General features: G+C 46.2%; 1 protein-coding gene across 1 annotated transcript; it reads right to left on the bottom strand.

The window, feature by feature from the left end:
- Positions 1 to 31,500: 31,500 nt before the first annotated feature.
- Positions 31,501 to 42,302, bottom strand: GPR20 (G protein-coupled receptor 20). Its single transcript, XM_021547912.3, has 2 exons — positions 42,218 to 42,302; positions 31,501 to 32,845 (listed from the first exon to the last, which is right to left on the bottom strand). Exon 2 carries the CDS (start codon positions 32,823 to 32,825, stop codon positions 31,767 to 31,769), a length of 1,059 nt encoding a protein of 352 aa, XP_021403587.1. The 5' UTR covers positions 32,826 to 32,845; positions 42,218 to 42,302; the 3' UTR covers positions 31,501 to 31,766.
- Positions 42,303 to 69,091: the final 26,789 nt, after the last annotated feature.

Below are 69,091 nucleotides of genomic sequence, written 5' to 3'. Positions count from 1 at the left end.
CCCAAGGGGCCTGAATTGAAGCCAGAGAAATGGCAGTGAAAGATAATTTGGGACTTTCAGATCAGAAGTGGATGAGACTAAATATGAGGTGGGATCTTTTAAAAAATAAACTCATCTGGTTTCATGTTTTGCTCTGTGGGGAAGAGCCTTTAGGAGGCCCAGGCACACCAGCAAGTCACAGCTGTGCTGTAGGTCTGTTGTATGTCTGTTCCTGGTGGGGATTCTCTGGGGACACCTATGTGTCCTGTCCCTAGTTCTCTGTCCCAGTTATTCCTTGTTCCATCTCTTTTTCCGTGTGCTTGCTTCCTTTCCCTTTCCAGCTCCCAAGTGTACTGAGCTGTCTTGCAGACTCTGACCTTGCCATCATGGCCTCCTTCTCCTTGCTTCCCATTTGCCTTCATCCAATTATCACGTTACCTTCTTCTCTCTGAGAGGAGCTCTGTCAAAAATCCTCCCTCTGTGCTGTGTGCTTGCCAGGTCTGAGAAGGAAAATACTGTTTCCTATTTCATTATCAGTGGTCAGGAAAGTTTCTCCCGCTGAGGGAAGGCACTTCAGTGAATTACATCCCTCCTCAGCTGACTCAGAGGAGATAATGTGTATTAAATCTGATCCTTTCTGTCCCTAATTTTCCCCTTGTAGCTGCGCCATGGATGGCAATAAGAAGAACAGAGACATGAGGCTCATCTCAATTCCTGATGGGCATCCCCAGAGCCCCTGCACAGCTTGGCCTTATCTCCCTTGAGGAGAATATATTTGTCCTAATCTGAGCTGCCAGCTCAAGGGGAAACCCCAGTGAGGGCAAGAGATCCCACAGCTTTCCTGTGAGGGAGCAAGCCCAGGCTCTCCCAGGGTCTCTTGTTGGGGAGCAGACAGCAGGGATCTTTTATTCCAGGTTACTTGGCATATTTACTGGTTCTATAACTAGACATGATTCTTCACAACACTCTTGATGTGATTTTTCCTGGGATAGCTGCCATGTGTAGTACCACAGGATGTGGTAACAAAGCTGCCTATTGCTGTATATGTTTGTAGAACTGATGCAGAGGTGGTGCAGATTGTGACAGATTCACACTCCATAGTCAGAGGGAAACAGGCTTGACTAGGACACCTCATCCTCGTGGATTCTATGGAATCTGGATGAAAGGTCATGTGCAGACACCTGCTCCTGTCTGCTGTCACCTTAGGATTCAGACAGTAACTTGCAGATCTCATTGCAGTTTAGGATAAACTGGGAACTAAGAGAGTCTCTGGCAGAGGGAGCAGCAGAACTCCTAGTCCCTAAGGGGGCAGGATACATTTTGGCAAGTAGCTGGTGAGGTTTCTTTGGCAGTTCTGCACCTGCAGGTCTTCCAGCCAGAGTCTTGCTCTGACCCATTCTTCTTTGCAGGCACAACCCTTGTCTGTTAAAAAGGATGGGACACGTGTGACTGTAAGCACAGTGTAAGCACAGTGTCTGGCATGCTGGGGTCTGTGATTCATGAGTCAAAGCTAGAAATCAGCCAAAGAGAATAGCCAGCAGGGGTGAGTCACTGCAGGGTTAAAATCCTCTTTCCAGGTCAGTCAGGCAATTCAATGCAGCTACCTTCTCTTCCTTCCCATGTATGTGTGTTTGTGCACTGATACTACAGCATCTTGTTTAATGAAAAGGATTTATTTTGATAGGTGGAAGGCTTCTGGTTATGTAATTGCCCTTGCTAGGAAGCACAAAGGAGAATTTTAACAATATTGCTGGCTCTTATGCAAGAGTGTTGCCAGTGTTTATTCTGCAGACATGTGAATCTCCTCTGTCATTTGGGCAGAAAATGATGCCTTAATCTTCTAAGACATTTATGAAACATTGGATTACACCAGGATCAGTGTGCTATCATCTGTAAGAATTATACTGGCTGCTTGGATTGCACAGAACTTTTCAAGGCAGGTTTTATATTTAAACTTTGCATTTCCTTGCTGGTAGAACAGTAGATATCAAGCTCTAAAGAGCCTTGGATAAATCATGAGGCCCTGGTTCTCAGCAATTACTATCAGTAGAAAGCTGGGCTTGTGCATCAGTCAAGAACAGAAGCTGTATGGCTGATTACTGGTCTCCTAGATACATTTTCATCATACTTCTTGGCTAAAGGGAATTATAAAGACCTAAATTGCACAGTAATGCTGAGAGGCCATCCTGAATCTTATCTGTTCCCCAGAGAGCTGTGAGATGATTTAATGACACAGGTTTAGTGTATCAAGTCACTAGCTGAACCAGTGACTTGAGAGCTAAATTAGGAACATAATAAGATATAGGACACCAAATCAACTTCAGCTAAGTTTGCTCTGGCATGTGCCAAAACTACTGTTAACATTTGAGAAAAAAATCCTTTTTTTTTTTTTTTTTTTTTTTTTTTTTTCTCCTTCCTGCTTCTTTATCACATTGGAGGTTTCTGGGGTGTATGTTGTAATGCTGTTATAGTGCAGGTGAGTGTCTGGGGTCGACAGCCTGGTTTTCAACCTCCTTTTTTTCATAGTTCCTCATGTTTTCTGGCAGAGGTGCAGCCCATCCATGGTTTCAGACAGCTTAAATACGTTTGTGCCTCTGCATGAGCCCCAGCATTCAAACGACTTTGATACCCACAATTGTTGGAGCCTTTGTCATCTGTCTTCAGACTCTTCTTGACCAGAGACCTGCACCCACAATAACCAGTTTTGGAGGCTCAAGACATCTTTCAAGGCAGTAGAGTTCAAATCTTGAGGTTGTAAGTGCCATAAAAATGCTGCCCTTTTAAAAACACTCTTTTGGGTGTACTTGGAATCCTGTGCTCAAACAAGTGTCAGATACATGCAGTGTTGGACACAAATAATGATCCTCTTGCCACTCTCTGACTGCAGTTGGATGCTGGCCTAATCTAGAAAATGTTGACCTTTCTTAGGAAGGCCAGCTCTGTGATTCCCACACTTCTCCATGCCTGAAAAATAAAAAAGCAAGGCTTGCTACAAGTTAAAAAGATTTCTGTTATCCTTTGAAATCTGGTCGTGGTTCCTGCCCATAGGTACATAATACTCCAGGCTTATTTACTGCTTTTCACCAGATGTTTGTGAATCATCAGTCACCAGCCAAAGGTTTCCCTCCCCATTTCTTTCCTCTCCAGTAATACAGCAATGGATCCACTAGTTCTGACTATTCCTCCTTTTAGGTAGGGAAACTGAGGCACAGACTTGGCAGAGATGGAGGCAACAAATATTGTGGGCCTGGATGTTCCAAAGGCAGGTTAAACTGAGAGCTCTCAGGACTGGTTCAGGCATGCTTGATCTTGCCTTGGAGCAGAGGGAAGGACAAGGTCACCACCTCATGTCCTTCCCAATCCCGCTCTCAGTGGTTTGAAGATCCACCCAGTTACTTTGGAAACAAGGCCCTCCCATCAGTGACACACAGGTTTCTTACAGTCTGCTTGTTTATGTCTTACTGATGCTCTTGTTCCCACAGTGTTTTCAGTGCTTGGGGCTCTGGGGCTGTGAGTGGAGGATTCAGGGAATGACACGTACAGAGATCCTCGAGCAAGGCACTCACCCACCAGGAATGTGAATACTCCCAATGCATGGCAATGGGGAAGGCAACTGCAGAGGTGCTCCTGACCCCAGGGGAGGTACTGGGATGCCCACTGGCACATCAGAGAGAGTGTCACCATTATGGACAGAGATTGTGTCACCAGGAATGGCCAGGGCTCCCTGGGTGTGAAAGGGAGTCTTGCCGTGGGTGGGAAGGAGTTAATTTCTCCTTGGGTGGGGAGGGCAAAGAACTGGGTGTGGGTCAAGTAGGCACATAGTGTGAAGCAAAAGAATGGCATTACCTGGGAGATCTGTGGCTAGATGTGGAGTAAACAGTGTTTTGAAACCCCCTTGAAATAAATCAGCCTTTCCAGAGAGCTCTGCCACAGCAAGGGAGGAGTTCCTGGGTCAGCCTCGTGTGGGGTTGCAGGGGCAGGATGGGCAGGCTGGAAGGCCCTGCATGTGACACCTCCCCAGGCACTGAGAGCAGCAGGACACCGTGCCTGCCCCACCTTTGCCCTGCTGTAAATGATTAAACAGGGCGCTGAGTAACAAGAACTCCTTCCCGTGGCCCTGGGCCAGGAGGAGGAAATCACAAGCTCCATCCAACAACTATCACCAATGTTAATTCCTGGGATGGGGATCCAGGCTGGTGGTGTAGCCATAGCCCAAGGCTCAAAGTCACCAGCTTAAAAAGCACATAAGGAAAGGCACCTGAAATAGAATCAATAGAGTCATGTAGGTTGGAAAATACCTCTAAAATCATTGAGTCCAACCATTAACCCAGTACTGCCAACTCCACCACTAAATCATCTCCCCAAGTGCCACATCTACATGTCCTTTGAAACCTTTCAGGGATGGTGACTCCACCACTTCTCTGAGTAGCCTGTTCCAATGCCTGACTACCCATTCTGTAAAGAAATTTTGCATGTTGTCCAACTGAAATCTGCTCTAGTGCATTTTGAGGCCATTTCCTCTTGTCCTGTCACATGCCACTTGGGACAAGAGACCCACTCCCACCTGGCTACATCCTCGTTTCAGTGAGTTGTAGAGACCAACAAGATTATCCCTGAAGCTCATTTTTTCCAGGCTGAGCCCTCCCAGCTCCCTCAGTTTTTCCTCACCAGACTTATGCTCCACACCCTTGTCCAGTTCTGTTGCCCTTTTCTGGATATGGATTAACTGCTATTTATCTGTCTGACTCACAAAAAAATACTGATCATGGGTCTTGTTGCCAGAACCCCTGTTCAGAAGCAGGAAGGTCAATGACCTGCTGGAGGGGGGCCAAAAACAACACTCTGGCCCTTCTGTGCTGTTGCTCAGAGCTGGATGGAGGCAGAGGTGTGCCCCTGCCACGCTGCTGTGGCAGGCTTTCCACAGCCAGGTCTGTCCAGGGTAACCTGACATCTGCTGTCAAGGCAGAGCCCCCCAGGCCTCCTGGCACAGAGGAAATACGAGAGAAGGACAAATAGCACAACTGATGTTATTCCAGGATCAACAAAAAACTGCCCCTTAAAGAACCATTCCTGACATGAGGCTACACTGGTAGGCACAACACTCACATTGTGCATTCATGCTTTGTTGCAAGAGTCTGTGATCACAGGATAATTCAGATTGGAGTGTACATGGGAAAGTCTCTAATACAACCTGTGGCACACCTCGGGGAAGGACAAGGAATCTCATTTGTCATGTGTCACTCCTAGGGAACAGAGGGTGTCCAGCAGGACCACTGCTGGTTTCTTCAATGTTCCTGACTGGAACAATTAATCACTTTTAATGATGTGGTCAGCATATTTAGCTGGGCTTGTCTTCTCATTCACAGATGTTATAAGCTTCCAGGATGGGTTGAAATTTGTAAATGTATTCAAAATATAGATGCAGTGTTTGGCTCATCTTGAGATTTCCATGCAGATGTGAGATTCACATAGAAGCCCAAAACTGAGTTAATCAGGTGCTGAGCAATGTGGCCTTGCCACAAAGCAAAACTCTTGTGTTGTTAATAATATAACTGATGTCTCTCAGTTGAGCACGGAGCTCTGTGCTCCTCTTATCATAGGGAGTGGGATGTCAGAACACTTAGCCATAGGGGAGTGAGCTGTAATATCTCCATGTACCTGGTGGGGAGCTGCACCATGAAGAGATTCAACAGGTTTCAGTCAGAAATACATTCAAGCATCTCAAATAACATGTGGTACTAATGTTTAGGCAAATGTGTTAGCTGAATATTCACTCGGTTAAATTACTAATTAGTGTATGCTGACAGTGCTGATGAGCTCCTTGGTGGCTGTAATGTGAGACCAGGCATTAACACACAAACACCTGCAATTAAGCATTGTAAGTTGCATCTGCCTCCTGTCTCCAGTGGCTTTCCAAATACCTCCCTGGAGGTCATGCAGGAAGGTTGTGATGGAGATGGGGAATGCTTCTGGATCGCTCGACTCCTTGACTTGCACCCTTTCACCATGCCAGGGTGCTGACATGCCTCATGTCCCCAGTTCTTTACCACCCTCCAGCATCTCCCCAAGAAGCCTCTTGGCTTTTGCTTTGAGGCTCAGGCCACCATGGCTGGTTCAGAGAAAGCCTGGAACAGGGTGTCCTCACCCATGATGAGCACTATGAGGTGCTTCACGGTTAGAGGTCAATGACAACAGCATATAATATCTGCAATAACTCTATTATTCTTCTAATTGACAGAGGAATAACAAAAATTGCTATCATTAATATTAACAACAGTAGGAGTAAAATTAGGTGTTAATATTTACTGTTAATTGACATTACTGTGAGAATCCATGAAGTTCAACAAGGCCAAGTGCACAGTTCTGCACATCCATTGGGGCACTCCCAAACACAAATACAAGCTGGGAATAGGACAGATTGAGAGCAGCCTTGGTGGTGGCGCTGGTGGATGAGAGGCTGGATATGAGCTCTTAGTGTGCACTGGCAGCCCAGAAATCCAGTTGTGTCCCAGGCAGCTACAAAAGCAATGAGGGCAGCAGGTGAGGGAGGGGATTCTGTCCTGTGCTCTGCTCTGGTGAGACTCCACCTGGAGTGCTGCATCCGCCCCTCGTGTCTGCAACATTAGAAATACATGGACCTCTTGCAGTGAGTCCAGAGGAGGCCGTGAAGATGCTCAGAGCACTGGAGTACCTCTCATACGAAGACAGGCTGAGAAAGTTGCTGTTTTCAGCCTGGAGAAGGCTGCAGGGTGACCTTACAGCAGCCTGGCAGTACCCAAAGGGGCTACAAGAGAGCTGGAGAGGGACTTTTGACAAAGGCAGTGATGGGACAAGACGGAATGGCTTTAAGATGAAAGATTATATCTTAGGTAGACATTCTTTGTTGTGAGGGTGGTGAGACCCTGGCACAGGTCACCCAGAAAAGCTGTGGCTGCCCCATTCCTGGAAGTGTTAAAGGCCAGGTTGGATGGGGTTTTGAACAATGTGGTCTGATCAGAATGGTCAGGCATCAGAACAGGTTGCCCCTGGAAGCTGTGAAGTCATTATATCTGGAAGTATTTAAAAGATGTGTAGATGTGGCACTTAGGGACATGGTTTAGTGATGGACTTGGCAGTGCTGGAGTAATTCCTGTAAATTATTGTAGATGTAATATTAAACCTAAATGATTCTGTGATTCAATGATTCTCTGTGCAGGGGTAGCAGGGATGTGATAACAGTGGCAACTTTACCCACAGTGGGGGACAAAGCTTCTCTCGGTTCCCATTAGTAGGTGGGTCCTGCAAGTGCAGGACAGTCACTACTGTGGCCATATCCCACCCTGACTGATGTTCTGGCACCAGTAATTCATATCGTGGGTGCTTTGGAAATCGAGCACTGCATGTCAATTTTTAATTGTTTGGGGAGTATGCCAGTTCTGGGATTGTATCTGAAGCTCAGCAATGTTGCAGCTTGCAATGTTGCACTACTGACATCTGCAGCTTGCTGCTTAGTTTCCTGAGTTTCCTGGGCTTTCCACAGTGCTGCAGAAAGCACTGGATGTGAAGGGAAATAGCCTCAATTCTCATTGCTCTGATGGAGCCTGAGGACTTAGTACTGCCAGGCTGGTTGTTCACTATGGATAATTCATCACTGCAGCATAAGGATGCCTTTAACCATGCTCCCACTTCACAAATTGCCCAGGAGTGCCATGTGCTGTGAAACTGCTGGACATGGAGCATGTTACAGACCTCCCCAGGATGGAGCAGCGAGAACTTCTGCTTTGTGGAATGGTGCTGGAAGGGAGGAATGCAGGGTTACTGTTGTCTTAGCCCTCTCTGGGATAAAGTAACACCAAACTCTGGCTCCAAAGATAAATGTTCCCCTTGGGACAACTCAGTATGAACATGCAGCCCTTGGCTCAGGGTGTTTCTTTGCTGAATACACCAGAGTGGTTAAAAGTTTACAGTTGTTTCTAGCAAAGGGATTTGAAGAGCAGTAGCCTGAGTTTGTTGATTGTGCAGTATTTCCCACAGGAACTTGGGACTGTGTTTGAAATATCTCAGATGATGAGGTCTGTGTGGGCAGATTCCTGGGTGGCAGCATCTTGTCCCATCTTGAAGGTGTTGTTATGATGTCAGGGGGAGAAGGGATTTTGTGTGTGTTGGTGAATTTTAATAGAAATGCTGGGATTGAAAATAATGGAAATTGGATGAAAATTGGTGTAGGAGCACCAGCAGGGACAAACAGCAGAGGGCTGCAAAAATGACAGGTGTAGATGGCCACTAGATGAGCAAATGAACAAAATCCCAGCACAGCTAGGTGCAATGTCTCAGGACACCCAGACTGGGAAAGAAAAACCAGTTAGTAAATCCTGGTGACTTGCAAAGGTAGTTCAGACTGGAGAGATCAATCACTGGCAGGTCCTTCAGTGATAAATAGGTACACCCAAACCAGTACACTGTCACCAGCCTGGGAGAAACCCAAGAAATGTGCTGAGGGCTTGATACTCATTGCCCCCAGTGCCTGGAGCAGAGAAATACTGAAGAGTGATGGATACTCATGGCTTAGGATGTGACAAGATCCCAAGAGGGTGCTGCAGTGGGAGTAAGCCTCATCCATTCATATTTCTGTAACCAGTGAAGAGCTGTCCTTGGATATAAAATTGAATGTGAAATTGCCTTTGCCTCTGAGTCATTCCTGAAATGTCTCCCCATTGCTATTTGTCACATGCAATCACTCCACAAATAGCAAGTAGTGGCAGAAGCAGCAGCTGTGGCCCAGGGAATACACTGTAGAACTCAGGAAAATGGTGTCTGTAATGTGCCCAGCTGATGCAGAATTAATCAGGTTTGAAAAAAAAACCACAGCTCTCACACCCTGGGGGACTGTACCTAAAAATTCCTGTCTATGCAGATCTTCCCATCCTTGACATAATTTCTAAGAGAAATAAATGAGTTTATCTCCCACATTTCGTGCAGACCTTTCACATGGAAATAGTGGGATTAAGGAGATTAAGATTTAGCTTCAACTTGGATAAAGAACAACAAAGAATGATTAACACTTGAAATGGTTCCCAGTCATCAGATCGGAACTCCAGTCTCCCTGTATTTCCTTCAGTGAAGAGCTTTTCTGTTGTGTTCACTGCTGTCACATCTGATCTCATAAGACACAGGAGTAAACCAAATTGTTCCTTATGTTGGGATGGACTGGCTCTAAAATACCCACGGTTTGGGCCATGAAAGATGTAGAAGGCATGAAAGAAAAAGAAGACTAATGAGGTTTATGGGATGGATGAAGGGAAGTCTGCTCTTGAAAAGGATCAGGAATCAGGAAGAACAGGGTCAAGGAGGTGGAGAGTAGAGCCCAAGCTTTAGGATCTTGGTTTCAGGTAAGCAAGAAGAAGAAGGTGAGAGGCCATAGGCTTGGAGGGGATCTGAGTGATTGCTTGGAATTTTACCATTCAGAGGAGATCCTTCTCCTGCAGGATTCAATTCTTCCTATATAATCCAGGCTGTCTTCCTGAGCAGCTGGCTGCTTACACAGGGTGATGCTTGGTATCTTACCTGGATGCAGCATGTGAGGTCAGGAAAGGGCATGGGATCCCTGTTCCAGGCCTTGCACATCCTCATACATTTAATGGTGTTCTGGAGATTGCAGACCAGCATAGACCAGCTTAAAGCCTTCCTTGCCTGGGCATGACCATCAGGATTCTTTATAGAATAACTTGGTCTCTTTTTGTGCTGCCCCATGTGTTAGATGAGACACAGATGTTTGCTCTGACAACAAGTCATTACCACAGCTGTAGCTGTCGAGAAAGCTGGTGGTTTTTGCATCTGGATCAAGGAAAGTCACAGCCTTTAGCATACTTCAAACTGCAGAAGTTCATGTGCTTTTTTGGGAGTCTAGAATCAGCCAGACAGTCAGTCCCAGCAAAGGAATCTTTGTGGCTAGTGCAATGATAGACTTAGAGTGAAGGGGCTTTGAATCTCTTCTTCCCCTGCCCAGCACTGCCTGTGCCTGCTCTGTCCTCTCTGCCTTTCCAGTTTATCCTACTTTGATCAGGGATTCACCTCATCTCCATAGGACAGCACAGCAGGGTCTTGCTGGCCTCTAAGGTTTCTGGTGTCACTGCAGTGGCAGTTCTATGGTCACCACATTTGCGTCTGAGTAGTATTTTCAAACACACAGGGAAAAGGGACTTGGATACTGCCTAGAAAAACAATTTGTGCTAATGGCTTTTATGACTTAGTGACTTGTGTGCAGGACCTGACTTTCACAAAGGTCCCTGGATACACCTCTTTCTCACTCTCAACCCAGCTGGATTCTCATCCCATCCCTGACTCCTCTAATATTCACTGTGGCTCTGTAATTTACAACTGTTTGTCAAAAACAAGTAACATTTATAGACTATCAAAAGTAATTAATGAGCTTTTAAGCCAGTGCAGAGAGGCAGTGTCTGCATTTGCCACTTAGAGTCAGAATCAGGTAAAGGGACTTACAGATAGCATGGGAAGAAATAGGTGGTAGGAAGAAGCAGAAAATTTATATCTCTTGAGCAGAAGTAACTTTTTTGGTCCATTGCTATCATGCTGTCTGGGTAGTGCAGATGTGTTTTCTCTTAGGGAAGAAATGCAGCTCCTGGAACACTTCCTTCTCTTTACAAGAGAAGTAAAAAAGAGCCTCTGGGACTTTCAGGGGTTTCATGTGCTTCATTTAGAGGAACAATAGAGGACACAAGCGATGTCACTGCTCTCTGCCATGGGTGTGCACTGAGAGCTCACACTTTCATACCAGTATTAAAAGCCTTAAAGTAAGAGGATAACTCTGAGGATGCTGGAAAAAAGAAAGGGAAAAATACTGAGCTAAAGCTGTGTACATGTAAATAGCAGTCAGAGAAGTGAGGGAGAGTGACTTCTTGCCCTCATAAGGAGGACACAGAGATCTCCAGGGTTAAGGCAGAGGAAATCGATACATGCCCCAAGGGAGATTTGTATTTGGCTCTCCTGGAGAAATAGCCACTGCAAAACCTAAAGAAGGGAAGTTATCCATAACCTAGAAAATACAGGGAAATATTTTCCATGCCGCTCTGGGAGACCAGGAAGTTATTTTTGGTTTCTGTAGCACAGTGAGTGTCGTTGGGAGCATGTGCAACAACAGAGTTTTCAGCGACTCCCATTGTAATTGCTCCCATTGACCTTATCGCTAATAAGTGCAGGATGTGAATTATAACGGCAAAGATGTAATCGGGGAGGCCTGGAGACAGCTCGTCTGCAAGAGACGAGCAGTTGCCATGACAGAGCCTCTCACACTGCTCCTTCTCAAGTGGAACATCAGGTAAAACAAGGACTCTGCTGCTTCTGTTGATTTCTGTATAATTTAGGGGATAAGTGACTTCGCTGTTTCCCTGGATGTGGGAGGCGAGGACATTTTTATGATAGTGAAGGACAGAAGAAAGTCATGTTGTAATTCACTCCTGGTGAATTACTTTGATATTCTGCACAACACTCAGGCTGGGAGGCTAAATGTTATTCTTAGTTATTGCTTATAAAGTCACGACACATGCAGGGATGCAACAGAGGCAAAGAATACAGATCCCTCCTGATTTACAGCAGCTTAGACACTTTTGATGGTGCTATAGCCATTTGTAACAGCTCAGAGTCTGGGATGAAGTTTCCATGAGGTGTAGTACCAGGGGTTTAGGTGGGGAAAAACAAGCAGCCTCTGATCCAGCACCTTCCCTGTGCTGAGCAGTGTAGCCAAATGAGCGGTGCCTGACACTGACATTCTTTCTTATAAAAAGTCCAAGGCAAAAAGATCTGGAGCTGTGCAACGTGTGCTTTATGTCTGCTAGAGGAGCAGTACATCCATTCAGCCCCTCAGTGCCCATGGTGTGGTGAGAATGCCAGAGATATTTCACAGGGTTTCTGAAGGGCTTGGAGGCACAGGTATCTTCCAGATGCCTCTGCTTGATCGTAAGGGCTTGGAAGCTGTTAGGGAAAGGAGTATCTGGAAGTTTCTGTGAGCATCTTCCTTCTTCCTGTTTTGCCTCTGCTGTAAAAGCATCTTTGAAACAACAGGAGGTGTCATTCATGGCTGTGGAGCCATAGGGTAGGCTAAGGGCTGGTGAGAACCTGCAGTCTCTAGAGAGAACAAAGAAAGATGGTCTGAAATTTATCAGCAGTGGTGGATGTAGATATTTTTCCAGGGAATAATGGTTTGAAAGGAAAGAATAGGTAGAAAATATTCCTTGCAATGATACATATGGCTACCTGGCTGACTCTGGGAGGATTTATCAAAAGATAAGAAAACAGAATTATAATCTGCAAGTGTTCATGCATCCAGAAGGACAATAGGAAAGGGGACAGTTTGAAGGGGAATGGGATCAGCAGGCAGTTATATAACTGTGAAATATATCAATGCCAGTAATTCTTGTTTTAAAAGCAAGGGATACATTGTAATTTTGAGAGGACAGATTGTTATTCCTTGACAACATCTGATTCACATCACAGCACCTGTATCCAAAAGTGAAGGTGTTCAGACGGAAATGAAAAATCAGCACAAAGGAAGTGCTAAATAAACAGAAATGAAGGGGTCTGGGGGTTTCAGACCTTGTGCACTTGGAATAAAAAAGGCCTATCCTCTCCTTTTGATCTGAGAAATGCTGTTGAACTATGACATGCATGCACCAGGTAAACAAGTGCCAGACATCTCAATGTGTCTTTAGCCAAGACCCCACAATATTTCAGGAACATCAAAAGATCTTGATGTTTATCTGACTGTGGTTTTGTAAGGAAAGAGGCAAAAGAGGATTTTGTCTAACTGGTGTCTAAGCAGACATCTGCTGTAGTTCAGCCTGTGCTCACCTCTAAGACAGATTTCTGCCACCTCCTCCAGCCATCATTCAGTTTGCATCACTTTTATGGACTGCTCAAATTTGCTGAGTGGGTGTTATCTCCAGAAGAGGAGAATGAAGGCTGGTGTCTCTCAGCAGAACTTGTTTTCCATGTAGGCCACCTTCTACTTTTGGCTTGTGTCTGAATTTCTTTAGCCAGATCCCAAAGAGCCTTGTCACTTGCTGGAGTTTTGTAGCACATCACTGGTGATAGCAAGGATGTTCTTCTGCAGAGCTTGGTGTGGTGAAGAACAGGGTGTTGTGCCGAACAACATCCTGGAGATCTGGGAAAGCATAGGGCATGACTCTGTCCTTGTCTGCATCAAGTAATTTTCTCTGTTTTCTTACATCTGCACATCTGAGCAAGGTATTGCTGCCAGTTTTAGGGCAGCCATAGAGATGTGGCCATGATACACCCATAGCTCTATTTTACAAAAATGAAGAGTTTTGCATTTACATAGCAATGTTTGCATTGCTATGAACAAACTGCATCACCAGCTCCTGCACCTGGTTGCAATGAACCAAACTCCCAGGCTCTCCAGAGCAACACTGACTTTTCCAACTGCCTGTGTCTCTTGGTGGAGAAGGCAGTGGGACTCAGTGGGTAAAACTGCATCTCTGAAGGCAGTCCCAGTGACCTCTGTGCCATAGAATGCTGGGAATGATGGGGTTGAAGGGAACAATTTGCAAGCATTCTAATTCTGATTCTTAGTAGCCATGTGTCACATGTGAATACAATCTGTGCACAGTAAAATCTTGTGCTGTGTGTGGAGGGGCTTGCATAAAATCATAGAATAGTTTGGGTCAGAAAGGACCTCCAAAGGTCATTCTTTAGTGCAGGTTGAATCTGAGCTTTACAGCTCAGTAGCAGGCTCTTATTTTTATTCCTATAGCCTTAATAGACTATAAATACCATACCTATTTATTTTGACCATTTGGGGTTTAAAAGCATGTCAGAAACACTCCTTGCCAATTTGCTGTGGAAATAGGAAGAAGGAAGGGAAGCTGATGGTAAGTGCTTATATATGCCTGTTGTCTGCATAAATGTTATGTGAAGTATGAGCTAAAACTCAAATGCAAATCCATGGTGCTTGTTTCAGTGCCAAGGGAAAGCTTGAGTCCAATTGCTTCAAGGCATGTCTGTGTAGACAGGGGCAATTTGAGGTTAACTGAGATGAAGCCACTGCTAATTTCACATATTGGTTATAACCCTGGGCAGACTTGAACCTTCTCCCAGAACCAGAATGTCAGCTGAAACACTGTGGCTTCCTGTACTTGCAGCAGAAGAGGTGAAGTCTTGGAGCCATTTGCCTCAGCTGGGGGTCATTCTGGAGAAGTTTGTATCTGGAGTGCACAAATGCTTCCTTCAAATGATGCATGTCCTTGGATTAATGAAGACTAAGCTTTTATGGAGATACAGCTCATCTTGGACATTCCTGAGAATGCAGTTTCCAATCTGGGAAATATGATGTACAAGCAGAGGCATAATTTACACTTTTAAATATACAGTACCTCATTTCATCTCACTGTGAGCTTCCTTCTGCATGCCTAATAGCCCTCTTGAAGACATCCATCATGTTCTGTGTCTTGGTAGGATCTACATGCAATACAAGCTGGAAGCTTGCAAATATTGTCCCAGTTTTCAAGAAAAGCAAGAGGAATGAACCTGGCAACTAAACTGGGGCTGTTGATTCCCTCAAAGGCAGAGAGATTCTGATGAAATAGAGGGCTGGACAAACACCAACCATATGAAGTTCAGCAATGGGAAGTGATGGGTTCTGCACATAGGATGGGAGAACCTTGGATGTATGGACAGCCTGGGATCAGTGCTGCAGAAAGGGATCTGTGGGTCCTGGTCAATGGAAAGTTGAATGTGAGTCAGCAGCACCCTGGCAGCCAAGAGGGTCAACCCTGTCCTGGGGCCATCAGGTACAGCATCACCATCTGGGCAAGGGTGGGGGGATTGTTCAGCTCTGCTCTGTACTGGGGTGGCCTCACTTTGAATATTGTGTGCACTTTTTTTTGGGCACCACAATTCAAGGAAGATATTGAGCTGTTAGAGAGCATCCAAAGGATGGTGAAGCATCTGTAAGGGAAGTCCTACTAGGACTAGTTGAAGTCACTTGGCTTATTTAACTTGGAGAAGAGGAGACTGAGGATAGTCCTTATGACAAACTACAACTTTCTCAAAAGGGGAAGAGGAGGGACAGCACCAGTGTCTTTCTTCTGGTGACCAGTTAGAGGACCAAAGAGAATTACATGAAGCCAATTCAGGATATTCTATGATTCTGTGATTCTAAGCTTTGTTGGCTCCTCAGCAAGGAAGATTATTTGGGATGCAGCAGGGCCTCTTCATGAAAGTCACTAATGCTTTTTCTTATTCCTTGTCTTTGGCTGGGACCACCCTCTACTGATTAGGTTGACTAGGATGTTGTCTCCTCAGGGATGGAAGGAGGAGCCTCTCTCACATTTCCCTACATGCAAAGGATGGACTCAGAGTTTTGAGTAAGCCTGACCAGAGCACTCCATCTATTGCTCTCTGAGCTACTAGCACTCTCCTCTTCCCTTCAACCACCATGGCCTCAGACTTGATAGCAACCCCATAGTCTAAGAGGGACACCTGCTGTACCCAACACTCCTGCCCCATTCATTCTGCTCCTGCTGGCTTATGCCAGCTCCTCTCCCTGGATGGCTGTAGCTGTATTTTCCCTTCTCCCCATGTCTCTCTGTCTTCTTATACTACAGCTTTGGTATTAACTTAGATCTGAAGGGGTTGGGCTCAGCTCACCAGATGGACGTGAGTGGGAAGAGGATTAGGTGGGTCTTGTGTGAGCAAATGCAGGGGAGAATAAGTACAGTCAACATTTATGTTGAAATTGTCTCAGCTAGGACATAGATTGCACCCTACAAATACTAGCCAGGTTAGTCCTTGCTGCTGGAGTTTCCAGAGCTTCCACTTCCAGAACTAGGCTAAACTAAAGAACAGAGAAACAAACCTGTGATGTGTGCAAAGGCAGTAACACAGAGCAGTTAGGTGGGAGCTCATCTCTGCAGAGACATCTTTGCATTTTAAATTGACTACCCAAGGGGTGAATTGAAACAGTGTGCATTAAACCAGGACAAAGTGAGTGAAACTGCTTAGAAATAAAGTTACTTTAGTTCTCACAGTGCAGACATAGAAACTTAATGTAGCCTAAGTAAGATGCCAGTATACTGAGAAAATCATAATATCTACCAGGGTAGGTTAATGTTTTAGGGTAGAGGGTATAGGAGACCTCAGAGCTCTGACAGCAGTGCTGAACTGGTAATGACACCATTTCTCCACATAGATATTTAGCCAGATGTAGCCACTCACTGCATTTCCTCCATGGAGCCTACATTTAATCTGCAAGGCTGAGGATTCCTCTGCCTCTGAAATAACAGCCTGCGTTGACGCATGGGACACAACTCTGCAGAAAAGAGGGGAAGGAGCAGGTATTGGAGTTGTCTGGCTGCTGCACACAACTCTTTCTGACTGATGCATCACCACGTTTTTCTGCATTGACTTGTCACTCAGAAACACATCAAATCCCCAGCCAGGTGAGCTGCCCCCCTCCTTAGGCTGGGTTGTAAAAGAGGCTGCCTATGTCAGATCTGTGCTGTTTTGGACTTGTGTGAATTAATGTGTCACCATTTCATTGTGGATCTGTTTGGAAACAACTCTGCAGCTGCCTCTCCTTCTCCTGTTTTACTTGGAGCGAAGCAGCCGAGTGTTGTCCTGAACCATTTTGAGTGTTCTTCCTTTGTGGCACTTTGCCTGAGAACGAGATGAGTCACAGGCAGGTTACATGCCCTGTCCTCGTGAGTGTGAATTAGAGGGAAAGGCTCCGGGATTACTGGTGATTGTCTCCCTGAGCACCTCACCGAATTTCACAGGGCTGGAGGCTGTTGTGGCCTCCTGGTCCTTTGGGTCCTGCTTTAAGGGGGATGAGCTCTTCTGTTCTGCTCTGCCAGCTGGGAGAAAAACCTGTTAGGTCTGCCTGACCTGTCAAATTGTAAGGGGTTCAAATGGATTAGGAAAGGAACGTCAAAAAATGTTCCCAGCATATAGATGCCTCGTGGCTTTGCAGCAAGGCTGTGTCACTGACAGAGCTATGTGCAATGAGGGACAGAAGTGGGATAAAGGAAATATTGTCCCCTTTGAAGCATTTTGAACCATAGACGTTTCCTCTCCTAAGGAAAAACAAGGATGAATTAATCACCGATAGTTACAAGCAGGTCCACAGAGTGCAGCACAGTCTCAGGAAATTCAGACTATGCTTGGATCAGGGAAAGCAAGATGTATTTTTTGTTACAAGCATCCGAATCACTTAGTCAATCAAAGCTGAAAGATGCTGTTTGTAAGCAAAGCAAAAGAAGTCTGGGTGGAAAAGAAGTATTTAAATTAAATACTATTGTGGTAAAAGAAGTATTTATGTTAAAATGTAGAACTAGTGGAGGATCAAGAGGGAATAAATTGGACATGGACATCTTCAGCTTGGGAAGGAGAATAGTGTTTCTAAGCCTCTGAGACGTCTTAGGAAACTTTTCCAAAGAAAGGTTTGCACTCTTTCAGAGTGCAAAAGGTAAAGTTGAGGAAAGGACTGAAGAGGGAGTGAGGGTGTGGAAGTCATCAATATTCTGAGGAAGGCATTGGAAGGAGATGATCATTGCTGTTCTCAGTTTGTTATGTGCCATTTTGACTGAGTTTAATTATTGCCATGTTTCAGGGTTTCTGCCAGGAGGAATGCAGAACTTTGGTTCATGTTCAGTTTGTTTCTGGGATTTTTTTTCTGTCTTTTAACAGTTAGCACTGGATGAACTCACATCAAAGTTAGCTTGAGGCAAGGTTGAGCACTCCACTTGGGCTTTTAGAAGGAAAAAGAAATATTTTGAGTGCCCAGCTCATTCTCACACCCAAAAATTGTCCCAGAGTCAGACCTAATGTCAGAGAGGAAGTGGGCTGGGTCCTTCCTTCTCTGTAATGCAGAGAGTGGGTGACATCATTTGACATGGATCTATGACCTTGGCAACACACTTGCTGTCTCTTGCCTTTTTGCAATGGCACATTGTACTTGTAGGCTTTTAACTCCTTTACATTTCAATTCTTTTCTTGACTGTGGACTGCTGGAGATGCCCATGCTGTAGTTGAGCAAGACCCTGAACGGAGCTTTTTGGGAGCTTTTTGAAACATGCAGTTACTGCCTGGGGACAATGCATAAGGTGACCATGGTGATCTATTTTGGAGCTCTGTGCTCCACGGTAAGTGGTTCCCAGGACTGGCGTGTGGTGAGTTATTTCCATCAGAACCTTTCCCTTCTGTAGTGACTTGGTAACCCAAAGGAAATTCCTTTGGGATGCAAGCATTGCCTAACCAGGAGCACTTTGTGTTTGAGGGTGGAAGGGATAAGTCATAGCATCTTTTGACCCTCTGATTTACTAGCAACTCAGGAAGACGACAAATGAAACAGTTTCAGACAGGAAACTGTCAGAGTCTAGTGCAGTGTGTAACTGTGCAGGTTCGTATTGGTGATGAAAAAATATTGCATACATGCTCCAGTGATGTGACTGACCCAGAGTATTTCTCAGTCATGGATCCAGCAGTGCATCCATGCTGGTTAACCACAGTTCTCTTGAAGTCCTGGGCTTGGACCAGTTGTCCTGGGGTGGATGCATTCCAGACCATGACAGCAGCTCTAGCCAGGTGTTCCTGGGACACTGAAGATGTCTCAGCAAACAAGTCAAGACATAGATAGTGACCTCCTCATGTGGCTGCAGGATGAAAGGGGTAATTTAGACCAAACCATGGCTTCTTCAAATACAGAGAAAGGATTTGTAGTGGGAAAGGTTATCCCAGGGCTATCCCATGGCATTTACACAAGCATTTGCAAAGGCAAGAACAGGGAAACCCTTCTTATAAAGTTGCCAGCACCACCCATACAAGAGAAGGGTCTGTAGCAGGCTGACATCCTTTCCAGTGCTTGGCTAGAAGAGCTACCCCTACACAGCATCATCCAAAGCCAACTCCCAGCTGTGACCATGCCCAAAGCCAATTCCCACCCTGACCATGTCCCATGCCTGACTGCTGCTGGTTTTGGGAGCAGCTGAAGCGATGGGGCCACAGCTCAGCTATATTATGTGTGGGGGTGGGCAAAGAGAGGAGAATGTCCTTTTTCCTGTGTCACAGGCTGAGGGAAGCAGAGTTGCCTAGCACATCTGTGAACTCCCTCTATTGCTGAACCTTTGTTTCTTACTATGGACATGGTCACAGTGGTTTTTGCCTTGGCCACAGCTGTCAATATCTGCTCTGGGTCCTGCTTCTGACCCCAGGCAGCTGGAGGAGGGTCCAGAGAGCTCTAGACCCTGGGTCTGGTTATCGAGGGGACAGAGCTGGGGCCTTGTCTCTTGCGGGAAGAGGTCTGAGCACTCCACCAGGGGATGGAGCAGAGGTCCTCCCCCAAGGAGATGTGGTCTGAGCTCCACCACAAGGCAGGGTGCTCCTGCCTCTTAGGGGACACAGCCTGAGCACTCCATGGAGGGTCTGCAGGTTCTGGCTTTGAGGGCTCAAGGTCTGAGCCTCACCACAGAGGTCCTGCCTCATGTATGTTTGAGCCCCACTGCAGAGCTATCCTGTCTCTGAGGCTACATGATCTGAGTCCCCCCCTAGCCAAGGAAAACAGTGAGGGCTCTGCCTTAGAGGAGGCAGAACTCAGAGCAGTCAGAGCCCCTGCTGCAGAGAAGGGGAGTCCTGCCACGGAGGATCACTGAGGGGACAAAGTCTGAGCCCCACCACTGAGGGACTGAGGATCCGGCCACTGAAAGGACGCTGTGCGCTGCTGCATCAAGGGGCCGAGGGTCCTGCTAGAGAGGGGACAGGACAGAGAGATCCTGTCCCTGCAGGACGGGTTTCGAGCCCGCCCTGGAGGGGCCGGGTCCTGCTAGAGAGGGGACAGGACAGAGAGATCCTGTCCCTGCAGGACGGGTTTCGAGCCCGCGCTGGAGGGGCCGAGGGTCCTGCTAGAGAGGGGACAGACAGGACAGAGAGATCCTGTCCCTGCAGGACGGGGTCTGAGCCCGCCCTGGAGGGGCCGAGGGTCCTGCTAGAGAGGGGACAGGACAGAGAGATCCTGTCCCGGCAGGACGGGGTCTGAGCCCGCCCTGGAGGGGCCGGGTCCTGCTAGAGAGGGGACAGGACAGAGAGATCCTGTCCCTGCAGGACGGGGTCTGAGCCCGCTCTGGAGGGGCCGGGTCCTGCTAGAGAGGGGACAGGACAGAGAGATCCTGTCCCTGCAGGACGGGTTTCGAGCCCGCTCTGGAGGGGCCGGGTCCTGCTAGAGAGGGGACAGACAGGACAGAGAGATCCTGTCCCTGCAGGACGGGTTTCGAGCCCGCTCTGGAGGGGCCGGGTCCTGCTAGAGAGAGGACAGGACAGAGAGATCCTGTCCCTGCAGGACGGGTTTCGAGCCCGCTCTGGAGGGGCCGGGCCCCGTCCCTGAGGGGCCGCAGCTCTCCCGCCTCGGCCTCTCCCTCAGCGCCATCTGGCGGCGGCCGCGCTGCCCGGCCCGGCCCGCCCGGCCCGGCCCCGGAGCCAGCGCCGAGCTCCGGCTGGGGCTGGGCCGGGGCAGAACGAGCGGCGGGCGCGGCCCAGCCCTTGTGGGGCACCTGCTGAGCGGCCCCGGCGGGGAAATGCCCTGAGCTGCCCTCGGTGACAAGGCTGAGCGTCAACCCCCTCCCACTGCTGCTCCCGAAAGATGCTTTGTCCGACACCAGGCTGTCCCAAGCCCTGTCCAGCCTGGCCTGGAACACTTCCATGGATGGGGCAGACACAGATTCTGTGGGCAATCTATGCCAGAGCTTCCCCACCCTCTGTTTTCACCTAAATGCAGCTCTGGCGACCATTTTCAGTCATGCCAAAGGTCCTGAAGCAGGGACTGCCCTGGGGTAGTGGTGACTGACACCCTTGGGTGTCTGGGGACAGACAAAGCTCTGAAGGGGACAAGAAACCACAGAATCATAGAATCATTTAGGTGGAAAAGGACCTTTAAGATCATTAAGTTCAACCAGCAGCCCAGCACTGCCAAGTCCCCTATTAAACCATGTACTTAAGGGCCACATTTACATATCTTTTAAATGCCTCCAATTTATTGAATCCTTTACTTCCCTGGGCAGTTTGTTCCGATGCTTGACCATCCTTTTAATGAAGACATTTTTCCTAATAGCCAACCCATTCCTATGCTGGCACAACTTGAGTCCATTTCTTCTCGTTCAGAATATATTGACCCCTACCTGGCTACAGCGTGCTGTCAGGGAGTTGTAGAAAGCAATAAGGTCACCTCTGAACCTCCTTTTCTCTAGGCTGAGCTCCACAGCTCCCATAACTATGCCTCACAGGACTTGTGCTCCAGCCTCCTCCTCTGCTCCATTGCCCTTCTTTGGACTTGCTCCAGCACCTCAATGTCTTTCATGTCATGAGGGGCCCAAAACTGAGCACAGAATTTGAGGTACAGTCTCCCCAGTGCCTACTGTCCAGGCCCATGAACAAACAATGCTGTCTGTTGTTAGCAGTGACCTGGAGACCCTACCAGGGATTTCTGTGGGGTCCAGCACAGCAAGGTGTGCATAAAGAAACACCCAGGGCTCCTTGAGCTTTGTAGTGAGGGAAACTGAACCCAAACTGCATTAGTTAACAGAGTGATAAATATTCTGAGGTTGAAGGAGATACTTAAATGAGCTGTAAAAATGCATCACTGCAGCAGGAATACAACATGGAAACCATGAAACATAGGATTTTGGTAGCTGACCTGAAGGGAACATTCATGAACTAAGGGAATAGTTTGAGTTTTTCCATCCTGACAGCAAGACAGGATTTTGACCATAATTTTCTGGACCACTGGGAGCTCTGTGGGGATTCCAGGCTGCGTTCAGCAGAGGGCAGTGGTTGGTTTGGTCACTACTTGGCTGGCAGCGTCAGACCTCTTAAAACACTGCCATGCTATTTGCTGAGATCATTCTGCTACAATATATCCAAAAAAGCTGTAGAAAAGGATGGTGCAAGCAAATGCTCCCTGCCTTGCATCAGTGTAATGCAGAGGCAATGGTGGGTCACTGAAGTCTCTTGGGGAAATTCAGCAAACTTCCCTCTTCCCATCCTGTATGAGTTTACAAATACAGACTTTCCAAGGAAAAAGATTATGATTCCTTGACCTTGTTTAGATCTTCAGATTTACTGCTGTTTTTTTGAGAAGTTTGGCATTTTGTTATCCACAAGTACTTAATTAAAATAAATAAAAAGAAAGCTTAAACCTGTTGTATGTGTTTATAAAATTTCCCTAAACAGTAATTGTAACCAGTAACATTCATATGAATGAAGGATACAACACAGTGTCTTGTCATTAGGGCATCCTGTTCCCGTGGGAAGGGAAGAAATGCAGAAAAAAAGAAAGATTCCTTCAACACAAGGATACCAGCCACCTGGCCCAAGCCAGGTGTCCTAAGTGGTCCTGAGCAAGTGATTTAAACACAGCAAAATTGGTGTGGAGGTGCTCTGAGCTGCTGCAGAAAGCCGGGAAAGGAGATGCTGGGAGACAACTCATGTGATGGTCTCCCTATGGATGCTGGCACGGCAGATGCTGAGGAGAGAAGCCAAGGTTGGGGATTCCTGGCGAGTTGCTGGTGGCCACAGGGCTGGTGGCTACTGACATGACATTGAATTTATTGGGGCAGAGCAGCCTTGGGGTTGCTGGAGTAGCCAAGTTTTAGGATCCCACCTCTGTGCAGGAAGAGCTGGGTTCCAGTTCACTGGATGCACTGGTGTGAGTGAGGATGGGTGAGAAGAGGGGGGGGGATGACTGTAACAGGGGTGTAAATGCAGAGCAGAGCTTGTAAGAAATTGGAGACTGGGAGCACTGGAAGTGAAGTTCAAAGACAAAATCAACTACTTGGCCATGATTTGTCTGCCTACCTGGAGCCCTTTATCCCTCTGTGTGCCTGCCATAGTCATGTGCCCCATCCCACACAGGTGTATGGGGATTTTAAAAGTGAAACCTAGGTCAAAGTCTTGTTCAGGGAAAATTAACTATATATGTTAATCAAAATCAATATATTCTATAGGTTCCATAGGGGAAGGACTGTGAAAACATTGAAAGATGAAAGGACCTGGGCCAAATTGAGCATCTGTTCTGGTGCAATACCCAGGACAGTTGTAACACTAATTCTGCCTGGTGCTGAGCGCTGTCTGGTCCTGCTGCAGGCAAAAGGGATGAGACATCACTGCATGATGCCCCAGTCTAAAAAGAACAGATGGGAAAGTCACACCTGTGTCCAGCAGCTTTATCTTTTCTCCAGTTGCTGAGGAAAGCCTTAAGGCAGGCTGTTTCCTGTGATTTTATGCACTGTGAGCTGGACAAAGAGGATCCTCTGGAGAGCTGTTAGAACATATTTAATCTGTGAAAGATTTTTGCTGATGGCAAGGAAAAAAATTGTACCTTGCCATGTACGGGAAAGAAATTTTGTCCTTGAGGGGAACTGGAGAGAGAATGAAGGGCTCTCCTTCCCCACGGAGGTTACATTAAAAAGCTCCCTCCCCCACAAAAGTTATCTTGTGGTTTTGATCTGCTCATGTCATCTGCTGGTACCCATGCTGCTGTCTGCTCTCTCACCACAAACACTCCTGGAAAGGAGGAAACTCCCCAGACCCCTTAGGGACACCCTTTGATGTGGTGTAGATAAACTCCTGACATGTTTCACTAGAACCTGAATGCAGAGACTGTGCCTTAATTTCCTTCTTGCTCTCACCCCACACCTCCTCACTGTACCTGTGAGGAGTACACATCTCTCTGGTCTCTTCAGAGTTTGTGCCTTCATGGTAAGTTCATTCATACCTGTGAATCCTCTCCCCAGTCACTTTGAAGCATTTCTTTTTCTCACCACATACACAGAAAAGGACATTGTTGCACAAACTTATCCCTTTTGGATGTATCATGCATTTTCCCCCTGAAAACCTGCATTCGCAGGTGTTCAGCCACGTGTTGTGATCCTTGGGCAGGAGGTATTGCAAAGTACCCAACTGCACAATGCCACTGGAAGTGCAAGTGAGAAGGGCTTTCAGGAACAGGCCAGAACAGACACCAGACACTCTTCTGAAATCTTCCATTGCTGCTAGTGGGTGCTGGATTGGGATCTGGGTGATATCTTATCTGCATCACATAGCAGGAATTTGAGGGTATATTAAACAACCCACAGGTCCCTGCTGCCTACCACAGAGGAGAGAACTTCCCTGCCTGCAGCTGCTTCTGCCAGCTCCTTTCTGTGTTTGTCTATCACACAGGTACTACTGGAAACACACACTCCATATTTGTCACCCTCACCTGCACAGCTATGTTCTGTGCAGGTGTCCTACCCTCCTCTGTGCATCCCTTCCTTGGGATTCTGCTGCTGTCTTGCTCAGCATTGCTGACAAATAACCCTCCAGGATGCTCATGGCAGAACCAATTGATTTTTTTTCCCTGCCTCTCAGCATCTTGCAGCACAAACAGCTGTGCTGTTGTTCATGAAAGTTAAGTTACAAATGCACATCCACATCCCTTGTACTGGCAGCTGCTGCTGTTGGTATTAGACATGGCAGCTGTAGAGAAAACATACAGAAGACACCCTCCCACCTACTCCTCCAATCTCTCTGGGCTTGGGAGGGCTCCACATGTGTCTGCCAAGTGCAGAGTATATGGGCTTTGCTGGGCAGGTGTAGATGGATAGTGTGGTGGCTGAAAGGAAACAAAAAAATGTTAAGGATGCTCTTTGATGCTGGCAGATCTGGAGCTCTGGGTGGTGGGTGTGGAAGAACCTTGCTCCTGTGTCCTGGAACATCAGCTATGTTCCTCAGTCCATTTGCATCATCCCTCTTCTGCCCCAGTGTAAAGAAGGGGTTTAACCTATTTTAAATCAATTGGTGGATTAACTCCCCTCTGTTTCCCATTCCCATCTTTCTCTTATGCCTCGACCTGGAAAAGGCAGCTGAAACATCTAAAGAAGCTCAGCAAATAACCACCAGAAAGACTGACCCTGGAAACACACCTCATAGGAAGAGACAGAGTAATTTAATTTTTTTGGAATGCAGGAGTAGAGGGTTGTTTACAAATACCTTTGCTGGGGAAAAAAAAGGTCTGGCATCTCAGGGTGTAGTTATCTGTTAGACAAAGAGCAAATATCTGTGGCTTTGGAATGCAACACTGCAAATACAAAGAAGGAGATGTATCTTCTCTAAACCCCAGAGAAATTAGAACAGGACTGCAGGATTTCTGAAAAAGGGGCTCCAGTTTAAGTGGGTTGATGCTGGGATGACTGGGAGAGACTTTGTCACCTCCACTAGCCAATCAGTAACATTGGAAAGAAGTTCTGCTGGCTTTCAAGTCCTTCCAGCCTTGAGAAACAGCAGGGTCATGCCTGTTTTAATATTCCATGGGTTAATACACCCTACAGTGACTTTCTGAAACCTCTGTAAGTCAGGTACAGTACTAGCAGTGGCAGAACTGTTAACATTGTATAGATAAACCATCCAATCATTTGCTTTAATTATGACAATACAAATCTGCTTGCTTTATGCAATGTTTGTCGTAAGATGAATCATGGTTACCAAAATTATCGTGTAGAAGATTCTGTGTATAATAGCAGGCCAAGAGGTTAGAAGAGGAAGGGTTTCCGGGTTGGGTAGGAGGCAAAAAGTAAAGCTACCAGATAAACAAGCCATAACTTCTGTCAAGAACCTATCAACAGATTCCCACCACATGCTCTGCAAATGGGCAGCTGTGCAGAGAAGTCCGTCTGAACTGGCGTCTTGAGCGCACTGTGTTTTCCAAGCAACGTGGGCAGGGTGGCATTTCCAGCTCTAAATACAATCAGTCAAAAGAGGCCTTCCCTGGGAAGACAGGATTTGGGTAGTCTCCAAGCTATCCAAAACATCAAGGGGTTGGATACTGGGCTTTGGCCTAAGCTCCTGTCTAATGAACTTCAGGAATGAATTTATAAGGACCCTTCTCTGGAGAGATGCTGACTGTGGGATCAAAGAACAGATGAACCAACAGCTGGGCTCTGGCCCAAGGCTTTCATGCCATGCCCCTACTCCCATGTGGACTTCCCCTAGGCACGTCTCTTGGGGGAATCTGTTTAACTGATCTGCAGCAATTTCCATTTTTCTCCATCTGTAGAGACAAACAAGCACTTCTAGGCGTGTTTTAGAGTCCTCTTTTGGAGGAGATGGAAGTAAAACTGCTCTAAACAAAACCTTCACCACTATTTTGCTCCTGGGTACTTGAATCCCATAGAGGGAAATTTGTTTGCTTTAGGGTCATGTCAGGAAGGTCTTACTAAGGTCTACTGAGGGATCAAAAAGAAGCTAAGAGGTCACCTGCAAGGCCTTCAAGACATCCCCAAGAATGCTTCTTTTGGGACTGGAGTTCAGACTAATCCTTGCTCTTTGGCTTTTCCTACTGAGACCATAGGTGATGTGCTTGGAGGAGATATGTTTGGATCAGAGTTCTTGGCTGTGGTGTGTGGCTCTTGGGGATGGTCCCGTGCAGGGCCAGGAGTTGGGTTCAATGATCCTTGTGGGTCACTTCCAACTCAGAGTATTTTATGATTCCATTACTTTCTCATTGGGATGACAGAAGCTCCTCTGAGCTTTCCCTGAGATTGCTGTGAGGTGAACAAGGACTTTCTCCTGCATGTAAACTCAGCTTTATTTCATCTGAAAGGCTCTTTCTTGTTGCATAGCAGCTGGAAAGAAGAACCTCATTCCTGTGCATAGAGCCATGAAGGAAAAGCAAAATCCCTTGTGCTAGAACTCAGACCCAGATCTCCATACCTAAATTAATCTTATCTCTGACACTATTGACAAGAATCATGAAGAAGGACAGTTTCATGAACTAAGACCTTTATATCCTGCCAGCATTGGCTGATTAGAAGAACACTTAGAGAAACTCACATCTTTGCCAGGGAAGTCTGGGGGCTTTTTGACACATTTGAAGAAGAAGGAATCAGAAAGATGGGAAGTGTGTGAGTCATCATTGCATGACATATTTGAAAGATATGTAGATGTTATACTTAGGGACATAGTGGTGGCCTTAACATAGCTGGAGAAAGAGTTGGACTTGATGATCTTATACATCCTTTCCAACCAAATAATCCTATGATTCTATGGTTGCAGTGGATATTCTCCCTGGCATCCCCATTAAGCTCAAATAGCCGAACAGGGCCCACCACAAAACACTGAAATACTACAGTGAAGTGATCGATTATTTCTTGTGTTAGGGCACATGCTGCAATCCCAGTCTGCCCTGCTCAGGATACCCTGCAGAGCATGGGACATGTGCTGCAATGTGACATTTCAGGTGGCACCACCTATCACAAGCCTCGCCCAGAACTTCCCATGACAATCCTGCTCGTCATGTAGCATCCATTTACAATGGATGCTGATATGAGTCCATGAACATCCACACCCACACCACATCTCCTGCGTCCCCAGTACCCTCTTCCCAAGGGTGTAGGGATAAAGACCCTCTTCCTCTTTCTCAGCACACTGGAGGCCTTCCTGTTTTCTGCTGCAAGACCACAAAAGCTCAGATGAATGTGAGGAGATCACACTTGTCCCTTTTCTGGGCCTCACCATGGGAAGGCGATAAAGTGCCCTGCTTTAAAAGCTTTTTCTTCCTAAAATGGGAGTCTTCCAGCTCTGATCCAAACACTGGCACCCTCCCCAGAGCTTCTGTTTTGGGACTAATTGTGTCCAGAAGGGGAAAAGCAAGCCAGCCCACATTTGTTTTCCTCTGTCATCCTTTGCAGGGTATCACGTCCCTGCATTCCCTGTCTGTTTTCCCTTGTCCTACTTTCCTCATCTTTGTTCTTACTAGCCCTGCCCTTCATGGAACTCAACTTGTTGTTTAACCTGTTGTGTCCATCTCCTTTCCTTCCTTCTTTATTAATTTGTGGCTTGGGTTCCTCTGCAATGTCTTCCTCATCTTCCTCTGTCCCAGAATAGCTGTGGAGATCAGACCTGTCTTCTCCCAAATCCTTGCCCAGAGCCACTCCTGCTCTTACACCTGGAAGACAGATACAGAAGAGCAGAGTGACCTGTGCTTATATTCCTAACATGGCAATTCCATTTTCCTCAGCCTTTCTGCCCCCAGAGCCCACACCTGCTAGCAGTGCTAATGTTGATTAGCCTGACTAATGAGACTCTTGTGCACACATCTCAGAGAGAACAAACCCCAGAGGGACAAGGAAGGAAGAAATTGCCCTTGCACGTGGCTGTGTTGTTTCCTCTTGGCAGTTACCAAGAGGTTGTGGAGGGAAGGCAAAGCTTGCTCAGAGCCCAGGAGGAAGCTAGGCTGGCAGATAACCCCACGTGTGGTGCCAGGGTCTCATTTTCTGGTGCAGAATTTGAGATCTTCAGCTTTTCTGGGCCCTGATATGTTTGCAGTATGACTGAGGGTTGGCTATTGTACAGCTTTGCCTTGCTACAGGTTTCTGGGCTGTAACAGGGAAAACCTTGCAAAGACAGAAGTGCTTTGAATCATGGGCTGTGCTGGATACAATACAGGTGAGCCACACAGCAGAGAGAGAAAGATAATAATTTCTGGATATCTTTTCCCTAGCATGTCAACAGACTGCAGATATCTGTGTTGTGACTGAGTTGTGACTCAGGTTCATGGTTAACAGAGATTTTGTGTCCCAGGAATGACTGAGATTTCCAAGAAATACATGAGAGATTTTTCACCATCTTCCTTTGCTGGCCTCTGGGCAGCTGGTAGAAGAGGATATTTCTAATTCGCTTTATAGGATTTTAGATACACAAGAGAAGCACAGCACATCAAAGAGGAATGAATGCTGTAATTCCCTGAAAGGTCGGGGCTTTTTACAGAGCTCTTTATTGCTGTTAAGCTCTTTAGGGAATGCATTCTCTGACTCAGTGGTGGTAGTATGACATGCAATGCCCATCCACCCTGATTACTATTTCAGCCTCTAGGGAATGATCCACATCCTCAAAGACTGCTAAGTACTGGATTTAATTTGAAATCATCGAGAATTTGGCATCTAAATCTTTAAACACTCTGCATAAAGGACTGCCCTGCAAAAGCTGACTTGTGTGTGCGTGCTCTACCTTGGCAGTCTCTGCACGTATTCAGTTATGCATGGAATGACTCACATTGTCCTTGGAAGTGTCCCTATTTTATTTTGTGTGGCTGTTCTCATTGGGCAGGTTGGAGTAGGAACAGGACAATTCCAGTCCCTGTTGGTGATTAATTAGAGGCAACCCAAGGAGATACCCTGAGCAGAGGGACGGTGTAGAACAGGAAGTGAGAGACCTTGCCCCAGTCTCCAGAAGCACAGAGAACTGAATTCAGCCGCAATGGGAACTGATAGGTGGAAGGTGCCACTCAAAATTGTGCCATTTGGGGAAATATTTAGGAAATATAATAGAAATATAATAGAAATATGATGATAGCTGAGTTTTTGGTTTTGGTTTTCAACTTTGTGCCCTGAGTACAAATGGGTGATTTAAAATAGGACAGAAGTTTAGCAAGTTCTGCACCCTGAGGAAAAGTGAGATGTTAAACAGTGTAGATTAAACAAAAAGCTCCAAAAAATCACAAAAAAGTAGGTTAGTTTGTGAAAAAGTTGATCTCTTTCCAGTTTTCAGAGGCTGTGTCTTTGATAAGGAACCAGACCCTGTTTTGGAGCTGATATAAAATGAAGAAGAACCGCTGAAAGCTCTGGATAAGGCAATAGGTATTAAAAATAAAGAGAATTATCCTGTCTCAGGAGGCTTTTATGGGGAGTGAATAATAGACTGACAGTAAGGAGAATTCAGACTACCACAAGTGAAGTTTACAGCAGACAGACAAAGCTTTGACTGAGATTTTGTTTAGGAACTTAAAAAAATCTAAGCAAATAATCTTAGAGATTTTATACTGACCTCAAATGAACAACTGAACTGAGAAAGATGGTAAGACATTTCTGTATAAGGCAAAAATACTGTTGATAGCAAGAGAATGGGAGGTGTGAATCTGTGGGTTATTGGAACAAAGAAGCTAAAATAAGCTATGCACAGGGCCTGCACATTTCCTAGTGTTTCTCTGAGCAGCTTTGGCAAAACGGTGCTGTTAACAGCTCTGTGTATGTGACACACATTTTCATTACAAGCAGCTTGGGAAGCATGGAAAGACCTGAGCATGTGTGGTGGGTTGGTGAGCTTGAGTTTTTGGGAGTTTGCAGGGAAGTGCGAACCTCTGAGACAAAAAATTGCTTTCTCCAAGGGAGGGACTGGTGGAAAATGGTGTCAGAAATGTGAAGTGGCCAAACTGGCTGAGAAGTCAGAGCCTGATCCGTGTGTGCTGATGCATCATTTGACAGCTGTGAGGTGCCTGTATCAGTGGCAGGAATAAGGAAATAGATGGGGAAGAAGGAAGCCATGGTACAGCTGGGCCCTGGGAAGTGAAACCATGACCAGGACAACAGTCTTACCTCCCATGGGATAGTGCCATAGTGTTGGTGGCCCCTTATCACCACCTCCTGGAGGGAAAATCCTCTTCAAAGGAATAGAGGTCCCAGCAGAAGAGCACTGATTTAGCTGCATTGCTTGGGAAAGAGCTCACATTGCAGGTACTGGCAATTACGGATTTCACTGGAACAGGTACTGGAACACACAGTTCCCTGTATTACAGTGATATTGATGGTTCAGATTTTATACCCATTAGGTTGGTCAGGGAAATAGGTTAGGTGAAACATATATGTGTTGCAAGAGGCAGTTTGAGGCATTGTTTATGTTGTGTTTCTGTGGAATGTAGATGGCTGTACCACAGTCAGATCTCAGGGATGCAGAGTTCTCCAGGATGCTCTAGCTTGGACCAATGCCTGCTCTTTAAACATGGCTCTTTAAAACAGTCTAGTGAGTTTGTCCTGGGGTGAATTATTTCAACCTAGATGCCTGAGATGCATTCTTTTTCTGTGCTTGGGTGTATTGGCTTTTGAGTGACTGAGTGGATGGATTGCTGGGAGAATTAGAACAGCAAGCCCTGAAGTTACAACATGCCAGGAAGAAAAACCAAACCAGAGTAGCATAGCATCATAGTCTGGTTCTGGTTTTCATCTTGGCTGTTCCTCAGGGAGACAGAGCAGAACATCAGAATTTGCTGGGATTCGTGTTCATTTTCACAGATTTTTGTATACTCATCTGCAATTCAGGGGATTTAGTGATCCAAATACAGGTGGAACATATTCTTAACCTCTCCCCAACACAGACAATTGTTTGAAAATATATACATAGACATGTATTTTTTCTTATAGCCAAGAGGAGACTTCACTGCTTGATTTCATCTCTTCCCTGAGAAGATTCAGATTTTTCAGGAACAAATGAATAGTCACTAGTGACATGTGGACTAGAATACTTCCTTTCCCATTCCATTGGCATCTAAAATCTTTGTAGTGGATAGCTCTGGAAACATCTTTCTTGTCCTTTATTCTTAAATATATAGGCAAAAAATCTTTCATTACAAACTAGAGCTATCCTGCTTTCTAAGTCATCTTAGAAGTGCTGCATTATGATGACAAACATGCAAAGAAAACCACAGTAAAGAGTTTGTTGCTAGTAAAATGTCTGTATTAAAATACAAAGAAAACTTCCCTGCTGGGAACAGTAATTAGTGGACTCTTTTTTGTATGGTACTAACAGAATTGTAGGTTCCATTTCCAAACAGACCACAATGTTCTTGAGGAATAAATTCCACCACTGTCAGTCTGAACCTCAGCCTAAAACACAAAGAGTTCAAAAACTATAGTATTGTGCATCCTATCAATATTCCAGCATCATGGCACTGGCTTACTGCAACGTGTCCCATCAGATGTGGGTTATATCTGGACACTTCTTGGTGATGGCAAGCTCAGAGGGCTTCCTATTGTGTTTGAGAAGGCGATGATTGCGTTGGAGCCCTTGGAGTTTTTGTTCATACCCAGGATGTCTGCATTAGTTTGCTCTGGCTCGGTTTTCCTGAAGATGTTTTTCATGGTTGACTGGAAGTTATTGGTGACAAAGCAATAGACGATGGGGTCCATGCAGCTATTGAGGCTACTCAGAGTCACTGTCACGTGGTAGACAAGGAGGCTGACGTTGTGGGGCATGTCTGGGTTGATGGAGATTGTGACCTGTAGCACGTGGAAAGGAGTAAAGCAGATCATGAAGATGATGAGGACGGTGATAAGGAGCTGCACAGCCCTCATTCTCCTCTCCCGACTCTGGTGCATGAGGCTGGGCTTGGACAGCGCACACATAATCCTGGTGGTGAAGAAGATGATTATGATTAGAGGGAAGAAGTACTCGCAGACCATCAGGACCAGGATCTTGGAGAGGCAGCACTCTGCAAACCGTATCGCCATGGTTAGGATGGAGAAAGTCACCACAGTGGCAAAGATCCAAATGAAGATGCAGATCCCCTTGGCACAGGTGGGGTTCCTCCATTTACGTGAGGCTTCCACCTGCACTATTGCCAGGTAGCGGTCAACGCAGATGCACGTCAAGAAGAGGATGCTGCAGTACATGTTGACAAAGTAGCCAAAGATGTGGACCAAGGAACAATTCTTGCAATCCCCTGCACTATAGAACATGATGATCCGGACAGGCAAGGAAAAGCCCACCAGGAGATCAGTTACGATCAAGTTGATGGTGTAAATAACAGAGGTGGTTTTTGTCTTGGTACGGAAGCAGAAGACATACAGTGCCAAACTGTTCAGCACAACACCCACCAGGAAAATGATGGCATTGACTACCATCAGGACAATCCACAGGCTATAAAAATCTGTGAACAGTTGTTCGTCTGAGTGGATGAACTTGGAGAACAAGTTGATGGAGTTAGGTTGCTCGGTGGAGTTGATAGAGTCAAGGGCTGGCAGTTGGGTGGAGGAGGTCGGCATGGTCACTGACTTCCAGCAATCTGGAAGAAAAGAAACGGAGGTATAGTGATAAATATGTCAGCATTCCTTAGGGCTCAACATCTTGTCACTTAAAAACATTTTAACCAGCATATTTGCACATCCTGAGTAGTAAATCCCCATCTACCAATATGAGATTACCAACAATTGCAAGAAAAATACCTGGGTTTATAACTAGTGTCTTGCAGTGGCTCCAGATGCATGTTTTAGGAAAGAGACACACACCTCACTTCAAGTTTCTCCTCCTCTTCCTTGTACAAAAATGGTTTTAAGGTTAGAAGACCTTTGCATAACTATAACCCCAGTGTTTGATTCCTAAAATATCATATTCCTTGCCTTGGGCAGGGGGTCCCATTAGAGAGTTACATGCAGCAGTGTTTTCAGGAGCTGTAAGATTTCCCTGAAATCAAAGAAAGGCTGAATTTTCAGAGAAAGCAGAAGCAGGCTGTGTGGCATCTTCTAGAGATCTGTGTTCACAGCAACAGCAGCCAGAAGATTTCAAGCTAAGGGCGTAAGCCACTAGTCCTGCCAGGGTTTGACAGTTTAATTTGCAAATCATTCCTGACTTATACACTATTTTAAACTGATTTGTATATTAAAAAGATTAAAAAAAATACAATATATACAGAGACTTGGCTGGTTTCAATAAAAATAAATGGTTGAAAAATGTCTGGAATATCTCAAAGTGGCTGAGCAGGGCTTTGAGGTTAAAAAAATCAGCTTGGATCAGCACAGAATGATGCTGAAAGAGTTGATTTATGAGGGTTTGAAATCCCTGCTACCAATGAGCCAAGTGCGGAAGGACTGGGAGACAAGGAGCTGCAAACACATCTCCCAGTGCTCACAGAACTGCACTCTGCCTGGGCTGAGTGTCTTGGTTTGGAAGTCTGGAATTGCTGAGGGAATTGGGATGCTCTGGCAGCTTTTTTCCCTCTTCCTCTAATCTTTTTTGCTGCTTATGGGAGTCAGTAGGATGGACCAAAGGTGCTCTATCACCTCTGAGATGTTTCAAGCTGTTGGTGGCTGTGTACAAAGTGGAGGAGGAAGCTACTTAGGACAAAAGTGAAAAGTGGATCTCAAAGAGAGTCCCTGCTGGGCAAAAGAAAATGTTTTGCAGGGATAGTACTAACTGGGTCCAAGGAACACCACAGCAGCTCTGAGCCTGCCTCATGAGTGCCAAAGCCGCCTTCTGCCTGCCCACCATGTCTCTCTGCATTTCCTGCATACAACACTCCTAATGTGTCTCACTAGTGTTTGGCCAATAGTCAACATTCAAGATCAATAGTCCTCACGGGATGCTACAGCTTAGTTGTGATTACTCTTCTTGGTTCATTCAATCCAGGTGAGAGTGAAGCAGAACATTTGTTGAGAAAAAGCAGAGATTAGGACTGAGAATTTAGAAGACCAGGTGTGAAAATTCTTGGAGAAGTGACTTTGCCATCATGATGGATCTTGGGTATGTTAGCCTGGAATCTGGGCATTGTTCTAGTTCCTTCTTGCCTCTCAGTCTGTGGAAGTGGTTTGAAGGCAAAAGCTGTTTTTTAATGTCCTTGAACTCAGAAGGCTATTTCGAAGCAAATGGCACACATTGAAGCCCAAGGAGTTGAATTGTCCATTGGAATGGCTAATGCTCAAACATAAAGACCTCCTGAGATCCAACCTAGTGCCAGAATACACTGCAGGACTGAAATCCTGAAGCCTGGCGTCAGGCCACCCGTAATGCCCCAAAGAACTATTGGGCAAAGAGGAACAATGCTAGTTTGTGTCCCCTTTTCCCTCTAGGCCATCTCCAGCAGAAACCAGACATTGGACCATCATCTGCTTTGGGAATGACCAGCTTACCTCACCCTGCACTGATCTCTAGTGGTAGCCCAAGTAGCACACATGTTCATGGGGTTTTGTCTGGGTCTGACTGAGCCTGCAGACTCCTGATGGAGAGTCTTGTCTCTTTACATTTTGTGCCAAGCACACTGCTAGAAAAAAACAGGAAAAACAAGTCCCAAAATAGGCTGAAGGTAGTGGAGTTGCAAAGTCTGGCATCTGAGAAGCATGCATGGGGATGATGTAGAATCCTGGCCCGTTGTCTACTGATTTCCTAAAATTCTTACCATCTTCTCTGTTTGTTTGTTTCACTCTTTAATTATGAAAACAAACTGAAATGAGCAGATGCCTGGATCTGCTCCCAGCTTTCTCTTTGCAGATGCTATCAAGAGAAGCACTGTGGAAGCCAAGGAATAAAGAAAGACTTTGATGCCCCTGGAGTGCAGTGTGAGCTGGTATATCTGTGTTTACACATACCTGAGCAAGGGGAGCAGATAAAATCACCCATCCCATCCCTGAACTTGCATTAAACTCTATTGAACTCTCACATGCATTTGTCTTCTCACTGAAATTCCATGTCACTGGCTGTTTGCTCTGATTTTGTCTCTTGTTAGTAGCTTGCCTCCTCTGGGAGATTTTTGTTCAGTCTGGGATCCCTTATCACAAACACCTGATATTCATCTTATTTTGCCATTCTCGTCTCAATTAAATCAGCAATTCCAAATACATTCAAATGTTCCTCATCCCCACAATGCCTTTGAGGGATGTAGGACATGTTACAGATAAATAGAAAATTAAACTAATCAGCCTATACAATGTCCTGGCTTACATAGCCACCTTTTCCACTGAGCCCCACATGCAAGGAAATAAACTCCAGATACTGTAAATTGCTGAAAAACAGGTGACCTTGTGTTTCCCAAATTGATTATACAAAAAGTGCTGCTTTAGAGCTTTCCCAGTCCATCACTGCTCTATTTGAACTCAAAATCCAAACAACAACATGAAATAAGCCCCAGCAAATTTCATTAATCCTGAAGATTTCCTCCCTGACAGTCTGTGGAAAAGCTGCCTCTTGGGCTGTGGTGGGAAAAATCTTCCTCTAATCAAATTGTTACTGATGGATGTTTGGGTGAATGGCCTCTTCCTTTCTTTGTGGGACTGCTCTCATCTCATGGCTCACAAGCAGAAAGGATGGAGAACTGGACTAGCAAAGCAACAGAATTCCTCTGAGTGTTTTTAATGAGATGGAGCTAGACCAAACCCCCATTTTACAGCTACTAGGGATTTTTCCCTTGTGGGACTCCAAGCCCATGAGAAAGGTACATTGCCTCATTTTGCAACACAGAAAGGCAGCCTGACCTTGGGTCTGAGCAAAGCTAAACATTTTCAAAGATTTTAAATTCTTCCCCTCTCTGAGTGCAAATGCTATCTCAACCAGGTCTCTTTCTTTGCCATCAGACATACTCATGCAGGTGTTAAAAGTGAGTCATTTCAGCTACTCATCACCATGATATGGTGGCATATGGAAGTCAGTGAGGGGCATGGCTAAATTAATGAGAAGCTTTGAAGCCTCTGCAAACCTTTATTTTGCTGTGTTTTGCACTATTACTCATGACTATGGCATGAGCTCATACAGAGCTGCAAGAACCACCTCTACTTATAGAGCAAATAGACTTTGGGTTAACCCCCTTCCTAAAATCCTCAAAGAGCTTGGAACTTAGCCTACTTCATACCTTCCTGAGCCCTCAGCCCCCCAGATTTCCATGCAATCCTTGTTTCTTGGAGCTGGCAGTCTGCAAAGCCCAAAATGGGTAAACACACATCCTTTAGAGTGCTGTCTGACTGTGCCAGTTGGCCTAGACTGCTATATTATACCTCTCAAGCTGGATTTTGTCTGTCTGTCTGGGAAACTGTGGGTAGCATTTCCTTAAAAGTACAGCAGGAATCTGAGTAGAAATGGGATAAAGGGAGGGACAGAGAATGGAGGTTGACCTGCTTTCCCTTGTTCTGATAAAGGTCCCTGCTCAGCACAGGGAGAGGGGAACTTGCTCTGAAGTACTTTCTCATTGTTGTGTGATGCAGCCAGTTCCATCATTCTGGGGCCAAATAGGAAACAGATGGTCACTGTGCTGAAAACAGGTCCTGCAGCCTCTTCCCTCACTCACTGACTGCTTGGCATCACCCTTTTTAACTTAGCATGGGCAGCTCAGTGCTATGCCTGCTCCAGGAGGAGATCCTTGCCCATCCCACATTCCATTTCCCCTAGCTGTGTGCTTGGTGACAGCCTTAAGGCTCACCCTGACCTCACTGAAATTAACGGGGTTCACTTCCTTAGCCTTTTGTATCTGGCTCAGCAATTCAAGTGATAGGATACAAAAGAAAAGGCAGGTCAGACAACTGAGTTTTGTCCTAACTGCATGCCAAAAGGATTATTTATTGGTGTGCAGAAAGGATCTCTGTGTGCAGACACCAGAGCCACACACTGGGATCGGAAAGTTGAAAAGGACGCTAACAAGCACGAGTGTAATTTAGTATAAACAGCTTCAGCTTTCTTTTCTCCCTGTCCTGAACTGGAACATCTGATATGGCAACCTGGCTCCTCTATCATCCTCCCTGCTCCCCTCACCCTGTCCTGATTGTTGGTGTTATTCTGCTGCCTGGGGTGGCAGCAGTATGTGTTTAGCTTTTCAGCCTTCCTGTGTTTAAAGTTCCCTGGGTGATTTATCATTATATTTATAAATGAAGGGTTAAACTCACTCTCTTTCAATTTAAATTGTATGATTCTCCTTCTGGCAAGCTCTCACTCAACTCTGGATCAAACTGGCCAAATATGGTGTTTTTGTGCATGTCGACCTTGCCCTATATGTGGTAGAGCTTGCTCTATGTGTCTCCTGCTCAGCCTTGGGAGGGTGGGTTTGCTGACAGGAAAGAAAGAAAGGGAGAGAAAGGGAATGAATCCAGCTGCTGAAAGGAAAAAGCTGGTGCCCATCTGGCCCTTGGGCTGTGAGAAGAGAGATAATTCTGGGGGAAACAGATTCTACTCCAAAGCAGAAATGGGGCTATTCTCAGGGCAGGTAAGATCCCATTTTTATGGGCATCAGATCTCTGCTCTCACTTGACTTCTGGGCACTGAGGTCTCCTTTAAACCTCTAGGTCTGAGGGTGACTGGAACAAATGTGTGAAACATACACCTTCTGGGGAATTGCAGTTAAAAATTGCCAACTCCAGAGCAGAGCTTGATTATTTCTTCCCCTCCAATGCCATGGACATAAAAGGGACTTTGGAGACACAAAACACATAGTTTTATGAGTGTCAGATTAAATGACACCTGATTTCTTGCAGTCTCATGTCTCACAGTGGCTCACAGGACTGGGGGAATGCTTTCCCCTGCTTGAGATGCTTATTATAACTTTTTCCCATGTGGACACTTGGCTGCCTTAATGACCACTCACATTCCAGCTCTTCCCTTGGCTCCAACACTTGTTTGACTTTCTCCTTTCTTTGCTGCCTAATTTCCTGAAAATTGAGGTGATCTTTCCCTTCTGCCAAATTCTAGTTGAAATTAGGCAGCAGATTGAAAAACATTAGGAGGACAGAGGAAATCTGAGCTGACAAGCACAACAAATAGGCACTGAGAGTGATCCTTATTTCCTCTAATGTGACCTTGCAAGGCATTTTTTAACACTCTCCACCACACATCCTTTCATTTAGGTCTTATTCCCTGCAATTTCACAATTGCTTTGGCATTGAAACACAGCAAACAGGGCTGGATGGTTTCTGTGAAACAGAGTATTGCCTGCTTCTTGTTGTTTTCCTGAAGAGAAATAATTTCAGATTTATGCCAAACCATGGGAGAACCAGCCTGACTGGGACAGATGATAGCTAATTGCTGGGTGTTGGCACTATTCAGCCATGGTCTGCTTGCCCATGTGTCGTAAAGAGTGTGATGGCCAGCAAGTCCTACTTTTTCTGGTGGTTTGAATGGTCATGTGCTGAATTACAGCTTTTGTCTGGAATCACAGAATCACAGAATATACAGAGTATGAGGGGACCCACAGGGATCATAGAGTCCAATTTCTGTCCTTGCACAGGACCACCCCCAAGAGTCACACCACGTGCCAGAGATGTTGTCCAAATACTTCTTGAGCTCTGTCAGGCTTGGTGCTGTGACCAGGTCCTTGAGGAGCCTGTTCTAGTGCTCAACAACCCTCTGGGTGAAGAACCTTTTCCTAATATCCAATCTAAGCCTACCTGGACACCACTTCAGGCCATTCCCTCAGGTCCTGTCACATCACAGGTCATCACAGAGAAGAGGTCCGTGCCTGCCCCTCCTTACACAAAGAAATTTTAACTTCAGTGAGGTCTCCCCTCAGTCTCCTCCAGGCTGAACAGACCAAGTCACCTTACCTGCTCTTCATACATCTTCCTCTCAAGGCCAAGAGAGATTAACCCACCCAAACTGACTTTTGAATCTCCAATCTTGGCCATGAGAATCAGATTTCCCATCTGGCAAGGGGAAAAACTTGTATGTGCAGTCTCAGGCATAGGGGTAATCCTTCAGGACCTGTAAGCAATCACAGACTGAGGATGTGTGGAGGCTGATGCAGTGCTGGTTGTTGGGCTGGTGTTGTTGATGTGCTGTTGAGCTGTTTGCCTCCTGCCTGAGATGCCCAGTTGGCCTCTGTGTGCTCCTCCATCTCCAAGGCCCTCCTGTAGATGGGCAATGGATATTGCTCTGTGTTGTGATCTGAGCTCCACCCACCACACTCAGTTCAATGCTGCTTACACACAGGTAGATCCTGTGCTCCCTATGGGCCCAAGGCCAAAATCACATCCTTTGAAGGTGAGGGCCCCACATCCCTAGCTCATTTTGTGACAAGAAATAGTGTGTGGGTGCCCAAGGAGTGATTTAGTCCAGCAGGTCACCCTAGGCCATGAGGAATCACTGCCAGTTAGATGAGGGAGAGCACAGCTCTCCAAAGTGCATTCCTCTTCTCCACGGAGCAAAGTGACCCAGATGGGACTGATGCCACTTGGCTTGGACCAAATGCCAACTCTCTGCATCCAGGCTTGAACCTGCTGCTTAAAACCAGGTGACAGAACACAGTCCTGAACACCCCAGAGACAATCTATTTAAAACTTGGAAAGGTCTTCATGTTTCTCCCTCAGCCCTTGTCCTAAGCATGCAGGAAAACACTGAAATGAAGTTCCCAGAGATACACAGAGGAGGAAATTCATATACTGGCAGATTTCTTATGAATTTATACCTCCTCTATGGCCATTTACAGCAGCAATGCCTCAGTCTTTGAAAGAAGGGGCCCTGATGTGCATGTGCATGCAAAAAGAGAAGTGGGGTTGTACATACTTTGCCTCTCCAGACATACAAATATCAACCCAGCAGTGGTGGGCCCCTAGAGGTCTCCCAGCACACCTCTGATGAGGCTTGCTAGTACTGGTCACCTATGAGAAAGGTAATAATAAAGGGGGTTTTGCCTCTTTTTACTAATTTATTCCATGCTATGTAGAAAAGTCCCTCCTGAAACATTTGGATGTCTACGATGCCTTACCAATTCCACTGTATCTTTCATGTCCCTCTTTTCTGTGTTATCAGATCTTGGCCTTGCAGTGACAGAAATGCTAAGTGTCTTGGTGAATGCTCTATCAATCATACTGCAAGCATTTAAAAGACCAATATCTCATACCCTGTCAGGGCTTGTACCAAGTGCCATCTGTCACAAGGGAGCATGGAGTGACATCTCTGCAGAAGGTGCTGTGTGTTTCCAGCTCTGTTACTTTCAGAGAAATCAGAGCATGACTTTCTGAGTGTATCCCTCTCTGTCCCTGGTGGACCATTATATGTGAGGGGAAAACACATATTTTTGAGTGAATTTTTTTCTGAGATGATTAACATTTTTTTTAAAAAAGGTACATCTTAAACAAAACATATAGATTTGGACTCATATGGGTCCAGCCAGTAAAAATGTATTTGAGCCTGTCTTCTTGGGAGGTCGTAACAGTAAAAGAGAAATGCATTTGATTTTATAGGGATTACAGTAATCCATTGAGTGTTTCCAGGGTGCCTGAGACAAAGTGCTAGAGATGCCAGTTTGGAATAACAGCTATTGTGGCTCTGTGCAAGGAGAACTGTGAAGTGAAAATTACCATATAGGTACATGCAGGAACTTCACAGGCAAGTGCAAAAACAATAACTCCCTGTGTATTGCTGCTTGCTTTTAAGAAGGAAATTTTTAATTGCAAATTTAGCACTCTTTGAGCACTTTTCCCTTTTTCTGCCTTCAGCTGCCTGCTTACTCTGTCATTTGGCAAGAAGCTGAGGAGGGCACTAAAAGAACAACAGCAGAGTTCTACTGTTGGGGAAATACCTGGGCTCCTGCACAGCCAGGGAATGCAGGACTGGTGAAACAATGCTCACACCCAGGGAGCACAGGGCACCAGTGCAGGTAGGGATGCAGGTGTACCAGATCTGCCTCCCAGCACTCACTCCAAGCTGTGCTGCTCTCTTGGCTGCAGGGAGAAACTGAGGCACAGAGACATGTGTGGTCTTGGTCCAGGGAATGCAGCAAGGTGGGAGACCCAGTTAGGGAGCAGAGAGTTTTTTGAGGCATCCCAGGAGGGACAACCATATCTTAACCCTTTGGGAGGCTGGTTTCTGTGGTTTCCTTAGCAAGGCACATGTGACAGTGCTGTGCAGACCCCACAGTACCTTCAGAGTTCCACAAATTTTGGATTTACCAGGTTAACCTGGAAAAGCTCAGTGTTGTTGGTGAGTGTGTTGCTGTGAAAGCAAGGAGCATTTCTGCAGGGGTCTGCTAAGGACCTTGGAAAGGATCTGCTTTCTCCTCTACTAACCCAGCAAGTGGTTTCAGAGAGGGAAGACAGCACCTGTCCTAGAGCTGAGTTTGTACCCTGCTGCATTGCCAAACAGGTAAAACATCCCCACTTGCAGCTGACCCCATTCCAGGCAGTGCACCATCTCTTCTGGCTTCCAAAACCTTCCTGACTGCATTTCAGCAAAATTTAATTACACGTGCAATTACACATCTACAAAAAACATCAACCCCTCCTCACAAGAGCTGTCACAGTACTTTTCAAGGAGGGAAAGCCTGTAACTTTGCACACTTCCATTACACTCCATCTCCTTGAAGAACAACCAGATATCCTTACATTGCCCCAAATCCCAAGAGCAAAGAAAGTCACAAGGAGAAAGCTCCTTGCAGCCCCTACGAGCTGCTGGCACAGCCTGGCTTTTCGGGTCAGGCACTTCCCAAGGGATTTCCACACCTGCTGCATGGACAGAGCCAGAGACTTCCTGAGCTGCTCATCCACGTGTTCAGTGCAGGACCCTTTCTGCTCCCACCCCTTCCAGGGCTTCCTATTGCCATAACCAGGACTCAGAGTCCAATATCCAGCAAATCCTTCCGGGCCCCCCACTGTCTCCGATCCTGTGCCCCCCTCTTTGTCTCTGACCAATATCCCAAAGCATTCCCTGCAATGGCTCCTGCAGTGTATTCCTGCATAAAGGACTGACTTACCTCTGGCCCGATCTCCCTTCTATGTTAGAGGAGCTGCTGGTAAGAAAATTTCCTCGTGGACCTGAGTGCTATCAGCCCAGGAAAGAGACATCTGTTCCTACAAGCAGAACAACTGGAGTGACTACAGAATATGAAGAAATGCCTAATCTATCTTTTGCGTTCTCTCCCTCTCTTCCCCCTCCCCACCCCCTTTCTAAATATAGCCTTGCAACTAATGGGAAAAAATATACACTACCAAAAAAAAAAAATTTCCACTTGTCTGTAGTGTTCAGAATTTCTCCCCAAACATCTGGCTCCTTGCCCTAAATCTCTCTGAAATTTATGAAGTGCTGTAAATGCTGAAGAGGGCTCCAGCCGTACTCACGGTGCTAATGCCTGAACATCTCTAGTAAACTAAAACTGATGTTGCTGCCCTCAGGTCAATTTTCTTGTGTCTCTGTGGGAACAAAATTTCTTTGCTGGGAACTCGCCAGCTCAAGGCCACTGCAATGCCACCACCATGTGTGACATGAGGAAAAGAACCTCTTTTAGTCTTCCTGATGTGAACTGGGATTAGAGAGAAGCATCCCTGGCAGCTGCAGGAAGGTGCCACACCAAATGCCACAAAACCTGTGGTGTGCTTTGAACCAACCCAGCTGTCCAGACCCTGAGAAAACCCCTGGCACAGGGAATTAAAGGGTGACCCTGCACACTTTGGTAGTGCTGCTGCAGTAATTTGGGAGAGGAGATAATGAGATCTATCCAGGGCTGAAATGGCTGAGCATGGGTGGCTCTGTAATAGAGAGTCTGAGGTCCACCAAGGAGACCTCCAACATGTTCCTCCATCCTCATACAGCCCTTCCCTACTGCTGGTGGAATCATTGTGGGTGTCAGGTGTCTCTCAGAGTGGGGGTTTAAGTATCTCTATGCCCTTGGCTACATGAGGCTGACATTGTACAAAGATAATGAATTGTCCCATTTTTGAGATGGGTTCAAATCACATGGCTAGAGCAGCTTTCACGACATCTCTGCTGATCGACACACTAAGGACTCAAAATCCCCCAAGTTCCATCTCAAGTTCCACTTCTTGCTCTAAACTCTTACCAAAACCCAATCTTTTATTTGGGATTTGCACAGATGCTCTCCCCAGGAGCTTTCCAGTGGCTTTAGAGATTTCCTCTGGGAAAAAAAGGCAGAAAAAAAGAGAGAGCTTGCATCAAATTTAGTTGTTTAGAAATAAAGAGAGGATGGATGCTGGATTTTAGTATCAGCCCTGGCCTGCATCACACTTTAGATAAAGACAACACTGGTGCCAATGCAATAAACATGCAGGATATGGCCTGTCACAACATGACAGGATCAACTGAGAGGCATTGAATTCCAGGTCAAGAGGCCAAATCCATAAATAGAGGAGAGGTAAACTCCACACATGCATGTCTCACTGGAGCACAAACAGTAGCTATGGTTATTAGAGAAGGTTGACCTCATTTTCTGGAATTACTTTTTCACCCTTGGATCTTTCCCAGGAAGACTGAACTGATCCTTTTCGTCTGGTTATTTTATTGATTTTCTATTTTGAGTTTCTGCACATTGAGGAGCAGACTGGTCCCCCAGTTTTGGAACATCCTCCTTGGATTTATGAACCCCCTGATCCAGGGGACCTGATCCAGGCATTCCATAACTGACCTCTAGCTCAGGCTTATGCCTGAACTTTCATTTGTTTCTCACTTCCTTATGTTTGGGAAGCAAGTGTCATTGGAAAGCCTTCATGAGCCCTGTCTAGGTGATCATCTTTCCTTCAGTTCCCTCCATCCTGGAAGTTCAACAGGGGTAAGAACAAAGAGAAGAAACCAGCCCATGGTCTAGTGCTGGGCAGAGTGGGTGAACTTGGACCCTATTGAGGCACTAGGACAGGTTTCCCAGGAAAGCCGTGGCTGCCCCATCCCTGGAAGACTTCAAGTCCAGGCTGGATGGGACTGGGAGCAACCTGGTGTAGTGGAAGGTGTCTCTGCCATGGCAGGGGGGTGGAACTAGATGGTCTTTAATGTCTCTTCCAAACCTAGAACATTCTAGAACTCTATGATTCTGTAATTCTCGATGCCTATAGTGGCAAATGCTTGTTTCCCCCAGCCTGTCAACAAATTTCTTATATGGTGAGACTGTAAAAAAGAGAAGACTTTTCTCCAGGATGAGCTACTGGTACCTGCACTCTGTTCACCTTCTCTGGGAATGTCTGGTCCTTCCTATGTGAGGTTTGGTTTTCTGCTTCCACGTGGTACATGAGAGCTGCATTCCCATCCCTGTGCACGGGATAATCAGTGCCCTGCACTCCCCCACTATCCCAGCCTCTCCCTCCTTGCTGGATTTAGAGCTAGGCTCTGAGTGGCAACAGCTGCAAAGTTTCAAGTTGTGCCTGAGATAGTGCAGAACATGCCATATTGGGAAGCAGATGCTGCTGTTAAGGTGGAGAAGGCACATCCAGGCTCAGGGCCATGCTTTGTCCCAGACCCGGTTCCCACACTCAACTTCAGGAGGAGTTGCAACCATAGTTGATAAATGAAGAGCTTCTATCATCTCTTGATTTTCAGTCATTTATCACCCTCCCAGAGGGAGTGGGAAAAGCAGGAAAAAAAAAAAAAAAGAGTAAAGCTTTAGTAAGTGGAAAATTTCCAAGCTTGTTCATTGAATATACAACAATATTAAATACTGGAGTGAGATTGTAGGTGGAAGAAGGTATTGGCTCAGTCAAAATCAGCACATAGAAGGACTAATAATGATGTCTGAGAAAGTTGCTACTAGCCCATGGTAATTCCTAGCAATCCCTTAACCATGCCATATAGAATAGGGCTGTGGTTAAAAGTTTTCTGTGGCACAGTGCAGAAAAGCAGAAGGCCAGACAGCTCTTGAGGAAGGTAGAGAAAATCCAATACCACATATCCCTTTGGGCAAATGTGCCCTGTTTTTGTCAGGAGAACAGTGTACTCTTCCAGTCCTATTCAAAAAGGGGAACTGATCCCCTTTTTTCAAAAAGGGGATCCTTTGATCCCCTGCTATGGGAGAAGAGATTGAGATTGGGCACTGCATAATGAGCTTTAACTGAGCTGAGATGGGCTCAAGGCACATGGCCAGATCAGCTTTCAAGGTGTCTCTGTTGACTGGCTCTGCCAGGACCCAAATCCAATGTCCAAACATGCCTGTGTTTTTTAAGGAAGCTGAATTTGGATTCTAAACAGATTCTCACAAATGAATTATTTTCTTCAGCAGTGAAGGAGAATTCTTACCCAAGAAAGTGTTGGACATGGACATAACAGTTTAGAAAACTGAGGAGTCTTTACCCATGATCATGATTGTGTGCAGGTCACCAAAGAGTGGGATCCTCACTGCATGGAAGACACCGAAGGGTGGCATCTTCACTGTCTATCTGAAAAACTTTTTAGCAGCAAGCTTGATGGAGAGGCAACAATGTGAACCTGCCAGGTGAGTAACCCTTTGCCTTGGCAGATGGCATGGAGGAGAGTTTACACTAATTTTATCCAACTGCTCCTCCTTCTGGTAAATCTACTCTGGAAGATCCTCAGGCCTTAAAAAGTGCTGGAAAGAATTCATATATGTCTCTATGGTATGCACTGCCCACAAGCCCTAAAATCTTGATTGTCCACAGTCTTCAAGGCTATTATGGGATGCTATGAATCAAAACTGACCCAGAGAACCATGTAGGTTCTCACAGGTGGGCCAGGTGTGGAGAAATTTCTGCACTGGACCACCCTCCAGGAGCCATCTTTGATTTAGGGAGAAATATGTGGGCAACAGGGTTCTCCCCAAATATGTAGGAACTTTCCACCTAGGTCAGGTGTTCTTCAACCCCACCACACTTCCTTATCCTAAATAAGTGACATGTGTGTGGGAACACACTCCTCTTTGGTGGCTCCTGAGTTGGTACTTTATGGAAGTAATATCATGGCAAATGAGCAGACCCTGAAAGCAGGTCCAGTGTTTTTCTGGTGCTCTTGGTAGAATCCAAGGGAAGTGCAGTTGAAAGAACCTTGAAGGTTGAGGCTGGTATCTGTCTCCAGCCTGGCTTTTAGCTTGTGGCCCTTGCTTATTTGGAGCCAAAGAGAGCAACATGTGGCTTCACCTGCTGGGCTACTGAGAGGTCATCTTTTGGTGATCCAGGTATGTCATCCTGGGACATCTGGGAGATCTTGGGACTGCTTTGGGATCTGAACCCCAACACATTCATCTGGCTACTCCTAAGGTGTAGCTGGAAGAACTGGAAGAAAAGACCAGAGCTCTCTCTCTTAATTCTTAATTCTCTTAATTCTAGATAGAATCTGTTTCAAAGGATGACCTTTGTCTCTTTCCTGCAATGCTGGGATAGAGACACCAAATAGACAAAGAAAGGTGAACTGCTTATCCCTGGAGAAGGAGGGCTTGGACTGCTTCCCCAGTGATATTGAATACCCCCAGGGCTTTTTACCTGACTGTCAGCATGGCAACAGAGGTTGTGGAGAGCCACAAAAGATGGTCCAGCTGGCTCTCTTTATGGTATCTCAGCAGGGTCTAGTGGCAGCTGTACCTTCCTGACGTCAGCAGCTCTGCAGAACACAGTGTGTGTCCTCTGCCAACTGCTCAGGATCACAAACACTTCCCAGCACTCGCTGGACTGTCACTTGCTGTCCTCAGAGGACTGCAAGGGCTGGAGGCCACCATAATTTTGTATCCCTGCCTCTGAACAGGCTCCCCATCTGTGTGTTTGTGCAAGGAGGGAGATCAGACTCTCACCATATGAGGCCTCTGCTGATGGGATCCAGCTGTGATTCATCTGCTTGATGAGGGACAGGGAAAGACAAGTGGTGCCCTAAAATGATGGCCATGGCTCCTCTATGGGGGAGGAAGTGTGTAGGAGCCAGTTTCCTTCCTGCCTGCTGCATATTTGGGAATTGGCTTTGCTGACCACTGGCTTCCCCTCAGTTTTCTCCCCAGGCTGTGGCATTTTTGCTGATTGACCCATTGAGCTGAAAGAAAAATGAAGATGTCTGCAGTGTACAAAGAGCTGCTCCTCTGGGCAGCCCTGAGGTCTTTCCTGAGTTGTTTGGAGCACATTGGTCCTGCCTGTCTCCAGTTCTTTCACGAGAAGGGATGTGAAGTCCCTTAGCTGTTATAAATGCACCCTGTGAGGGTAAGCCAGGATACCTCTCTCCATCCCAGTCTGCCCAGTTTACCACAGGTCTCACCACTGTGAGGGTTCTGACAAGCTTCCTTAGCTCAAGGCACCAGCAAAGTGAGCCACCAGGACACTTTGGCCACCCAACAAAGCATATCATGTCTCAGCTTCCCCTACTGATCCAAACCTCATTGGGATCCTTTGCAGGGTCCTGCTGTGACCTTTTTGCCCCCCCACCCCCCCACCCCCAACCCAGGTCTGGCCAGTCACCTCTTGTACTCATTTTTTTTTGCTAGATTATTTTTTTCAAAGATTCGGAAGCTAATTGCCAAGAACTCAATGTACAGTGTCATAACCTCACTGCAGAACTCTCCCCATTCCCAGCAAAGTATTTCCTGTTGGTTTTGTTTGTCACTGGGCACACAGGGACAGTAGTGCTTGAAGGGGAAAGCAACACAAGCTTTGGCCTTTGGCATTACTTGGGCACCATGCCCTAGGAGGTCAATGCTGGGTGGAGTGGCTCTTGCCCAGCTCTGGTTTGAAGGTTGCAGAGCAGGAATTGGCAGGATTGCTGGTCCTGGATGGTTGAAGAGCCCCCAGAGAGCTCTCAGCACTGTGTTTGTGGCAGTGGGAAGCGCAGTGTGGCAGGGCTGAGCCAGAATACCTTGAACCCAAGATGTGCTGTGCCCTGCAAGGATGCAGAAGCCAGAGAATCATTTGAAAACCCATGGCAAGGAAGTTGTAGGGAATTTAAGGACCCAGTCTGGTATCTCCACCTGCTCTGATTTAACAGTGACCACAAATATGGAAAGGGGCAGCAGGAGGCTCCCAGGGCCATCTGTTCAATTTTTGGGGTTTTTGCTATATGAGTAACCTAGCCCAGGAGGAAGGACACCTGCAACTTGGAAATCTGGTACTTGGACCTACAAACCTAAAAAAAGGCTTTAGAAAAAGACATCCTCTCCCTGCTCACTCTCTGCAAACATGTTAATCCTCCTCTCCCATTCCCTTTGTTTGCCTGGTTTGGAGAGATTTGGAAGGGCTCAGGGCAGGGCTGTCTTTTGTTAGATGTGCACAGAGCTCAGCAATGCTCTGATCTGGAACAGGGCAGCATAAATCTGGGGGATTATCATAGGAAATGCCACAGTGATGAAAAGCCCTGTAGGAATGGGAAGAAAAGAAAGGGCCCCATTTTGGAAGAAAAAAAATCCCAACAACCACCCTGCTGCTTGCTTACAAGTGATTCCTAAAATTGTTGCCTCTGGGAGAAGCTGGTACATTTGCTCATTTTTTTTTTTTCCTTTTATTTTGGAGGGAGTGTGTTCCTTTGTGTTCTCAGCTGTTTAGAATTACAGATCCTGTCTTTGCAGCAAGTTCTGTGTGAGGGGCCTCACTGGGGACAAAAAAACCTCCCATTTTCTGGGGAGGTGCCTCAGTTTCCTTATGGTTGAAACCATCCCTCTAAGCACAATGTGCAGAAGTGCTCTGGGAAATATTCAGGAAGGAAAGAAGGGAATCACATGTGTGATTTACTGGAAAATGCAATGCCAAAATAATCAATTTTCTCCTAAAAACAAATGGATCAGGGTGCTGGGCAGCAGAATGCAGCTGGTACTGTTTGTGGTGGTGGTGTGTTTTTGTATGGGTCATGGACTCTTTTGTCTCCCACCTGGAGCAGAAAAAACCTGCTGGGACCTGAGTCAGGTGGAAACATGATGGTTCAGAAATCCAAGAGGATATTTTCTCTGTCTGGGATGTGATTATAGACAGCACCAGCTTGTCCCTGCTGGTGAGGTCTTGAACTCACTGAGGTGTGGTCAGTGGATGGAATGATGGAGGGAAGACAAGGCCCTGCTCCAATTTATGCTTAAGGTCTCAGAGCAAATTTTTTATCAGCAGCAAAAGCTCATCCTGTCACTGCTGAATCATTCATTTCCATGCCTTCACCTTGGTACTGATAGCTTCAGTCTTTGTTATGTTTAGAGTGCTGCAAAGTGCTGTTTGATTTGCCTTTCATGTCACCTAGAGGGATTGTTTTCTACAAAAGCACTATTTCATATAATAAATGGTGTTAAATTGACTAATGAAAGGGGGATGTGTTTCTGCCTTGGAAAGCATCCAAAGCAAACCAGTTGGAATGACCTGAAGGCCATCAAGGCAGACCAGCAGAGTTGGGCTTGTTTAATCTACAGAAGAGACAACAGAACAGCTGATAGAAGCTGTGGAGATGTCTGGAGATGTCCCAGACAGCTTCCCTGGGAATGGTGCAAGTGGGTTCATCTCGCATGGTTTAATTAATTAACACCAGTCTGGACCAGATGAGCAACCCAGTTTGTGATGGTCTCAGTGTAGAGGCTTCCTTTGGGTAAGAGGAATCCTGTTGCTTGTGTCTCCTAGGGCAGGGATGTGCAATCAGCATCCCTGTCCTGTGTAATTCAGAGTCAGAGCCACAGCAGCAGCCAGAGGTTCCCCCACGGTGCTGGAGCCACAGGTTAATCCCCATGGCTGTAACACAACCTAAGATGGCACCTTCTTTTGGGCAAATTCTGCTGGCTTCTTTAAAGCAAAAATCCAGCCTGCTGTGATTGCTAAACTGGGCTCTGCTTCTTTGGGTGTCTTTCCATTTTCCAAGAAAAATAAACTCAGGCTCTGTATTTTTAGATATGCCATCTGATCATAGCTAGTCATATATCAGTCCCAATACTGTGAGTCAAGATGCTGGGCTCCACTGCTGAACTCCCCATGGCAAGAAACAGCAGCTTGAGCCATCCTGGATGTATTAATAAATCAGACTGTTTAAAATAATCTTACACTTCCTTAGGTAAGCTGCTCTCAAAGAAAAATACAGTTGGGAATGACTAATGTCAGCATCTTAGGAGCTCTGGTTCTCTGGGTGAACTTGATATTCTTGTGAGTGGGAGAAGAACAGCCCTGGTATGAGACAGATCTAATCTAGGCAGGGGACAGAGGCAGCACGACTCCTCTTCCTTTCCCTCTCCTGCCAGTGACTCTGATTCCTGACGTCTGCCCCTTGCTATTTCAGTCCTGGGGATCCTCTGAGCCAGCTGCTGGTCAGAGTGAGCTTTATGGTGGCCTCTTCAAAAAGCATCTGATCAACCTGCCTTGCACAATAGTATACAAATGTAGAGCAATTGATGTATTTTAAGCCTCTTGCTGGTCTTCCTCAGCCTCCACAAGTCTGTGTCTCTAACACCACTGCAGCCTGCAGATAATTTTCTATGTGTTTGATCAAAGCAGCGGAAAGCCTCAAAGTTGGTGTGTGAAAAATGCCTGGCTCCTGAAAGTGTATTTGTTGTGCTACTTTATCACTCTAACGAGAATCAATTTATCTGCATAATTGATAGCTGGAGATAGCATAACACAGCTTGGCAGCCTGGATTTTTCTCAGAGATGTACTGCTTGGCATATTCAACCCAGGCAAAAGGAGCCAGCCTGGCTGGCGGGGAGCTGCAGCTCTGTGAGTGCCAAGCAGGTGAAACCCAGCACGATAACTCAGCTTTCTCTCTCCATCCTGCCAGAAAAAGACTTTGGGAATAAAAGTGAAATTGCACCTGGCTGAATGTCTCGCTTAAAGTCTCTTCCAACCTGAGCTGCTCTATAATTCTATACTTTTTGAACAAGGAGTTGCAGAGAGAAGACAAGGGGGACTGATTTTAAACGAGGATGGATTTAGATTAGATATGAGCAAGAAATTCTTCACTGCGAAGATGAGGAGAGTCTGGACTGCATCACCAGAGAAGCTGTGGCTGCCCCATCCCTGGAAGTGTTTGAGGCCAGGTGGGATGGGGCTTGGAGCAACCTGGTTCAGTGGGAGGTGTCCCTGCCATGGCAGCAGGTTTGGAAGTAAGAGGTCTTTAAGATCCCTTCCAATCCAGATATTCTGTTTCTGTGATTCTGATAAGTCTAATAATGTGTAAGCCTCTCTGCTGAGATAGATAATGACCAGTTAGACTGTGGTGGGTGCAGGAAAAGGTGTGCTCTACTTGTTCACTTTGCTCAGGATCAGCTGCTGGAGCATGGTCAGACCAGCAAGAGGGTGACCATACATCCCACTGGGAGGAGAGGCTGCTTGCACACTACTGGCTCTGTGTGGTGGAGGTGTGTGACCTCTAGCAATCTCCTGTCTTCTCCACTTGAGTGGTAGAAGCCTCCTTCATGTCATGCAAGAACCTGGTTCTCCTGCTGAGGCTGTCTCAGTGCCCTCTCCTGCTGTGCCCAGGTACCCACTTTACTGCATCCTTCTGAGAGGATCCTGCTGGGTTACAAATGCCAGTGCTGGTCTCTGTATGGGTCAGTGTGCTCAGAGCTGTTTCACCTTGCTAATCCCTACCTGCAGGAAACAACCTACTCTGATGTGTAGGTCTCTGCAGCTGTTGGTAGCTCTGAATGAATGAAACAAAATTTTTGCAAACCTCCACAGGCATCCCTGCCCTCATCTATGAGGCTGAAGACTACTTGTGATAGCCTCAATATGGGGCAGCTCCCCAAAGTGGCCCTAATCCATCTCTCTACATATTCTATAGACAGGGTAACAAATTCAAGGATGGGAAGCTGTCTGCTGGACCAGCACACTGAAAAACATTTTTAGCCTTAGAGGCATTTCCCAGAGCCTCATCTTGTTGGCAGGTATTTGTAGAGAAGGTGGCTGGAGCCATAGAGAAGAAGGGACATTTGACAGTAAATCTTTTTAGCATCAATGTGGAAGAAGCCACTCTTTCTGTTGTGTGGTAATGACTGTAGTGGTGCTTTTCAGGCTGTGATAGATGAGATGTACATCTTTTATAGATTATGTGTAAGAGGTAATAAAGAATTCAGTTCTTCTGTGTCTATACACTAATGGTGTATCGATCCCAGTAAATATCATGCTGAGACTGAACAGCAGCATCCCTGCTTAGTGTCATCCTGATGGGTGACATCATTTCTTTGGTTGTCACAGCCAGCTCAGCCTAATCCCGTCTGACCCCAACAGCTTTCCTGATCCTTCGCTCTGGCTCTGGGCTTCACTTTTCTCTTCCCCTGATTTATCCTTCACCTCAGCACAGTTACTTCTGTCTCTGGACTTTGTCATGCTTGGCTGGACTCTGATGTGCCTCTCTGGGATTTACTGGATGGGAAGTGTTTCCCTCCTAAGCCATCCGTAGGATTTGTTCAGCTATTTGTGATCTGCAAAAAACGTGCAGCTAAAAGCAACAAATTATAATGCAAGGATGAAAAATGGATGAAAGGCAAAAGAGAGAGCAGGGAGGGTCCTTACAGCATTTACAGATGAGTTGGCTAAGAAGAAACAGACATTCCTCAGAAGGGGCTGTAGATTTTACTCTATATATCATGGGATGTTCACCAACATGTACCTTTTGGTAATAAGTAATCTCATCTCCTCCTAAACCTGGTGACTGAACATTTATAAAAACCTGATAAAACAGCTCAGGGTGGAAAGGGAAATCACAGACTCATCAAACCACAGCATGGCTCGGATTGCAAGAAACCTTAGAGATCATCTAGTTCCAAGCCCCCTGCCATGACAGGGACATGTTCCACTAGACCAGGTTGTCCAAAGCTCCATCCAACCTGGACTTGAAGTCCAACAAATGTGCATTTTGAATGTTACTCCCATGGGGAATTTTTGTCTCCCATTTTAAAAGGGGCTCAGGGATTTGTATTCCTGATTTTAGGCATCAAAATTCATGTGACCTTAATGGATGAGGTTTCTCTGAACCCTGATGTGATGAGCACCTGCCTGCTAAACATCCCCCTTTACTTTTCTCCAGCTCCTTAAAATGTGGACTGCCAAAATCCTGGAGTCCATCTGACAACTTAGAGTGTTGGTTTTGTCTTCTCCCTCTGAAAGGGGATGTAGGGCCAGGACAGCCTGCATCCCTGTGAGAACCACGTCATCCCAAGGGCATGATGCACTTGAGGGGGAGCAGAGCTGTGGTGGTGTTGTACGTGCGCCTGGTGGGATTTATTGCTGTGTTCAGCAGCCTCCTCCATTCTGCTTGCTCTGCCTTGGAGAGAACGTGCTGTGAGAGATGTTTCATGTGCAAGTCCTTCCTTGGCTTTTGTCTTCTCCTTCAAAGCTGGAGAAGAAAGACTTTTAGGGTGCTTTTGGCACCTTTAGGCTCTGTGGGAAGGGAAGAAATGGCTTCATGTCTGTGTTTTATATCAGTGCACTGGGGACATGGGGAAGGAGGCTTGAGCAGGGTGAGGGGAAAATGCTCTGAAACAGATTAATAAATCAATGCTCAATTGCATTGCTAAGTTGTCATGTGTCCTTGTAAGAAAGGATGGGGGGAAGATCAGGATTTTCCTTCTAACTGTGGGTTGGCAGAGAAATCTCTGCATGAAAGATATGGAAAATTTCTTAGTAAAGAGGTTTCTCCAAAAGGAAGGATGGTGGGTATTTCTGCCCCCTTTTTCCATGGCTGCCCAGATTTGCCCTGCTCAGGGAGAGATTTACAGAGTGAGCTGAGGTGCAGCATTGCATCTAATTGTGGGTGACAGAGATATTCGCCCTGGTGGTTTTCAACTGGGACTGTCACGCGCAAGTAATAGGGATTAAACTTGCATGCCCACTGTTTTATTTCTGAATGGGAGAGTTTTAGCTTTGCAGAAGGAGCTGTCATTTCAGGAAAAGGGCTGGCTTTTTGCTGAAGAAGAGCAATTGGCCCTGGCACGTGAGAAATGTTAGAGGAAAAGGCGCCTCCTGTCACCAAAACACAGCTGAAATGAGTCCGGAGAGCCGCGTTGCCAATTTATCACACTGCCACCGAGTGTGGGTTGTGTAAACACTGGGAGATGCTTTCTCTATGCTGTACTGTGGCCAGACATGTCCCAGTTGGCAGAGACTTGCTGACGGACCTAGTGAGGCCATTCATCCCTTTCAGCCATCTCAGCTCTGGCCCAGCCACTTCCCCCACCCACACAGCAAACAGAGTAAGGACATTTCCATATCGTTTCCCTGGGGAAAGTTTTATGCTTCTTAACCTTAAACGATAAAGTTCATTTTGAACCTTCTCAGATCACTTTTTCATGGCCTGAGTAGAAAAATCCTGTGTCTAACTCTGCATCTTTATACAGGGACACTTTTGGAATGCACAGGTGTGTGTGTAGCTGGACTTGACACAAGCAATCTGTATATGGAAGTTTACCAGAAATACTCAAGTTTTCACGTAGAATCCCTCACAAGGCTCTTTACCATCCAAATAGATGAGTTTAGTTTACAGAAAACCCAACATTTCCCTTGATGAGATGCTCTTTTCCTTTGCACCAGCTCTGAACTCCCCAGCCCTCCTCTACCCCTCCAGCACCTGATGTGGAACACTCTCCTTCCTCTCCAGTGCCGTTCCCACCCACGTGAAGCCGTCCCGCATCCAAACCCACTTGCTCCGCTCCCGACCCAGCTTGCAAGGACTCCCACCCCCATCTGGATGCCTCCAAACTCTCAGCCCAGCCGGGATCAGAACACGCTGCCTTCCTGAGCTGCAGGCGGCGGATGTCCCTCCCTGTCCCCCTCTCGCAGCCCGGATCGCCCGCAGCCCGTGCTCACCTCGGGACTGAGAGCGCTCAGCTGCCGAGCCCGGAGCCCGCTCCGGATTCTCCACCGAGCGGCCGTGGGCTCGCTCCCGGCGCGGCGGGGATGATACAGGAACCAGACCTCCTTGGTTTACTTTTATGTTGACGTCAGTGTCTTTTCGAGCCTCCACGGCTCGTTTTGGTAAAAAGGATGTCTTCAGGGGAGAGGGGAGGGGTCGGGAAGGGAGAGGAGTGAGGATGAGCTGGAGATGAACTTTTGTGATTGTGAGCAGGCAGTGGTGGGAGGTTTTAGGGGTTCATGCTGAAAGAAGAGGTGCTTATGGAGACCAGGTAATCCTGGGTGTAGCTCATCACCTGAAGATGGGTACACTGGAGGTCTGACTCTCACATAGAAATTACAGAAATCTTAGAGTGGCTCCAGTCAGAAGGAACTGTAAAGACCATCTAGTTTTAACCCCTACCATGGGCAGGGACACCTTCCACAAGACCAGGTGGCTCAGAGTCCCATCCAGCCTGGCCCTGAACACTTCCAGGGATGGAGCATCCACAACTTCTCTGGGCAGCTTGGTCCAGTACCTCACTACCTTCTACATAAAGAATTTCCCTCCCCCAGCCCCATGCACCCACTGTGCAACCAAAGTGTGCATGGACATTTTTGGGGGGCATGGAGAAGGTTGATACTTGTGAGGGATTTGGAGAACACCATCAGGAAGTGGAACCTGCAAGTGCAATCACTAATGCCAAATTGTTCACAGCAGATCAATCACACCTATGGGTGTTTAGGGTTTCTTTTGGCCATGAGCAAAACCAGATGCCTTTGCATGACCATGTAACTTCCAGGAATTCCAGACACAGGCTTTCACGCCCTAAATGCTGGTAGATTTTTTTTTAGGTTTTTGTTGAGGTGTGTGATGCAAACCACTGAGCACTTGGATCTCAGAGCCTCAGGTAAGGCAAATATAGAATTTGCGCCAGGGCTTCTGGACTAACTGTAATTAAACAATTAAAGCTATGCACTCTTTGGATCATGGATCATTTTTCCAGCTTTTAACACAACTGGTCTGTCATCCATTATTAAACCATCTGTACTTTTATACAAATAATTTATTGTGAACTTTTAGGAGCAGGCACTGAGAATGGTCTTTGTGAATCCAGGTACCAGACTCATAAATAGAACCAATGACCTGCTGACATTGATGTATTTGGTTTGGAGGACACTTGGTTGTGCAGGGAGCAGGGATTATAGATAAGGAGGCATCATCTGGTGCTGCCAGGATGATTTGGTTTATTTGGAGAACAGAAGTGAGAAAATGTTTTTTTACTTTGATGTACCATCACTGCAGAGAAGAGACACAGAACGGGAAAGCTCTTGTTGTTCAGCATATCCATGGCAGAGCCAAGTAATAAGTCCAGTTTCTTATCCATTGGATCACACACTCCCAGTCATAAATAATTCTACTCTCAAAGGTTCCCGGTGTCCTTGTCAGAACCAATACACTGTTCATGGCTGAAGAAAGACAGAGTCTTATAAAAACCAGAAAAAGAGCTCCCTGTAAATCACCACATCTATACTTAGAAATGTGTTAGACTTTTCTAAGCTCTAGTTCAGAGCATATAATGTTTTTTTTTCTTTTCTGAGTTGAAAAATCCATCCAAAGGTCAGGCAGAAACAGGAATAAAACTGTCTTTCTAATCTCAAGCTGCTGTAATAGCATTTTTGGCAGTGAATGATAAATATGAGCAGTTGAGGTTTACAAGACAGATGAAGTGAACATGTCTTTGTCTATACATTAAATGACCCAACACTGGCCATTTTTCATCTCTTCTCCCAACCTATCAGACTATTTATAGATTTTTACTACAAATGGACCTCCTGAACAGAGGAAGGCAGATCAGCTAGATCTGAAGAAAGCATCACGGTGGAGCTGTGCCCATAAAGCCATCATTCCTGGGCAGGAGTCCCATTTTAGTGATAACCTAGGAATATTAACTCTTCATTTACCTGACAGGGATTTTTACAGTCTTTCACAGGCTTTAGCGAGTGTGAAGGGTTGTTCAGGGGGATCTTACGGTCATGTAGGTGTTAGATTGAAAGCAAAGTGACATATCCTGGCTAGAGCTCCGAGAGACATCCAGGAAATGAGATCTACTGCCACTACACAGGTTGCACCTGGCTGCAGAAACTTGAAAGCCACCATTCAGAGCTCTCAACTTGAATGAAAAGTGGACACTTCTCATTATATAGTCCTTGATGGGTAGACAGTGATAACACTCAAGGATGGCACAGATTTGGGGCCTTTTCTCTGTCATGCCTCATAAATAAGAAAGCCTTCTGGAGACCTGCAGTCCTTGCTCTGTTAACTCCAGATGAATATATTCAGGGTCTGTTTTTTTAAAAAATATCTTAATGTTCATTAGAGTGGAGAGCCTTCCATGACCCTTGCTATGCAGCTGCACAATAATGTGCCCTGTGTGTGTGGGGAGTCCTAGTGGAAACCAGGAAATTTCTACTGCAGTGGGTTTGAGGCTCTTATCCCTGGATATTTTATCTCGGTAACTGAGGGTCAGGTCATGTGGATTTGAATCCTGCTGTGTACAGGAGGGACTTTGCAGTGAGAAAAAGAGTCCTCTCCATATTTTGAGTGAGTTTCCAAGCTGTTGCATAAAAAATATTTGAATAAGCAGATTTTTCATCTTTTGGTGCTCTTCTGCAGGGCTGCTTGTGCTTCTTGGGCTGAGCTGCCACTGATCTCAGCAAGACTCAGTGGTGAGGTGAGTCTGGAGAGCAGACCAGATCTGAAAACACAGGTATCTAGATCTAGGCTTGAGAAGGTGTCTTCAGCCTCATAGTGAAAAATATTGTCAAGCTTCCCCTATGTAGCCTGGAGGTTTCAGAGCAGCTGGTGAAAGAGAGGTTTAGAACCACAGTTTTGGACATATGAGCCTGAGCTGGGAGCTAGGGAGGCTGTAGGCTCCCAAACCTTCCAGGAGGATGGGGTCCCACAGGTTCTCTGCTGGGTGGCTGCAGTTTGTGGGATGTTTCTTCTTCAAAGCTGAACAGCAGCTCTCCAGGCCCTGCAGGGAAGACTTGGCTGCTCCTTGCCTTTAGGATGCCCTGGTGCATATTCAGCTGTTCATGGCTCCAAGCAAGATGCTCCTTTCCCCATCTTCCCTCTTCCTCCAGAACAGGGGCCCCAGGCAGTGTCAGACTCATAAGGCTTTAAACTTCCAAGTGTTTTAGGTACTTAGATGAGCTGATGAGCTTTCCAATCCTATGCTGTGTAGAAGAGAACAGAGCAGCTGGGAGAGTGTAGATTTAGCCTGGCACATATCTCAGGAATTTTTGAGGATGGAAGAAAATATTTCCTGCAGTTCCTGGTGCTGGGAGCAAAGGTAGCTCTTGGAGCCTATAGGAGCTTGGCTCTCTACTTTGAAGACATGAACATCCAAGGTATCCTAGGCAGGGAGAGCAGAATGGACTCTCTCTTCTCCAATAGCTGCCTCCAAACCACTTCTGCAGGCAGGCAAATCCACATCATTCCAGAAAGAGCAGAGGCCTCTCCAAAAGTGAACATGCAGAGTTGGAGTCAAACAAGAGTTCAGCCCTTCATGCTGCCCAAGAAATGCCTCTCACCCAGCAGAGGACTGCACACCACTCTTGGAATCCTTGTGAGCACAGTGGGAGATCCTTGCTTTAGTAGAATTTGCAAAAAGCATCCCTTTCCCAGCCATCCTGTTGTGTCCTTCTTCAGAGCCACGCTGGGCAATGAAAGACATCACAGCTGGCAATGGCACTCAGGACTCTGTGGCCACATCCCCAGCCCAGTCTGGCATCCTGAGCTCTGCATGTCAGTGCATTTCATGGCATAGGCCAGCATGGCTTGGCTTAGAGGAGAAAGCAGAAAGGGCAAGCTTGGGGCTGGATTCAGTCTGTCCATATGGAGGTGTCTGGTCCCACCTGAGATGCTGAAAAGCCACTGAGCTCACAGGTCTTCAGCAGGACTTGTGCCTTGTCTCCCAGCCCTGTGGGGAGTGTAGGTTTTAGTAAAACATCTCAGGCATCACTAGACATCAGAGCACAGATTCAGTCTGGTGTGAAGAATCCTAAGTGTTGGTGTTTTCCTGTCCTCTGGGTGTCCAGATTCCTGCTCCAGTCAGTGGACATCCAGTCAACACAGTTGGGTAGCCTAGACAGAGACTCAGGCACAAGCCAGGAGGGTCCCCAGTCTGTTGCCTACATGTAGATGCCATTTCAGGCTAACTTAACGTCCCAGACTGAGAAGAAGATGTATTCATTTGCCATCTGTATAGCAGTTGTCTTCTGTTAAGTGAGCAGTTTTCCTTACCTCTTCCACAATCAGTCCTCTCTCAGGGGAGACATCTGCTGAGAATGGGCTATTGAATGTCACTGCGTGACTGATAAGAACTAGAACATCCCATTGTGAGATGCTCTGCCCAGAGGGAGGAGCCAAGCATTTCTACCTGGATATAATCTTGAGTTTCTGGAGCACCAGCATGACTTTTCCTGTACTGGATTTCCCAGAGGAGCAGCTGCCTCTTCCACTGCAGGAACACTGCACCCTTTTCTACAGGATCACTGCTCCAACAGAACCACACCTGCCCCTCCAGGAGGACTGCAGCCATAATTCCCAATTGGACTGCGGCCAACACCCTGACTAACAGGGAGTCAGGTTGTATTCTGAACTTTATCAGTGTTGTTTTGGTTCATGGCATTGTTTATTTTATCTTTTTATTTTCTTCCCTAATAAAGAACCATTATTCCTGCTCCCATATTTTTGCCTGAGAGCCCTTCTCCTTAATTTCAAATTTACAACAATTTGGAAGGAAGGGGGTCTACAATTTTTCCATTTCAGGGGAAGCTCCTGCCTTCCTTAGCAGACACCTGTCTTTCCAAACCAAGACACAATTTCATGCTGACTTTGTGTTTGCTCTTCTTTGTTTGCATGGGCTTCCGCATGTCATGACTGAGTGCCAAGGGGCAGCTCCAATGACTCAAGGTGCCACCAGGTGCACAACCAAACTGAGCCCCAGCACCCTCTCCCAAGCCAGGTGGGCAGTGGTCTTGATCAATGGAGGGATGAAACAGAGCAGATTTCAGCCTTGTTTATCTTCATTTAAACCCTTGAGTAGTGCTTGACCTGTGTGATCAACATGGGCTGTGTGGGTGGGATGGAAAGCAAGAGGAACTGCTGGAGGTGCTGTAGCCAAACTTTATCTCCAAGGGAAAACTCCACAGCAAAATTTATAGGAATGAAGGACAGAAGCAAACAGCAAGAGGATTTGTCCATGAAGACATTTCAACACTCTCCACACACCTGTCTGGTGTAAAATAACTGGTGCAATCTCACAGTGCTCCCATGCTACCCTGACCACTCAGGGATTCACTTATGTGTTTCCACTTACGTGTTTTTCCTCTTGTCTCACAAAAGCAGCTTTTTTTGTGAATGAGAGCAGGTCCATCAATGGGAAACAATGGCTCATAAAGACATAATGATTCATTTGGAGCCCTGCCAGGGGTTATTGTTACTCCCAGTGAGCTTTTGCCTGAGCTGGAGTTTGCTTTTTCCTTGCTTTGCACCTCTGTGAAAGGAACTTCAGGGTGAGGATACTGGGAACTTGCCTGAGCTCATTTTGCTATGAACTTTTCCTTTTATTCCTTTCCCATGTTACAGAAACTTAGGTATGAGACCAGACCCAGGGAAACACAAAACTGTATCTGAGGATTTTCCTTACTACGTGAACATGTGGATATTTTTTCCCACAGTGACCAAGTGAAAAAGCAGTTTGCAACCAATCTGTGTCTTCACTTTTCCTCTTCCTCTCCTGTGACATGAGCAAATCTTCAAGAGTCTTTATTCAATATCCACAAAAGCATTTGAACATACAGTACTGCAGTGCCACTGTGATAAGCGTATATGGTGGACCAGCCTGGTCCCATGAGCTGTCTGGCTGTGTGATGGCACATCTCCTCCTTTCTGTTGTGCAGGAACACATGTTCCCTTCCTTCTAGGCTTGCCACAGTAAATACAGCCCTGAAAAATCATTCTTCTAGCACCAATAAAATCTGTCATTTCAAATTTTTTAAAGCAGTCTGTTTTGTAGCTATTTTTGGGAACTCTGCCCTGTGTAAAATTCCATGCCCATTTCAAATACACTTACTACATTTCTTCCATCCTCTTGCTCTGCCATTCTGGCTAAAATTAAGATTAAAATAAAAATAAAAGCCCAGCAGCAATGTTCTGTACAACTCAGAGTGTCTCAGACAAACTGGCAAAGCAGAGAGATTCTGAGGCTGAATGGCCCAAACTTCATAGTCCTTAAGGCTTAACTTTCCATTAGTCAACAGCACAACTCATACAGGTCCTGGTTCAACTGGTCAGAGAAGGGCAGACATGACTGATTGGTTAATGGCAGATCATCTGGCATTGGGAATTTTCCATAGTTTAACTTTTGATGGAGGAGATTGGGTGGAACCACCTGCTCCCATCCCCGCTGTGGAATGGGATGGGTGCCCTGCAGCACAGCAGCAATGCCAACACCAGCTGGGCTGGTTCCCAGCTTTGACAAGGGCTACCAAAATCTGTGTATCAGAAAAATGCCAGTTCAGTGCAAAAATGCCCCTTTGTGCACTTGCACCTTGGCTACTTAAAGTGACTTTTGACAGGTAATATGCAATTCTTAACTGCAAGGAATATTAAGTGTTGGAATGTGCTGCCCAGGGAAGTGGTGGAGTCACCACCCCTGGAAGATCAAGCAACAGTTAGAGGTAGTACTTAGTGCTGTCTTTTATTTGACATGGTGGTGTTTGGTCAAAGGTTGCACTCAGTGATCTTGGGGTTCTTTTCCTATTTCAATGATTCTGTGATTCTGTGGTTTAATTTCATATTAGGGTGTGTAATCAGTGACCATCTCTGATAATACATAAGCTTGGACATTAGAGGGATTTATCTATCCCAGAGTAGAAAAAGGGAGGGGAAAATCTATTCCCTTTAATTTCCAGCTTCATGGACTCATGTTCTTCCTGCCCTGCTCTTGTTAAGTGTGTCCTTGCTCTCCCTCAGCCAGTTTGCTGTAAGTGTGTAGCAAACTCAAAGATCTGTGGCCGGGATGAGGTGAGATGTTTGGAAAGGAAATAACACACTTGTTTTATGTAGATCAGCACAGCCAATGGAGGAATTGCCAGGACTTTACTGGGCCAAAGTCAGCTGGCTGGAATTAGGTGGGCTCTTGGCAATACCATCATGCTGAGGAGTGTCAAGAATCTGAATATTACTGATGGGATCCAGTGGGTTAATCTCTTGCAGCTAAGTCTCCTGTTGAAAAAGGTGGAGAGGGACTTTTGACAAGGGCATATAGTGATAGACCAAGAGGTAATGGCTTTAAACCGACAGAAACTTGATATCAGGAAGAGGGTGAGGGTGAGGGTGGTGAGACCTTGACACAGGTTGCCCAGAGAAGCTGTAGATGTCCCATCCCTGGAAGTGTTCAAGGCCAGGCTGAAGGGGACCCTGAGTAACCTGATCTCATGGGAGGTGGCCCTGCCCATGGCAGCAGGGTTGGAACAAGATGATCTTTAAGATCTCATCCAACCCAGAACATTCCATGATTCTATGACTCTATGAAATCTGTGGGAGTTTTCCTTTCTATATCCTCTGGCTTCTAGGCAGGATCTTCCACATGAATTATGGTAGGCCATGTGTCACGCACAGTGACATGAATGCAAGAGCTGTCACAGGACTTTATGAACCTTTACTTGAGATGTATTAGCTGTTCCTGGTCTTCTCCAGAATAGTAATTTTGGATAAAAGAGTTTCCCAAAGCAATTTGTCAAAAACCAACCAATCAAAACCGGAGATGGAGCTGAAAATATTTTATTTCCTCTTCTGTTTAAATTCCAGGTTGCTTGTGGCTGAGTGCTCCTCTTTCTATGTGTATCTACTGAGTAGCTTTGTCTATACCCAGAGCAGGAGGTGACAGCAGCCTGCCTTGGAAAGGAAGCTCTCTGGACTGTCCCTGAACTTCAATTTAATGTGGTCAAGCTCTTATATGAATACGACAAACCATCAACATGTTCTGTAGTATGTGCAGGGATATGTTCCATAGACAAATCCACTTGTGAGCCTCTGTTTGGAACATGCAAACTTTCCTCTGATGATGCAAAGGAGCCCTAAAATGATGCAAATGTAGTTATCTTTTTTTTAATGTCTGCTCTGGCATTGGGGAGATAAAGGTAGCAACTGAGAAGGTAAAAAGGGTCTGGTAGTAGTGACAAAGTTACTGCTCTAAAGGGACTGTTCTCTAGGGCTGGAGGCCACATTCTGAAGTTGTGTCTCTCTCTGTGGGTGGACAGGAGTCATGCCTGAGGTTCTGTTTGCTTCCTCTGATTCAGTCAGAGCTCTGCCATCTTTGCACCCTCCCCTCCCACCCAATTGCATGTTTCTTCTGCCTCATTTGCACTGGGCAAATGCTGGAGTCAGTTCCTAGGAACAGACTGAAGAGAATTGGAAGTGAAAGGGTCTTGGAAAAATGAAACATTGCTTAATCCCATGCTGGAGCAGTTCCTCAACCAGCCTTTCTGCAGAAAGGGAGCGTGGGAGCTCATGTGTACTTGGGAGGTCATGGCGGGTGAAGCAGGACTGGCCGTTGCTGCAGCAGTTTGGAGATGACTGCAAGGCCACACTTGGGCAGATGCTATTAAGGACACAGTGCCATGGGCCATTACCCCTTCTGAGCTCAGAAGATGCTTCTTTTCTGATGTGCTCTTGGCCTCTGACATCACCCCTGCACTGCTGTACCAGCCTGTTGGAGGGGATGTGCTGTGCAGACTTGGCCAATGTGCACTGAAGCATTGAGCTCCCTCCATCGACTTCCACAACTGGTGGTGGCCACCAACCTGCCTTCAGCCAAAAACCTGTCAAGAAGATGCATTGACACAAAAGGCAGCAGTAAAATATTTAAGGAATAGCTAGTCCATTGATATATTGTGTATTTTTTTTAAAATTTGCACTATATAAAGACTTTCTGTGGGCTTGAGCAAGGAACCCAAGCTCTTTCCTTTAGGTGTTTACTAGAAACAGGTACGCTTTCATTCCTGGAAATTATTTCAGTCCTGTTATTGATTTGTTTCTATTGATGGCTTTGGGAGCTTTTGCCAAAAGGCCATGGGTATAAAAATGAGGGAAAGAAGTAGATCTCAGCAATATTGTTTTGATTCCATGCACCCAATGACTGTGGGGCCATAGATTAATGGGAAACTGATGTTACTTATCTTTGTCTGCCAGCACAGCTCTGAGACAAATCCATATCAAGCACTGAGAAACAAATGGGAGATGTGTGGCTGCTCTGTGCTGTTCCCAGAATCAGCCTCTGGTTCTGAGGTCTTCCAAGGTCACTTCTGTCTACTTTGGATGGGACACAATGACATAAGTATGACCTCTCATCTAGATTATATTTGTTATGACCTGTCTTTTATGTCTTTGTTCTAATTAGGGCTATTGTGATATCCCATTATTTGTAAAGAATCTCTATTTGTGACATTCTGATTTTTGTTCATTCACTTTCAGCATTACTGAGTCAAAACAACTCCTAAATCTCCTCCTAAGTTATCTTGGGACCTAAAAGTTCCCTGGTGTGCCTGCAATGGCAGATGTGGGCTCAGTAGAAGAGGAGACAGCCTCCAAGACCAAGTGTAGAACCTGGTGGTGCTGAGTGTGTTGCTGCATAACCAGCTCACCCTAGTCTTTTCCAGGTATCCCTGCTGCTCTTCCCATCTCCCACCTGCTCTTCCTATCCTCCTCCTACAGGTTCGTAGTAGTTATTTAACAGAAAACACTGACATGTCCAGTGAGGGAGATCCTACCCATCTGTGAGCGTGAGGATGAGGAGCTTGTTTGCTCCAAGGGAGGAAGAAAGAAGCAGTGACCACCTGTGGCTGGATGCTGATCATCTCCTCTCCTGGCTTTGGTGGTTCAGCAAAGGTGAGGCATCTTCCCCCAGGTTGTTCCAGAGCTTGGAAAACAGTGTGATCTTGGGGATATCTGTGGAGAGTGTGATGTTCCCAGTTCTAGGAAGTGCTGGCCCTGGACAGGCTGTGTCTGTGACTGGGCTTTGTGCTCTGGCCAGTGCATTTACTGCTGAGTGCTGCTGCAAGAGCAGCATACCAAGGGCTTGACTCAGCCCTTGCTTTGCTTTTTATGGGCTCCCAGTCCAGTAGAGCCAGGATGCTTGGCTAGCCCAAGGTCATCTCCTGAGGTACTCAGATACTGCAGAGGAGTGCAACCCCCTTCATTTCACATGTGGAAAGTGGATTTCTGTGGAGGGAGAGTGAAAAGCCAGTCCTGAATCATTCTGAAGGAGACCAAATGTGATGTATGTTGCTTTCTCCCTCATCCATCAATCCTGCTCTGGCATGATGCAAGAAGACTGATAACCTTTCTCAAAGGACTAAAGGGAACAATCTGAATCACTTGAGGATGAGTCAAGTTTGGATGGATTCCCCACAGGCAGGCTTGGCAGCTGGCCTAGCACCCTTGCAAAAGGATTAACCTGTTCTGTCCCATCGCAGCAAGTGGGGGAAGAGCTCTTCTCAGAGTGGCTTGTGTTTCCAGACTGGAGCCCACCATGCTCTGCACAGCTGAGGGTTTTTCAGGGAGGCACATCAGGTGCCAAGTGTGATGTTCTGGCACCTGGAGACACAGATGGGGTCCATGAGCTTGAAGAGTAGGCTGAGGTGAAGGGGACAATGACAGTGATCTGCTGGAGCTTTAGCTGAGCTGTTTTTGGTGATTTCTCTCCTCATCACTTGTCTGTGATGCATTTCCCACCACCAAGGGCTGTGACTTCTGTTTCTTTTCTCTGAGTTCAGTGAGAATTTTGCTATGGACATAAATACCTGCCCATTCCGGGACTCTGAGCAACCAAGAGTCACAAACTAAACCTCCACATCTGGTAGAGGTGCTGGGTTTGGGTGTATGAGCAGATCATAGAATATGCTAAGTTGGAAGGGACCCACCAAAATCATTGAGTCCAACTCCTGGCCCTGCACAGGCCACCCCAAAGATCACACCATATTCCTGGGAGTGTTGTCCAAACACTCCTTGAAATCAAACTGTTTGAGTCAGATGGTCAGGAATGGTCAGGCTCCAGTTACCTCAACAGGGGCATTTAGTGGTTTTTGAGATACCCTTGGAAATACTGGCTGATCAGTTGGTTCAGAAGGTCATGGATCTCCTGTAGTTCCTGAGGGGACAAATCTTCCATCCCCAGGTGGACTTCCCACACACTGGCATGAGACACTTTTGGAGCTTGGAGCTTGCACAGGCTGTGTGATGGAAGGGCAGTGGCTCTCATCCTTCTGAGGCTGGGTGTCCCAATTTCTCAGCTTGCCACTTCTGGTTACTCCTTGTAGCTCTGTTAGGGAATTTGAGGCAGGTTACTCTAACTTTACGTGGATAGTGGTTATATTTGGGAAATAGCAGATGTATCTCTTCATCATGCAATGTATTCCAACTTAACACCTGTCCTGGCTGGAAGGCAAGTACAGCTGCTCACATGGAGGGTCTGTACCTGCTCACTGGACTCCTTCTTTCTCACTTAAGCTCTTCCCTCTTCAAAGGTGCTGAACCTTTGTGTTGAAAGATGAATTTCCAGGAGCTGTGTCAGGTAGGACACTCAGCAAACCCAAGCTACAAAACGTGTTCTTCCCCTCTCAACCCTTGCTGTGTAATTCTCATGGTACCCACACCCATAAAACCCTTTGGCCAGGTGGGTGGGAATTCATCTCACTGTCTCCAGGGTGGGATTCAGCTCAGGATGGAGACCCAGATGTGTGGGAGTCTCCATGTCTGTGTATCCATGTGTACTAGGTCAGAACTCCCTTTATACCTTGTGGAGTGAGACCAGCCAAAAATGTCTTGATTCACTTGCAAATGTGTGGGTTCCTAACACTGTGTTGATGCTTCCCAGCATCTCCCTTGGAATCCTGGAATGGAAGAAATCATTAAGGTTGGAAAAGATCTTTTAAGATCATCAAATGCAACTCAGTCTCCAGCTGCTCACAGGGATTGGGTTTTTCAAATCCTGGATGCTTGTTGTCCTAAACTTTCCACCTCTCTAAAACATCCCCAAGGAGCCAGGCAAAACAATCCAGGTATCTCCAACTTTCCTCCAGCTTCTCAGAAGCAAAGGAACAGCACAGCCTGACGCACTTGTCCCCCTCCTTCCCCCAGCTTTTCCAAGGGAACGCTGTGGCCTGTCTTTCTGCAGCGCTTCGTGACACCAGTTTCTCTGAAGGCAACACAACCGCAGGGCAGAGGCGAGGCACATTCCTGATAGGACCAAGATAGCTTTTTCCCATAGCTCTCAGGCAGTGGGAACAGGGCACTTTTTCAAAGGACTGCTGTGCCTAAAGTTAAAATAACAGGAGGAACAGAGTGGGAGATCCAAGCTGGATTAGAGTACTTGGGGCTCGATTCCTTCCAATTGAAGTAGAAAAGAGAAGATGACAAAAGGATGCACTTGGTGAGTTTCCAAAATACTTGTGTGACCATTTTGATATCTCTTTGGTCTCACAGCACCACAGGAATAAATCTCCCTGATTCGAGTTTGTACATACAGTCCGAACTGCAGCTTTGTTTTGTTAATAGGGATTACCCAGGCCTGTGGTTTTGTTGTTGTTTCCAAAAGATTTCTCCTGCTGTTGGGGTAGATGAGTCCCTCTTCCCACTGAGTCCCTCTTCCTACCCCCCCATGGAAAAACAATATTGATATAAAGTCTAAAACACTTAAAATCAGATGGGCTGAGTGTTGTTTTACAGCTTGGAAGCCCCAAGCTATCTTTGTCCCTCTGATTTTTCCACAATTTTACAAGTAATGGAAAATCTTGTCTGCTTTCAACCTATAAATCTCCATCAGCTACAGAAATGCCTCTCATGAGAGACTAAATATATGGGTGCACTGGGGTCACCATGGTGCTGTAGGTGACAATCTTTGAAGCTTTCACAATGGAGCCTGTAAGAGCAAGGAAGGGGAAAATCTGCCTCTTGTTTTTTTAAAGCTATATATTGAAAAATAGCAACTCATGCCAGGACAGTTTATTTTGGTTGAAGCCAAGTTGTGCAGCAATTCCCCTGAGGGAACACAGAACTGGAGAGCAGAGAGCAGGAGAGAGACAAGCTTGAGGGGAGACTGTTTAATCAATGCTGAGTGATTGTTGATGCTTGGGAACACCAGCACCAGCTTTGGATCAGGTGAACAATGTTCTCCACAGATGCCTAGACAGCTGTAAGCCATGAAGAACACTGGGAATTTAAGTCACAGCTGAACTCACCTTGTCCAACACCTCAGTGTCGCTGCAGCTCAGCCTTTGAGCTGTTTTGTCTCCATGTGTCCCACCATGGCTGGAGCTGAGGGGATGCACAGGATGTGTCTACAGCAGTAAATCACTCAGAAGCACCCCAGGAGCATAAAAATGATCTGTACAGTTAAACTGGATGGGCAACAAGGCAGGGACTGGCTGAGCAAAGTCCCTCCCACTGTAGGAGATCAGATTTGTGATGGCCTGAGGATTCTGAGCATGTCCAGGTCTGTGATGCCTGACAAGAGGCATCCCAAAGTCCTGGGGGAATTGGCTGAGGCAGTTGCCAAGCCACTCTCTAAGATATTTAAATAGTCATGGCAGTTGGTGAAGTCCACAGGGACTGAAAAAAGGAAACCATTGAACTTATTTTTAATGAGAATAAAAAGAGTGACCAGGAAGACCCTGGGAATGACTGACCTGTCACTCTAACCTCTTATATCACCACAAAATCTTGTGATGAGGGTTTTCACAGTATGAAGACATGTTGCACAAAGAACTGACTTGCATTTTGCCTTGAGGATTCCTTGTTTTAATTTTATTAGATTTCCCTCAATTTTACGTTAAAAGAGACAGTGAAACAATCACTACCCTTTCTGTTCCTTTCATGGTTTTATAATTCTCTGTCATCCTTCCTATTGCTTTCTTTTATTTTTTTTTTTTTTTTTCCCAGCCTGGAAAATCCTGGCATGCAATTCACTCCTAACTTTCAGCGTGCTGAAATCCGAGATGATGTTTTCATGGTGCTTCTAAAACCAAGATCTTGTTCCAGCCCATCATCTCAATCTGTGTTTTGAAACCC

This window comes from Lonchura striata, chromosome 1 (assembly GCF_046129695.1).
Source record: "Lonchura striata isolate bLonStr1 chromosome 1, bLonStr1.mat, whole genome shotgun sequence".
Classification (NCBI taxonomy): domain Eukaryota; kingdom Metazoa; phylum Chordata; class Aves; order Passeriformes; family Estrildidae; genus Lonchura; species Lonchura striata.
Note: the sequence above shows the minus strand (reverse complement) of the source record. Positions and strands in the feature narration are given on the sequence as shown.

What these genes read in the sequence shown, in the direction of transcription:
- GPR20 (XM_021547912.3), bottom strand. Translation starts at nt 32,825, where the DNA reads ATGCCGACCTCCTCCACCCAACTGCCAGCCCTTGACTCTATCAACTCC.